The sequence below is a fragment of the Bidens hawaiensis genome, unplaced genomic scaffold (assembly GCF_021521415.1).
Source record: "Bidens hawaiensis isolate Kalapana, Puna unplaced genomic scaffold, B.hawaiensis_p1.1 tig00021688_1, whole genome shotgun sequence".
NCBI lineage: Eukaryota > Viridiplantae > Streptophyta > Magnoliopsida > Asterales > Asteraceae > Bidens > Bidens hawaiensis.
In genome coordinates this window covers 152,993-225,081 of record NW_027493372.1, presented here as the reverse complement: position 1 = coordinate 225,081, position 72,089 = coordinate 152,993, and the positions used below count along the sequence as shown (strand labels likewise).

General features: G+C 35.1%; 2 protein-coding genes and 1 long non-coding RNA gene across 3 annotated transcripts; all 3 read left to right on the top strand.

The window, feature by feature from the left end:
- Nucleotides 1-794: 794 nt before the first annotated feature.
- LOC143564008 (fimbrin-1-like) lies at nucleotides 795-6,359 on the top strand. Its single transcript, XM_077051411.1, has 15 exons — nucleotides 795-972; nucleotides 1,049-1,183; nucleotides 1,276-1,446; nucleotides 1,523-1,761; nucleotides 1,851-2,022; nucleotides 2,635-2,673; nucleotides 2,753-2,821; nucleotides 2,897-3,013; nucleotides 3,100-3,311; nucleotides 3,408-3,563; nucleotides 4,369-4,568; nucleotides 4,657-4,817; nucleotides 4,908-5,004; nucleotides 5,090-5,181; nucleotides 5,973-6,359. Exons 2-15 carry the CDS (start codon nucleotides 1,097-1,099, stop codon nucleotides 6,213-6,215), a joined length of 2,055 nt encoding a protein of 684 aa, XP_076907526.1. The 5' UTR covers nucleotides 795-972; nucleotides 1,049-1,096; the 3' UTR covers nucleotides 6,216-6,359.
- A 31,881-nt stretch (nucleotides 6,360-38,240) lies between these two features.
- Nucleotides 38,241-40,658, top strand: LOC143564006 (uncharacterized). The gene is made up of 3 exons (XR_013140763.1): nucleotides 38,241-39,080; nucleotides 39,161-39,309; nucleotides 40,217-40,658. It is a non-coding gene; the product is annotated as an uncharacterized LOC143564006 (long non-coding RNA).
- A 12,108-nt stretch (nucleotides 40,659-52,766) lies between these two features.
- On the top strand, nucleotides 52,767-57,328 carry LOC143564007 (cell division protein FtsZ homolog 1, chloroplastic-like). The gene is made up of 6 exons (XM_077051409.1): nucleotides 52,767-53,122; nucleotides 55,232-55,331; nucleotides 55,411-55,640; nucleotides 56,294-56,461; nucleotides 56,551-56,784; nucleotides 56,881-57,328. The coding sequence occupies exons 1-6, from the start codon at nucleotides 52,883-52,885 to the stop codon at nucleotides 57,133-57,135; spliced, it is 1,227 nt and encodes a 408-aa protein (XP_076907524.1). The 5' UTR covers nucleotides 52,767-52,882; the 3' UTR covers nucleotides 57,136-57,328.
- Nucleotides 57,329-72,089: the final 14,761 nt, after the last annotated feature.

Below are 72,089 nucleotides of genomic sequence, written 5' to 3'. Positions count from 1 at the left end.
GTCTACAAATATCAATTGAAAGACTATATTATTATTGCATGTCATAGATTAGGTGGAAGTATCATTATATCAACCATAAGAGGCAATCACGACTCTACACCGACATTACCCTTCTAACAAACCCTCTTATCTCCAATCATTTACAGGTCAATCCTTTTCTCCTTCTCTTCTCGTGCGCCATTTACATACAGATTGCTGGACACGTCTTCCTCCCTACTTGCTTCTCTTTCTTCCATGTCATGTGCTGCTCCATATGAAGGTGGTCTAAAAGCATTCTCAACACATACCCTAAGTTTTTGTGAGAGAGTTAAACAAATTATAGGATAGGGTTTTGAATGGCTGTGAGTATACGAGAGAAAAAATTAGTGATTATTTTGTAAATTTAGGAAAACTTTGTTTGCCTCCATTTATTTATTAATATTTGTTGAAGTAGTTGTGAGTAGAGAACATAGAAAACTTTAAAGATACATGTATAAAAGAATATTATTTAACTAAACATTAGAGAAAATTATAATAATTTTTAACGCAATTTTAGATATAGAGATGAAGACGAGATGTGAATGTGTGAATCGTCTAAGTATAGATAAGTGATCATTTTTGTAACTTAAAAGACTCGAGGGACCTCATGGTAGATCACAAAAAGTCTAGGGTCACAAGTAGACAAAGCACACTACTCACGTCACGGACCGACCATGGACCATCATGACGGGGATGTGGTTCAAAACAATTCTCCTGTATTTCTTTTCATTCATTTCTTAAGATGCGTAGCGTATCAACTCCAAAACACTCGGTAATATGTTTTCTTAAATAAATAACATCCTCCTTCCGACATTCCTGGTCCTTTGCCGAAAGTCGCCGCCACTTCTTTAACACAACATTCCCCAATAATAATATTAATAATATTCCCAATTTCTCTTTTTCTTGAATCCAACAGTCAAAACAGAGTCTTTGATCTTCAATTCTTCATCTACGGTACGAATTGCTTTAATTCCTTCCTGGGTTTTGTCCCGATTACTGATTCTTGGATTATGCCAAATGGGTTTTGCAGATTGTCTTGATTTGAATCTTCTTGGCGAAGAAATCAAGATTCGATAATATGTCTAAATTCGAAGGTGTTCTTGTGTCTGATCATTGGCTTCAAAGCCAATTCACACAAGTTCAACTTCGTAGTCTCAAATCCAAGGTTTGTTTCATACCCATTACCATTAAATTTTGAATCTTGAATCTTAAATCTTAAATCTTGAATCTTGGCTTTGGATTTAATTTATTTTGTAGTTTATATCATCCAAGAATCAAAATGGTGCAGTTACAGCTACAGATTTGCCTGTTTTGTTATCAAAGTTGAAGCCTTTTAGTGAGATGTTTAAGGAGAATGAAATTGAGGATTTGTTGTCTAAATCGGGTTTGGATACGAGTAATGGAGTTGATTTCGAAGGCTTCTTAAGGGTAATTATTAGTATTATTATTTACATTGATTATGTTATAAACATATGTTGGTTACATAATTACATAAATTGTATAGGCTTACTTGAATCTACATTCACAAGCGGCTGCAAAATCCGGGAATTCAAATAACTCGTCTTCGTTTCTTAAAGCAACCACAACAACTCTACTGCACACGATCGATGAATCTGAGAAAGAATCATATGTGGCACATATTAATAGTTATCTTAGAGACGATCCGTTTATGAAGCAGTTTCTTCCAATAGATCCGGCTACTAATGAGTTGTTTGAGCTAGCTAGAGATGGAGTTCTTCTATGGTATTTGATAATTTAAACATGTTTTGTTTAATTATGTTGTGAAAGCACGAGGTTATGGTTTTGATGTGTTGGCTGTTGTTGTAATGTAGTAAACTTATCAATGTGGCGGTGCCGAATACGATAGATGAACGGGCGATTAACACGAAACGAGTGCTTAATCCGTGGGAAAGAAATGAGAATCATACTCTTTGTCTTAATTCAGCTAAGGCTATAGGATGTACGGTTGTAAATATTGGCAATCAAGATTTGGTTGAAGGGAGAGTAAGTTATTAACTTATTATTAAGTAGGCTTGTAATTGAATCGAACGGACACGAATAAAGCATGTTCATGTTTGGTTATGTTTGACTGAACAAAGGATCGAACACGAACAATTAACGAACGGGGTATCCTTGTTCTTGTCCGTTCGTAAAGAAAATGAGCATGTTCGTTTTCATTTATGTTCGCTCATTAACAGTGTTAATGAATGGTTCACGAACGGACATATCTGAACATAGATGAATGAACATAATTGAGCTAAAAACTAGTTAAAACTAACATGAAAAACAAAGTGTTGGGCCTAAAAGTTATTAAATGAATATATTAAAGAACACGAACTAACTAACTTAAAACAAATATCAACTAACGAACGCTCACGAACATAAATGAACGAACGCAAAAGAACGTTCACGTACATAAACGAACGAACGAGACATGAGTTTATCATCATTCGTTTAATTAAATCAACAAAATATTTGTTCATGTTCGTTCATTTATTAAATAAACGAACATTCACTTTGCGTTCATGCTTATTATTAAGGTTTATTTTTTAATTTGTATTAATAATTTCGCCTCTAGTTTTGAAAATATATTTTTTTGTTTTGTCAATTTTGCAGCCTCATCTGGTTCTTGGTCTTATTTCCCAAATTATAAAGGTGGGTTGTTATCAAATTGTTATATTTGATGCATATAATTATTTTGTTTGCTATTCATAAATTATTGTTACTACTTCAGATACAACTCCTGGCTGATCTCAACCTTAGAAAGACACCTCAACTTGTGGAATTAGTGGAGGACAACAATGTAATTTCTTAAGCTTTTCTTTTATTTGCAATTTCATTATATTTGTTAATATTTGTATTTATAAATCACATGCAGGATGTTGAAGAGCTAATGGGATTAGCACCTGAAAAAGTCCTATTAAAATGGATGAATTTCCATCTTAAAAAAGCCGGTTACAATAAACCTGTCACAAACTTCTCATCTGATTTAAAGGTAACAAAAGTTTGTATCTTATTAAAAAAATTGACTTGTGAACCGTTTAATATTTGGTTAATTTAATAGTATTGGTATTTCTGTAGGATGGAGAAGCGTATGCTTACTTGCTTAATGTTCTTGCACCCGAACATTGCAGCCCCGCCACGCTGGACACCAAGGACCCCACCGAAAGGGCAAATTTGGTACTCGAGCACGCCGAAAAAATGGACTGTAAACGTTACTTGGCCCCCAAAGATATTGTTGACGGGTCCACAAATTTAAATCTTGCATTTGTTGCACAAATATTTCATCAAAGGTTAAACATCGCGTTATCTGTAATATCTACATTCAAAAAGTTACGTTTGTTTTATAATTTTGGTATTTTAACTTTTATGATTTGTTTATATTGCAGAAATGGTTTATCTACGGATAACAAAAAGATATCTTATGCTGAGATGATGACTGATGATGAAGAAATGTCTAGAGACGAGAGATGTTTTAGACTTTGGATTAATAGTCTTGGGATTTCTTCGTATGTGAATAATTTGTTTGAGGATGTCAGAAACGGGTAAGTTTATATTATTTTTAGGGAAAATTTCATCCAGCAGGAACCAAGTTTTTAAAGTGTCTCTCTAAAGTCGGTTAAAGTTTTTTTGTTTCTCTAAAGTCACTCAACTTTCGTTAGGGTTTTTAATCTTGAGTAAATTACATTTTTCGTCCTTTGGTTACATAGAAAGTTTCACTTTTCGTCCTTAAACTAACGAAATAACAGAAATGATCCTTTATGTTTGTTTGTTTTCATAGTTTACGTTCTGTCTACTAATGTGAGTTAGCTTTTTTTGCTAAACCGATATATCTTGCACATGAGGGTTTTTTGGTCTCAAAAGGACGAAAAGTGAATTTTGCTATATACTTAAATGACGAAAAGTGAATTTTGCTATATACTTAAATGACGAAAAGTGTAATTTACTCTTTTCTGAAATTAAGTGAAGCAAGTAAAAGATATATGAATCTTGATTACTATTTAGTGATTTTTTTCTTCAAATTAACTTGAAATAGGTGGTAATAGTAACAAAAAAAAATTCAATATATTATAACCGAGTTCCATAATTGTTCGTTTTTAAGTAAATTTGGAAATTAAATAACTAAATAGTAACCAAGATTCATATATTTTTCATCTTGCCTCAATTTTAAAGTTTTAAACACTTACAAAAAAAAGGTATACAAGATTGGAACACTAATGAAAGTTAAGTAACTTTAGAGGAACAAAAAAGCTTTGAATGACTTTAGGAGACACTTGGAAAAGTTTATATTGTTAAATTTTAAACATGTTGAATAAACTATTAAGTGGTTGACATTGCCCGTTCATGCAGATGGACACTTCTGGAAGTTGTGGATAAGGTTTCTCCTGGATCGGTTAATTGGAAGCATGCAACTAAACCTCCTATCAAGATGCCATTCAGAAAAGTTGAGAATTGCAATCAAGTTATCAAGATTGGGAAACAGTTGAAGTTTTCACTCGTTAACGTAGCAGGAAACGATTTTGTACAAGGGAATAAAAAACTTATACTAGGTAAACTTATTGCAATATGAGACTTTTACTTGTTTCTTTCGCTTTCATTCTAAGACAAGATTATAATTTTTTGTGTTTTCATTTGCAGCTTTCTTATGGCAGTTAATGCGGTTTAACATGCTTCAACTTTTGAAAAACTTGAGGTCGCGTTCTTCACAGGGGAAAGAGATAACCGATGCTGATATTTTAAAATGGGCGAATAAAAAAGTGAAAAACACAGGACGGATGTCGCAAATGGAGAGTTTTAAGGTTGGATATAAAAAAAAGTTACTTTTTTTTAACTTATTACTCATGATTATTGATTATAAGTTTATAACCGATTGATTAATTGTTATGCAGGATAAGAGTCTTTCGAATGGTATTTTCTTTCTTGAGCTTTTGAGTGCAGTGGAGCCGAGGGTGGTCAACTGGAACCTTGTAACCAAGGGCGAAAGTGGTAATTTTTTGTATTTTCTAGATTTTGTATAAATCTTTAAATGTAGTTTTTGGTTGCTAATTATATGATATAATGGTGGTTACAGAAGAGGAAAAGAAGTTGAATGCAACTTACATAATAAGTATTGCACGAAAGCTTGGGTGCTCTATTTTCTTATTGCCCGAGGATATCATGGAGGTAAGTTAAAACAGGTCGATCTTGTAGATGTGACAATTTTTACTCGTTTACGGAAACAGTTCAATTTGGTTATGCTTTACCTTCAACAAGCAAAAGCACAAAAAAGAAAAAAAAATAGTATAGCTGAAATGGGTAAATTAGAACGGGTCAGTTTTGTAGAGGTGACCATTTTGACCTGTTTACTTAAACGGGTCAATATACCATGCTTAATCCCTAAAAGGAAAAAACACACAAAAAAAAATATGGATAAATTAAAGCGGGCTAATTTTGTAGAGGTGACCATCTTGACCCGTTTGCTGAAACCAGTCAACTTGGTTATTCTTTATTTCCAACAGACAAAAACACAAAAAAATATAGCTAAAATGGGTTGATTTTGTAGAGTTGACCATTTTGACCGTTTATTGAAATGGGTCAATTTGGTTATACTTTATCTCTTAACAGGCAAATACACAAAAAAAAAAAAATAGTAGCAAAAAATGTGTAAATTAAAATTGTCATTTTTGTAGAGCAAACCATGTTTACCCGTTTACTGAAATGGGTCAATTTGGTTATGCTTTATCTCTAATCAGCAAGAACACAAGTTAGCATAAAACCTTCTAAATCAATTTTATTTTGACTATCAGACTGTTACATAAATAATATAAACCTTTTGTAGTCATATTTGGCACATCAGTTACACTTAAAAAAGAGTGATTAACAAAAAGTGTTCAGGGTCGTCCCACCACGAACCGTTTCGATTCAAACCAAAAGTACATATTTTGACCCGTTACTCAACCCGCTCATATTAACAGGTGAACCAGAAGATGATACTAATGCTAACCGCCAGCATTATGTACTGGAGCCTTCTGCAATCAACAGATGACTCTGAATCATCACCTTCATCTATTGCAGCAACACCCGAAGCGTCACCAGCACCGTCTGTTAATGGAGATGAAGGGTCCGAGTTCTCCATGGGTGCTGAAATTACCAATTTGTCCATTGATGATGCAGCCTCTGATGATACTACAGCATCTTCAATTCATGAAAAACAATGATACAGTTTTACAGTGATATGTTACTTTTATTTGTAAGTATACAAAGGGAAGGCGAGAAGAAGGTATACATAAATTTTGGTAAGCAAAACAAGTTACAACAATGGGTTATAATTTTTTGTTTCTTTATTGAAATAAGTTGTGCATTCTTTCATACAATTAAAGTTGTTAAAAGATTTCTGTTATAATTTCAGATGTATGATAACATTCTGTATGGCTTAGTTTTGTATAACTTATTGTTAATACTTGTTCCATTCAAACTACCAACTCCAATACGCGTTTATGGGACTGAGAGCATTTATCCATGTGTAATGGTGTCTAAAATATATATTTTTGAGTAAATCTATACATAATAAATAACTATCCACCGTCACTTGTCACTACTCCGTGACCTTGATCTACCTTTTTGTAATTCTCTTATTTCATCTTTCATATTTGTAATGAATAAATCAACAATTTACAAAATTAAATGTTTATATTTTATATAACACAAACCGAGTTACATCTGAATAATGGGTAAACGAGCAAAGCCTATTATACTAAATATAAATCCTTGGTTCCTCGGACTCTGCGAGTCATTGTGGACCACCTTCTGCACTCGCTCCAAGAAGCGAACCGCCTCGGGAGCTAGGGATCCAAATGTGTCGAAGGCAAATGGAATGAACACGTGTTGATTCTCCAAACACGCTGTCTCATGTTTAGCAACCTTCCTAGATTCCGCCCTCAAAACCGCCTGTCCCGGTACGAAGCCACTGTCTCTCAGCCCCACCAACGGAGACCCCCCGGTGAGGTCTAACACACGCATGCTTACCCCCCGCCCAGCCAAACACAAGAACGTCCGCATGACGCAGGGTAGATCTTCCCTCTCGCGGATCAGTCAGAAAGTTAACAGGTGCCTCTTTTTTGGCTGAGATCCCGGCACGCCTAAGCACATCCCATAAGACATCTCTAACACAATCGTGACGATACTTGAATCCCGAAAATTCCTTACAGTAGAGGGCATGCTCACCAAATCTATCCAAACAAGCTTTTTTTACAAATGGGGCATGATTAATCTGGAGGGAAAAGAGGAATCATAAGCCGGTATTTAATGATGGCTCTGTATTCAACTGTCGACATCCGTTGCCCAAAACCTTTAATGGGCACAACAGTTAAAAAATACTGGGCATGAGCCCCCTTGAGACAAGCAAAAATTTCCTTTTGTCTCGGGGTGATCGAATCACTCCTTCAAATCATGTACGTGTTTACCATAAAGAGCACTCGCCAAGGTTTGTTGAGGTTTCTTGGGGGCGGTCTCCTTATCAGTAAAACCGCCTAGATCAAGGTTCGGGAAGTTGTTCCAATATTACCAAGTGCGAAAGAGTAGTCAGGATCTCCCCCCATAACACTAGCGCTTCGCAAGATGTGGTACTGCAATTTCCACGACTGGGACCTAGAAGCCACAAAGGTATATGCGGAGACATCCTTTGCCGAGAAAATTCCTAAGCCTTCGCAATGCATAGGGAAGGAAGCCAACCTCCACTGGAGGCCCCCAAAATGCGGTCCTCCGCACACAACAATATCTTCAGTTGCCCCCCGCAGGCCCGTATCAAAGATGGACACAACCTCTTTGACATGTTCAGGTTGACAGGTCAGGAGTCTAAACACTAACTTAGCAACCCCCATGAACGAGTGCAACAAAAGGAGCTCACTTTGGGGGTCCCTCAGGTCCGACATGCGTTTCATAAGTTCAACCGCCCTCAAAGCTCTTTTAGTTGCCAAAGATCGAATAAACCCTGCATCCCGACTAACCGCTCCCCCGGGAGTTTAACTCCTGTCACAGGCCTGCTAATCTCGCCAGGGAATAAACCCAGAACTTTCTTCGAATCATCACATGACGGCCAAAAAATCTCCGTTTTTCGAATATTAAGCCTAAGCCCTAAAGACACCCCCTTTGAGCGAATAATGCCCAAACGCTCTAGCAACCTCCTCAGCCTTACCAATGATAGTGCCATCGTCTATATTCCAAGCATGGAAGGGCAAGGAATAGGTCCTATGCACCCTAAGGATGAGCGGATGAAGGACCAACGCAAAAAGAAGAGGGCCAAGGTCCCGTTGCTGCACCCCAGTAAAAGCACCAATACGAGTATCCCCCACATATAAATGGGAAGATGGATGGACATCTGCAGCTAACTTCCCTGAGAGTGGGTCGTCCGATCCACTTCATTGAAGGCGTTAGAAAAATCAACAGTGAGCATAGCTAGGGACCCGTTAGAATGAAATGCGCTCAAAAACCTGTTAGCACTATGCAGTACCGCTTCTGCCCCATTAGGGATCCCAACCCCGAATTGGAAATCCCCTAGATATGCAGCCACATTTTTCCCTAATTTACGCATAGCGACTTTCGACACCAATCTTCTCCAAATGCCCCCCACTGCGATGGGTCTAATTCCATTGTTAGGTTTCAACATGGGGGGTCAACGATGCCGAAGCGATGAACTCCGCTAGAACTTTAGGACAAAATCAAAATGAAAGACAATTGATTTTAGTTTGAAACGAATTAGGTAAAACGAGAATTGATTTTTAACTCAACCACCCACTTTTGATAATGTCTTATCATAAATTACTGTTTTTATCATTCTAGGGTGGGAGCGAGCAGTGGTATGTGAAGAGTGTGGCAACACCACTGCCACTCACATGCAGATTGCAGTTGTTGACCAGTGTTGGCATTTAATATCTCTTTATTTTTTCCATTAATGAAAAAAAACAACACTTAGAAGAAAGTGTGTTGGCATTTAATATTTCTTTTATTTTTCCGTTAATGAAAAAAAATACTTGAAGAAAGTGTGATGTTGTCGTTGTCATTGTCGTTGTTGTGGCATATGATGAGGAAGAAAGTGTGATGTTGTTGTTGTGGCATATGATGAGAAAGAAGAAGAATCATGTGAGTTTATTTTTTGATTTTATTTATTTATGTGAGGGTCCTTTAATACATATTTATTTAATTTAATGTTTGTTCATAATTTAATTTCTTTTGAACGACAAATTTCATAAAATAACTAGCGGGAAACTAGCAAAAACCCCAAAAGAAGCAACCAACGAAATCAAAGGCAGAAAGAAAACCAACAAAATAAGCTATTAAAAAACCAAAAGTACCCAAGATCAACTTAGGGCTTTAAACCCTTCTTCTACAGTCTTGAAAACAAGATCTTCCATGCTCTAGAAATTCATCCCCAAGTCACGAGCCAAATTAATTATAGCATCAACCTCCTTTGTATTGCCACAGGCCGTTGGACAATCCTTAATAACATCATGTGAATCATCAAGTCTTTCCTCACTAACACATCATCCTGGAGATGCTCTTCGAGCATACTATTATCAATAATATCCTCCACCACCATAGGATCCGACGGGTTAATTTTAACATGTTCAACTACCAATTTATTATGTTTAACACAATAGTTAAAGTCCATTACCGAAAAAGACGGGACTTGTTACTCAGCAGCCCGGTTAACTGCACAAATACAAACAGAATCAGAGAGCGCTTCAAATACGTTCGTTTGGAGATTTGGACCCTGAACAACTCGAGTATAATTAAACCCCATCTTACTCTTGTTAACATCACTCGCGTTACCCATCGTACCTGAATTTTGATCCTTACTTGGAACCATAACCGGTTTATCATTACCACTTTTCCTTGATGATCTATTACCTGTAGTACTACCACGGACATTAAGACCAAGGCCTTTTGACACCGGGACATGCTTAGGTGGCCCGTTTGTGGTACCATTTACTTTGCGGTTCTTCCTAAAGAAAGGGGTAAATCGTCCAGTTTATCACCATATGAAAATTCAACAATGTTAGGAGTTTTTATATAGTGCTTATTGGAAGCCTTCTATGCAATCTCTTCCTCTAGTACACGTCTTTTTATTAAAAAATTTAAACAAGTAGCCAAACACACAACAATAGGAGCATATGGGGGGGGGGGGGGGGTTCCATTGGCAGGAAGCCTTCAAACACCAATACGAGCATTACGATTTGGACCATTCGGGTATTCTACCTCAACTTCATCTGGTAAGTTAGAGACGGTCTTTGCTTCAACCAACATATGTGCATACCCCATTTTACCAGTTTTACCCACTACATGAACTTGATTAATTTTATCCAACAACCTAGGAGCACCAATGCCACTAAAGAGTTTGTTCATACCTTTTTCCGTCCATAATTCCATAGGAACGCTATCAAAGGTAACCCACAAATGTATAGCTGATGGTTCTACTTTCTCAAGACATAAGCTTGGCTCCCATTTATTGAGAAAATGGGAACATTATTAATCATCCAAACATTGTTTTCTAGCACCTTATTCAACCCAATTGCACTCTTGAACTTGAAGAAATAATATCCAGCTGTATTCTTTGATATCCCAGCCAACCAAATCATAGATTTTCCATAGGTGTTTAAGACACAACGAATAGTATTAAAATCCATGGATAAACCTAGGTGTAATATACCAAAACGTTTGGGCCAATTTTGTCAAGTTATAAAAGATCAAGGACTAACAATGAAAAATCTGATTTTCTACCCCCTCTCGCTACGCAACAGGCCAGGAACAAGCCCGTTGCAATACGTGATGAAGCCTCACAAAACCCAACAAACGGGAAATTTCGTGCTACGCGATCAACTTATTCATTAAAGCATCGTGATATGCAATGACTAGGTTAAGTAACCGGACACACGTGGCAACCTCTGAATATGTTACTCTACGCGATGGCCCTTCAAACATGACATTGCATTATAAAAGGGGGGTGTACGACATCTTCGCTCCACACACCAAAACACTATTTACAAACCCAATATCTCAAGAATCGTGCCAATGTTCTGAAGCCCCGACGTTCCAACGGTTAATCCATAGTACACGAAGTAAAGAAGAAATGATGCCCGATCAAACTTAAGCTAGAAACTCTAAGTACCCGTGTAAGGTAGGGGTTCCGGTTAAGTTATATTTATTATATTGACTTAGGCCCTAGTTGGGGTATTTCCCAAACCTTGATCAAATTAAGTGTAAACATAGCTTTGCACATGCAAGGGATATAGTATAATGTTTCTTTATGATTAAGAAACATAAGTTTTATACAAAGGATATTCTCAAATTGATGTTCTTCTAAAAGAAGAAACCTAGCATAGATGTTTCTTTATGATGAAGAAACATAGTACATAATTGAAAAATAAATAAAAAAACTAAAGGTCTAAGTGTTTTATCCAAATAAATGATTTATCAAGATTAAAGATATGAAAAACAAACTTGAGGTCTGGAGCTAGATCGCTAATCTAGTTATTTACAAAAGGTTATTCTAGTACGATAGGTCCATGGCAACGCACAAAAAGAAATCAGGATTGTATTGATTATCATAAACAAAGGTGAATACACTCAAAATATTTATAACCCATTTGAGTCATTAATAGTTTGCATGGGGACCATTCGACCAAGTATCCCAAAAAACTTTATAAGCAAAACTAAACGCCGACCCTTAGGCTATCATATACGTATCTCTAGATCCTTATATATGTGGACAGTTGGTGGGCACACCTCACCACGCTTGATTATTCCTCATCCATGACGGGCCAAGTCCAAGTTATACATATAAACTAGAATATGTATATATCAACACAAGGTTGAGTAAGTTGTCATACGCCAACCTAATGCGGAAATGCCGGGGCGCGAATTGATTTTTCACAGCTCATAAGGTACTATCATGGAATTTTAAAGTGACAATATCTAATTTATTTTTGTGTACAACAAGTTACAAACAAGTACATCAAGTATAAAGAAATTTCAAAAGAAATCTAATTATGAAATAAGTTTTATCCTAAAGGTAATCACTAAGTGCTCTTCATCTTGATAGACAATTCAACATGATACTCCTGCAGATGCGTACAAAATATATTTTTGTCAACACGAAGTTGAGTGAGAAAATCACCGGTTTTAGAATACAATATAATAATATATAAATAAAGATAAATGAGCAAAACCGTTATTTGTGCGTATAATCAATCAAACTATAGCATATACACATTTCAAACAAATAATGATATATGGGCTAAACCGTTGCCATGCGAATCGGGCATTGGTTACCATGATAGAATAATTGAGTTGTCGGAGAAACCATTGTCATGCGATCGGAAGCCAACCACTACGACATGATGTGACTAATATGATGGACCTCTCCGAATGCGATAAATAAACCAAAAAGAAAATAACAAGTAGCAGTAGGCATTCAATTAATATACAACCCAAATATTAAAATTTTGCATTTGATAGTATATGTAAAAATGAAGTTTGATAGAATGTACACATAAGTCCCCAAAACATTGAAAATAAGTAAAATAAGAGAGTGATTACTCACTTGATTAGATGGGTGAGATACAAGTGATGATGATAGCATAACTAATGATTAAACCATTCGGGATGCACCGACAAGGATTCCTAATTTAATAATAACATAATATTATGAGTTATTTATAAGTTACATAGCATGAATTTAGGATTTTGATAATTTGAGTTATGTTTGTGATTAGAATGTTATTGATTGATCGATGGATTTCTATTATTATTATTATTGCAAAAACCTATATTATTGTTATTAGTTGTTGTAGGAACGATTACTTTTGTTAATTACAAAATACCATCAATTTATACTTGATAGAATGAATAACTAAACATTTTAAGTAAATAACTTTAATATCAAATATATTTATAATAATAATCTCTATCTCTATATATAATAAATGAAAACAGGTTCTGACACGTGTCACCACCACATGCATTTGGGACACGTGTCAGCCCTTCAATTCATTTACTAACGTGTTCATCAAACAGGTTGTCCACGCCTCTCTCCCACCAAGCTTCCTCTGAAAGCATCTCTCTGTTATCAAGAATTCAAATTTTGAAACAATCCTTCTCTCTCTTTCTCTTAATAAACCCTAGATCTCATTTTCTTTCCAAAACTGAACAACAAACTAGTGTTCTCTTCTTTGTTTCACTCTCTTACCACTTTTCATTATTATCAACAAATCAGGTCACCGTATTCTTTGATTCGGTAGGGCGTCTGGTTGATCTTATTATCTTACCCTGAAATCGAATGCCGACGATCTGGAGTTCCGGAGAGGTAAATTACAGGTATGACTGTATCTGCTCCTTTCTTTTCTTCTCCATCATACATCGACATTTCTTCTCTTTCAACCACTATCTGCTGTTGTGGAATAAATTACAGGTATGATTCTTCTATCCTTTCTTCTTTATTAACATTTAACTTTTATTTTTAAACCCTAATTTACTTCTACTTCACTCTTCCATCTCATATATCGGTTGTTTATAGGTACGATTTCTTCAATTTCTATTTTGTATCAATTTCCATGTTAATCTATTTTGAAAACCCCAAGTGAGATAATTGATTGTGTGCTTTTTTCCCCTGCAACCCTCCCGTTGTTGACCCGATGCACAGCCGATGACACGATCAACAGTTCCATGTTCTCGCCATCGTAGACATCGTTTGTGTGGTGGTTAAAGGTTGGTTTATGTTATTTTTTAATTTTTTGTTATTATATGACTTTATTGATATATGATGTAAACTTTATGCATCCACATTACTAATTGTATTTTTCAGGACCAAATGGTGAAGCGTACACCTTGTATCAATGCACGGTAAGTTTCCGTTCATTCACATTAGATGCATAATAATTATTAATCAATTAGGTGGTGGTGGTGGTGGTGGCTAACTTGATCCATAAATTTGTGCAGCCTCTAATGCTAAATGAAAAAAAGGAGATTGAAGAGGCTAGAAAATCTTTGATAGAAGCTAATTCTAGGAAAGATGTTTTGATTTATTTAATGTGCGTTTGAATTTTGTGCCATTGAATAGTGTTGGTGTTCATCCGGATATGATTTTAGACATTTTTTTTATTTTCAAGTAAGCTATATTATTGTTGTATGTATGCAGTTTTAAAAGATTTGGAGTGTTTGAATCTTGATTCGTGTAGAATTGGAGTTGAAGGATTTGTTCATTTAGTAGGTTATTATTTTATCAATTTTTTTATTATGTTAGTAAGGTTAATAAATTTATCAGTGATATTTGTTTCAATTTTTGGTGTTTTTAAGGTTCTATCTGTGGAATGTTCTATGAATATCTTTCCTTTGTCTAAGGTATTTTTTGCATCATATATATTTATATCATTTAATAGTTTTCTCTATTGTTTTTGGTATATTAATCTTTTGATTGTTGTGATTGCAATTTGGTAGGCTTGATTAAAACATATATTAGGGGATTCAAGGGAGATGGTACAAAATGTCTCATTTTCTCTCTCAAGCAAGTGACTCCTCAGCTAATTAATCAAGGTATGTTTTGATTTAGCAGTTATGTAAATATGTATGTAATGAATCATCGATCCAACCCTAAACTCGCAATGACATCACTCTATTGATAGTTTAGAGGTGTATTTTTAGGGCTATATGTTTTATCATTCCATCAATTTCTTAGTATTTATGTTCTAATTTATTTTCATAAAAGTATGGCAATTGCGTAGCATACTACGTTCAAGTAATGTAAATGATTGGCTATTCATATCTAAGATGCAAATTTTCTTGTAAGGCTATATATCTCTGTTGATTTGTTTTTATGAAGAACGTCTCAGTTTTTAGATTCGGTTTAGGTCTTCAAAATGATAATTAATTTTTTTTTGCTTATATTGATTTTTAATTTTTTATTATTGAGCATATGTTTTATGGGAGCAAAGCCTAACACTGCATTCTCGAGTTTTTAATTAAAAGAAAGGAAAGTGTAAGATTGGATAGGATGGGAGAAGAAAAGAAAGTACATGCATATAATACATTCTCAAGTTTAATAAAAAATGAAAGAAAGGGGAAGAAAAGAAATGGTTAATTATATTCATTAGTTTAAATGAAAGGAAATGAAAAGAAAAAAACACTACGTGAATATCGACCTTCGGCCACACATGTGGTCTGGGCGATTTGCCACACTTCGGCTTAAATGTGTGGCTAAAAGGTCTTTGACCATGTTTGAAAACCTTCCAGAATGTTTTGGCCACACATTATTCTTCACGTGACCATTCTATACCTAGTCAGGTACTTTTCGCCATACTTTGAAAAAAACTGTGACAAAAACTAGCCACATTATAAAAACGTGTGGCGAAATGTGACCTACAGTCATAGTTTGTTTGATCTTTGATACATGTGACCAAAAACACATGCATTAGCCACAAACTGTGACATTTAACTAGCCACATGTTTTAATAGTGTGGCCAAATTTGACAAACGGCTACTGTATTGATAAGAGATGTGTCTAAAAGGTAAAAGATATAGCCACTTATATTACGTTGTGTGACCTAATGTCACATTTTCTAGCCACATTTTTAATAAAGCGGCGAAATATGACGAACAACCATTGTATCTATTAGTTATGTGGCTAAAAATCTTAAAATATATGGCCACTTACATGACGTTGTGTGACCAAAGAGTAGTTTACTTTTATTTTTCATAAATTTTTTATTGTCACGGATACACTTATTATGTGTGGCTATAAGTTATAAATGGTCACACTAAAATATTTTTAAGTGTGTCCAAATGTAATTAATGGCCACTTATACGAGGTTGTGTGACCATAGAGTATCTTAGTTTTGCTTTTTATAAGTTTTTTATTGTCACGGATAAACTTATTATGTGTGACTATAAGTTATAAATTGTCACACTTAAAGGATGTTTTAGTGTGTCAAAATGTAATTAATGGCCACTTATACGAGGTTGTGTGAGTACTTTAGTTTTGTTTTTTATAAGTTTTTTATAGTCACGGATACACTTATTATGTGTTGCTATAAGTTATAAATTGTCACATTTAAAGGATGTTTTAGTGTGTCCAAATGTAATTAATGGCCACTTATATGAGGTTGTGTGACCAAAGAATATCTTAGTTTTATTTTTTCTAAGTTTTTTATTGTCACGGATACACTTATTATGTGTGGCTATAAGTGATAAATGGTCACACTATAATATTTTTAAGCGTGCCCAATCGTCATTAATGGCCACACGTTGATTTGACGAGTGGCGGCGTCATCATTGCCTTTACAGTTTCTTCTGCCGCCAAATTCAAATTGTCAGGGAGATGTACCGGCGGTTTCCGATGGTGTTTAAATACTAATCACAATCCACAATCACAATCACAATCACAATCCATAATCAGAATCCACAATCACAATCACAATCACAATCCACCTTTCTTCCGATTATAATTTCCGTTAATGGCTGCAGCTTGGCTTGAACGTGCACTGGGTGCTCAAGCTCCCATCTACTACGACCCCACATTTTTCACCATACGATTCCACTTTTTTTCCGGCGCCGTCCGGAGGAATCAAAGGGTGAGGTATATTGACTATGTCAACCCTCAAACCTTCACGTACCAACAACTTAACCGAATGGTTAGGTGGCTTGGGTACACGACTGCTGATTATTTCAGCATTGAAATGGTAGTGCCGGGAATCGAGGTGGCGTACATCGAGTTGAACGACTTGGAGGACTTCAAGGCGGTGTCCGTTTATGGGGCATTCCATTCTCAGGTGAACCTTCGCCTCCATAGGTTTAGGGACTCCACCTACACATCGGACGACATGTGGGAGAGGATCATGCCCTCTCAAACTCCAGAAGAGAATCCGGATGTAGATTCGGATACGGAATCTGATGGCAGGACTCCAGAATCCGATGTAGATTCCGATATGGAATCGGATGCTAGGAGTTAGTTTTATGTAATTTGGTTTTCTATATTAATGTAAATGTAATTATTGTAAATGTTATTATATTTTGGTATTAATATGTTATGTGAATGTTATTATTATAAATGTTATTATTAACTGTAAATGTTATTATTATATTTTGGTTGCGTTTTTTAAGCGTAGTTGTTAGTGTGAGTGAATAACAAAATAGACCTAAAATTTAATTTTTGGTAGTTGAGACAGTAATTTGTTGTAGTTCAGTTGATTTGTAGCGTATCTAGTAAGATAAACTAGTTTTTTTATTTTAATTAACTTGAATGTAGGCTATTATTACATAAATATATTTCAAAGATTTTCTAACAGGTATTAAAAGCGTACAAAGCGTGTGATATACTAGTTTTTTTTTATTTTAATTAACTTGAATGTAGGCTATCATTACATAAATATATTTCCAATATTTTGGACAGGTAGTAGGTATAAATGTAATTAATTTCCAAAATTAATTAGCTTCTGTGCGTTTCCAAAGCGTGTGGAAACCATTTTGCAGGTAGTATGCAGTTGTACACTCAACAACCAACTATATAACAACTGAGACTTTAATGACCGCAATAAAACTGGTGACTGAAATTTATTACACTTCTATATATGTTATGTGAATTCCAAACTTGGCCAAGCAGAAAATATCTAAGGTTTCCACAGATCTTAAACTTTCCAAAGATGTTAGATTTTGATAAAATCCTTTCCAAAACTCAATGCCGTCACCAAATCTTAAATCTAAGATTACTGGTGATGGCATTGAGTTTGGAAGCGGTTTTTCAAAACTCAATTTTATTTATTCAAAGGCTTCTTCAAAGTCTGGAGGGTCCAATTTTGGTATGCAGGTTAGTGAAAAGAAGGGCATAATGGTCTTTTTTTATAAAATGAGTTGATAATGTTTTGCAGGAAACCAACTGTTGAAAAGTATGTTGAAACATAACCAAATAGAGGTTGTGCAAGAAACAAAACCATCAGACGAGAAATGATGCATTTTTGGGCTTTCTTTGTATTAATGTAACTTTGATATAGCACGAGTCAGTTATGAGTGTAATGACTTTATTGATCTTAATATGGTACACTACAAGTCAATTGTGACTTTTATCGATGTAACATGATGTATGTTTGAACTTGACACCAATTGATCAAAATAGCCAGAAGATGAAATGAATTTAACAAACCGGCATGTATGTATAAGTAGTAATAGTATTAAAAACAACCAATATTTCTTTAGTTTGAATTAATAAGTACAAAGTAAAGAAGGAAGATATCATGTATCACAACTATATTTAAACTTTATTTACATCTAACTAGCCGAACGAACACAACTGCTGGATCGACAACCCCGACATCGGTGTCAATCTCCATTACGAATAGTTGTAGGCTTTTTCCCGGGCCACCAGTAATCATCCGGGGACTCATTACGAAGCAGTTGATTTGGTTGTACAAGTGGCAATGTATTACCCTCATGAGGGAAAGTTACCGTACTAAATTCCTCATTGACCTCGTCATACGAATGACTATAATTCTAGGGTGGAGTCATGAGGACAACATGCTTTTTTCTATCCAGCTGATCATGAACATAAAACACCTGGCGTGCTTGCGAGGCCAATATGAACTGATCATCCTTGTGGCCAAATTTGTTTAGGTCGACCAACGTGTAACCAAGAATATCATGTTTGACATGTTTACGGTCAACCCATTGGCACATGAAAACCAGAATTCTTTTAGTATGATAATCTAGGACCCATATCTCTTGCAAAACCCCAAAATAAAAGTTTTGTCCATACGTCACCACGTCTTTGTTGATGTGCATGTCATCCGCCTCTACACCAACCCCGCCGTTCTGGTAAACTCTACCATCATGAGATTTTGTACGAAATTCAAAACCGTTGATGTCGTACGAGTCGTATTTGTAAACGTTGTTGTGTGCTCCGTGTGCAATCCACTTTACGTTTTCCGATACAGAACCTGGGGAGCCTGCTAGCTCTCTTTCAACCTGAATTTCATTACAAGGATTAGATTCTTCACCTACATTGCAGAAACTATAAAAGAATTTTAAAAATTATAGAAGACTTAATAAATTGATCTACCTTGTCGCGTAACCAATCACCAAACCTTAAAGTATGCTCCTTCTCCAGCAATGCTTGTCGTTTACCAGGCATTGGGTTTTTCAAAGAGGTCTTGTGTTGTCTGCAAGTAAGAGTATAATATATTGCGAATTAATATATATATATATACATACACACACACACACACACCCACACACACACACACACACACATATATATATATATATATATATATATAATTTTGGGTGCGTTTGCTTAGCGTTTTAGGTTTTTAGCTTTTTTTTTGCCTTTGAATGTCTCGCGTAACTACCGTACGTTAAGGCATTAGCGTACAGTAACTGCACCATATATATATATATATATATATATATATATATATATATATATATATATATATATATATATAATTTAGAGTATATATGTTAGTAATACTTACTCGATATATGGCGCTATTTCATGCGTATTCTGCAGCACATAGAAATGTGCTCTCTTGAAAAGATCAGGAGAAACTTCAACTGATTTAACGCATGTGACAGGGATTGTCTCCCCATTATCATCATGCTTATCATGTGGAATACCAACAGTACTCTTGATGTTTTTTTGGTATTCGCTCAGAAACTCGATTGTTTCTTCCGCAATGTTCTCCTCAGCAATGCACCCTTCTGGATAAGTTTTGTTTCGCACATGCCCTTTGATAACCTTACACCTTTCAAAGGGATACATCCTACGAAAGCATGGTGGCCCACATAATTGTATCTCTCTAACAAGGTGCCCGGTTAAGTGAACCATAACATCAAAAAATGATGGCGGAAAGTACTTCTCAAGCAGGCACAGTGTAACTATTTGCTCTTCCTGCATCTTATCAAACTCTTCTACAATGATTTCTTTGCTACAAATTGACTTGAAAAAAATAAAACAAAGCCTGATTATAGCATTTCTCATTGGTTCTGGCATGATGGACCGTATTGCAAGGGGCAGAAACTGTTGCATAAGCATGTGATAATCATGTGATTTAAGGCCTTGTTGCTTCCTTTCTTTAAGATTCACCAAACTAGAGAAGTTAGAACAATACCCTAGTGGAGCCTTCAGTTTATACAGTGTTTCAAGAAACATGTCTTTTTCTTGCGCTGATAATGTGAAGCATGCTGCAGGCAGTTCTGTATTGATGCCTTTTGCTTTCGGTTGCAACTCCTTTTTAATCCCTAAAAGCTTCAAATCCTTTCTAGCTGCCAATCTGTATTTTGTCCTACCGGGAATGTTCAGCAACGTCCCGACAATACTTTCTGCCACATTCTTTTCAACATGCATCAAATCAATACAATGTTGGACAGGTAAATACTTCCAACAGCTGAGCCGTTGGTACCATATGTTGAACTTCTTCCAATATTGGTGCGACGTTGTGTTATCCCTTTTCTTCTTACTCCCACTTAGGGATTCAGATCCCTTTCCCCATTCATTGTTAATGTTTTTGACCTCGTCATATATCTCTTCCCCTGTCATAGGCTCTTTAGCGGTTCTCATCTCCTCTTTTCCGTTGAACGTCTTTGTTTGTTTTCTGAAAGGGTGGTCATGTGATAAATACCTTCTGTGGGCAGCATAACTCTGCTTCTTTGTGTGATAAATTCGAACACACTGAGTGTCGCCCCGACACACTACACAACCTTTGAATCCACTATAAGGGCAACCACTTAGTGTACCAAGAGCAGGGTAATCATTAATCGTCCATAACACAACTGCACATAGTGTAAACATTTCTTGTTTATATGCATCATATGTTGGCTCCCCGACCTCAAATAAAGATGCTAGATCGTCAATTAAAGGCTGTAAAAACACATCAATATTGTTTCTTGGCACTCCGGATATTAATAAGGAAAACATGATAAATTTTCTTTTCATACACATCCAAGGTGGAAGGTTGTAAATGACTGCTAAAACAGGCCAGACACTGTGGTTTCTGTTCCCTCTATGTACGTCGACCCCATCAGTGCAAATCCCTAGACGAAGATTTCTCGGTATCGGAGTACCTGTCATCTATGGCTTTCCATGCTGGTGAACTAATGGGTGGCGTAAAATACCGGGTTTATTGGTACTCGTGGCGTGCCATGTTAAATTCTCTGCTGTGGTCTTTGATTGAAAGAGGCGCTTGAATCGTGGAATAATGGGAAAGTACCACAGTACCTTAGCGGGCGTGTTTATGTAAGTTTTGTTAGTCTTCTCATCCACCTTCCACCTTGACTTGTTACAAACTGGACATGCTTCCAAATCCTTGTAATCCTTATAGTAAATAATGCAGTCATTGATACACACATGTATCTTTTCGTTTCCTGAGCCCATTTCCTTCATCATCCTTTTTCCCTCATATATATTATTTACCATTTCGTTATCTGCAGGTAGCATCGTTTTCAACAATTTCAGAAGTTCATCAACGAACTTATGAGATACCCCGTGATTTCTCTTCAAGTTGAGTAGTTGTACTAATGCAGAAAACTTGGTGAAGTCAAGACATCCTTTATATAGGGGCTTCTCAGCGTCAACAAGTAGTTGTAGAAACTGTTGATACTTCATGTCGCCTTTGAAATTATCTTTTGTAGCATTTACCATTTCTACAGTTTCACTGGCATCTGTTGGAATGTTGGTGTCAACAAACCCATTATTATTATTATTATTATCATAATTAGTTGGAATGCAGGTGCAGGAAAACCCAGTAATATGAACATAATTAGTTGGAATGTTGGTGTCGGCTTCTCCATGTTTTATCCAAGTAGTATAATTCGTATCAATTCCAAACCTGTACAAGTGATGTTCTACCTCGTCTACACTAAGAGATACGTGGTTCAAACACCGAACACATGGACATGAAACAGAAATTGGTGGTGATGTCTCCTTGCAATCACGAACTGCAAAATGTAGAAATGCCTTAACACCATCTCTGTATGCTTTACTGCACCTGTCGCCTACTGACATCGAAAACTTATCCATTTTCCAAGAATTTTTTTATTAACCGTGTCATCAATGATATATATATATATATAGATATATACTAATTAACGCCAATAAATGTAACTGACTAAAAGCAAAAATATTTGGTGCTCACCTGAGATTAATGAAGCTGTTTGGTAGGATTGAGATTGATGAGAGTTCAATAAATACACTAGCAGATCATTTATTAGGGTTTGGTCAATACTAATTGATTTGTGAGTCTTCCAGAAGATAACTCGATTAATTGGCGGGTAAAAATGAAAATTTTAAACTTCTAAATTTCGTTATATAAATATTAGATGAGGTTCTATTACGTTCTCAGGGTGTAGCTCAAACGGTTGAGACGCTTGTGATTAAACATAGATTGCAAATATCGTGGGTTCGAAACTCAGGAGGGACATATTTTTATTGATTTTTGATAATAACCTCTTTTTAATGAAATATTATAATAACCTCTTTTTAATGAAGTAAATACATTGTGATTTTGGAAACACTCAAACTAAACTACGGAAACACTCAAACTAAACTACTCATTAAGCCTTTAAATGCGTTCAGAAACATAAAAATACATTATAATAGCTGGTCTAAAATCATAACAAAGTTTATTAGCTTTTAATTACAAAACTAATTAAAAGCCCTAAAAACAACAAGAAGCAAATAAAATATAATATCTTCACTTTTTTTTCTGATTCAATCCTTGAAGCTACACTCCTTGCAAGTTGATTTTCTAATGACTTATTTGCCCTCATCAAGATAGGAATTATGTCTGTACATCTTGTGCACACATCAAATCTTGTGGACGAAACACAATCAGACCATATAATCACATTTTTTGCCCTAAGTTGAAAAAAATATAGGGTTTATGGTCAGCAATTGTAGATGAATTCCAACTTTATTTGCAATTTAACTAACTTGAGATGCACAATTGTAGAACCTCCGACCTGGATTTTTGGTGGTGCTCGATGTTCTTTGAATGGCTTCTTGACCACAAAAACAATAAACCTGAGATCGATTGCTTCTGTTACTGGATGTGGTCATCCTCGATGAGATTTCTTCCATGGTGAAAAAGGAGTTTTTATTGAAAACAAAATTAGATATATAAGTATATATATATAGGAGGGTTTAGAAAGGAGTTGTTGTACACATGCTTTTTATTACCGTTTTAGGATATTTATATATGTCTTTGTACAGTAGCGGGTTGCAAGCGTAACAGACTCTTTTGAACAATTATATTACATATTTTAAGCTAATTGATTACACACATTTTTAACAAAGAAAGATGAGAACCATTAATCTATATTTACCATTCATCAAAATATGCATCACAAAAAGTACCCTTAATTACAATACATAAAACATGTTAAGAAAGCATTTTAAGATAATATATATTTACCATTCATCAAAAGATGCCATACAAAAAGTACCATTAATTACAATACATCACAAAAAAACCAAGACCAGCAAAGCTAACATCACCATCACTCCGCCTTATCCACAGTCTCCGCCCCCATCTCCTTAAAACTCATGTTGGTTGACACCATAGTTATGGTGTCAACCAGGGTCTCACACACTGAGTAGTAGCATTCAGACTGTTGTTGCTGATAATCAGAAACCATTGCTCGAAACTCAATGTCGTCTTCCCACAACATGAGGTTACATGATTAGAAGGTGTTTGTTTTTTCGGCTGCAAGTGTAGCCCTAATCGCTTCGACTTTCTTCAACAAAGAGCCGTCTTTCTCTTTCTGAAAATCCATCGTTTTTTTTCACTATGCCTTCAAGGTTTTCTCAGAAGAATTCATTTTGAGTATATCTTTCTGAAATTGTTAGTGTGATTGAATAACCAAACTTAATGTAGTTAAGTTTGATTTGTAGTAAGATATAGTAAGATCTAGTAAGATATAGCTTAACTTTAATGTAGGCTATCATTACCATAATATTTTTCCCGGCATTTTTGACATGTGACATATAATTGTGATCAATTAATTATGAGAGGTGATATAAATGCAAGTAATCTCTAGATTAAACAAAAACACATGAGACAATTTGGTGCGTTTCCCAAGCGTGGGACACCCTTTTGTTTTTTTAATACAGTTATTATTCGTCTGTGAGCATTTTAGTTATATATACCTACACTACATTTGTGAAACTCATATACCTACATAATTTTAAATTATTTTTTTAGTTAATAATGGATTGCTCGTCATTATACCTACAAGACTGCCCTCAGAAGGCGAATTGAGGCTCAAATCGAGGTAGATAAAGCTTGTCGGGAAACTCTTACTGAATAATTTGTAAAGACTAGCAACAGCTTGGATGCCATGGATCTCGTTACAAAAGTTCTTACGCGGATGCCCGCTAGTTGTATCCGAGATCTTGCTGTTTTGTTTATGGTTGATGTAGGACAGAGAGAGCTTGACGAGTTAAAACTTTTGGGCAAGGCAATTCTTGAACTGAATTGCTCAATGTAATTTAAGTTGAAGTTTCTTATGTCACTCAGAGATTAGTATGTGATGGTGTTTCATGGTGTGTTTTTATGTGTGTCACTTAGAGATTAGTAGTAATAAAAATTGTATGTTTGTGATGGTGTGTTTATATGTGTGTTTTGGTAAAAATGAAATTTGTTGGTTATGTGCTAAAACATTGATTCAACATGTAACTATTATCTTAAAGTGCATTACAAACTGATAACAGAAGTCCATATCATAATAAGTATCTTAAAGTACATAGCAGTCACTTTTGAAATCATTCAAATTTGAGACATTGTTTTCTTGACCTGCATCACCTGCATCATTTTTTACGACAACCAAAGATGTAATATGTTCAACTGTGATTATAATTAAGCTGGTATATAATAAAGCTGGTACATATATGATATACCTTTCTGAGCAGCCACTGGACCACCAACACCAACATCTGAATCAACTGCATCACACAGATGTAATAAGTTTAAAAGAACATCATAAGTGTTTTAAGAGCGTTTTAATTATACTAATAATTAATTTAACCCAAATACCTTTTAGAGCAGCCACTGGACTACCAACACCAACATCTGAATCTTGTGTTTTAGGGACCACATTATTAGTGAATCTGTTTTCCCATTCACAACATCTAGCAAAGATATTCTCATTTGATGGATGTCTATCCTTTCCTTGACGGACCAACTCGTTGATCTCGGAGCAAATTTTATCAAATTTCTTCAACTTGTTATCCATTGCCTTATTCCAATACTGTAAAAAGAAAATATAGTTTGGGTTAATTCAAAAACATTTTCAGTTTATCCCATCCAGTTGTAATTGAGTTAAATAATAGTCAACAAGCACGATAGGCATTTGCAAACTTAAAGGTGAATAATCACTTACATAATCATCCAAATATTGTTCAGCTGTTTGATCGGCATTATGTGTTTCAGATGCACTTTGACCATCTGTTTTTTAATTACATATAATGTTGTATTACATAAATGCATGTAGAGATAAGAGATATGCGAGTTTTTTATAAGAAAATAACAAGTTTAATACCATGTTCTTGTTTCTCCTCAGCTGCAGTGTTTTCTTCAACTCTAGGCTTACCGACAGCACTAACCGTCACAGCAGCAGTAGCAGCAGCCGCAGCAGCGGTCTCATCAAGTCTCTTCCCGGCAGCACTAACTGTCACAGCAGCAGTATCAGCAACAGCAGCATCAGCAGTCTCATCAAGTCCCTTCCCGGCAGCACTAACGGTCACAGCAGCAGGAGCAGCAGCAGCCGCATCAATCCCTTTCCCGTCAACACTAAACGTCACAGCAGCAGCATCAGCAACCTCAGTAGCATCTTCTTCTAAGGGTGGACCATTATTCTCCAAGTATTTTTTCCATCTTATTAAGAGTAGTTGTTGTTATGTAGTTGACTGCAGGCGTTGTGACGGAGTCCCAAATAGACCATATTTTTCTGGTATACATGTGTGTAAAGCATCACAAGGAAGGTGATCGGACCGTTGTATTGAATGTTGATACCTCTCCATTCTTCCTTTGTCGTTTTCTAGTTTTCAATAACATAGCTGCACCAGTCCATATTTGGAATATCGGAGGTTTTATCAATTGCGGTGATGATACGTTGATTGACTGTTGTTGATTTTGTCACAAATCCTATAAAGGTGTTGACCAACACAAGGAAATTAATCTTAAACAGTTCACTAACTCCTTGATCCGCGGTCAGTTTGTCTTTCACATGCTTTATACTTATTCTTGCTTTTGTCGGGAATTGAGATTTGAACAAATCTGTAGTAACATCTTCCCCCAATCTTGGTCTACTCTTGCCTAAAACATGAATCTTACCCATTGGTATCCCCAACACTTCATGTACTTCTTGTGGTGTTATCTTAATAACGCCGCTCCCAATGTTCAATTCATTTAAACGGTTATTATAGTTCATGAGCAACCAATATCCCAAAGTTGTTGGAGTTTGGGTTACTTGAAGTCTTAACATTAACCCGAAACCCATTTCTTCTACACAAGTTTTTTGGGCAATGGTCATTGCCTTCAGTGCATCAACAATATTAATAGGTGCACACCTATTCATCAATTTTTTGTCTACAAATTCAACAAAAGGTTGTCCCCTCTCGGCTGGCTTCTTTTCTTTAATGGCTCTCTTTTTCGGACGCTAAAAGTCCGGGCCAGAGGTGCTGGGTTCCACCTGTTTCCGCTTTGACAACAACCTGTCGATTTTTGTGTCAAGGTCTGAATCAGAGTCTGCTTCCACAACATGTTTTGTTTTCCCCACCGGAGCAACTTTGTGTTCCTTTTATCAGTCTTGTTTTTTGCTTTAATGGCTCTCTTTTTCGGACGCTGAAAGTCTGGGCCAGAGGTGTTGTGTTCCACCTGTTTCCGCTTTGACAACAACCTATCGATTTTTGTGTCAAAGTCTGAATCAGAGTCTGCTTCCACATCATGTTTTGTTTTCCCCACCGGAGCAACTTTTTTTAGTCTTCCTTTTATCAGTCTTGGTTTTTCAACAACTGAATCACATACATACAATAAAACACGGGGGTAGGGGATAACAACACGAATCACAAGGAAACAGAAAACTCTTATAAAACATCACAATGATAAATTCTCATACCAAAGCCATAACACGCTAATCATACGCATATAACATGCTTTAATATTATACATAGATTTAAAAAAACAAGGATATGTATTACAACAACAACACGCTTATCAAACGTATTAATACATAAGAAGATTCAAACAAATGCTTACATTTTAAGATTAAGTAAACCTAAAACGCTAAGATTCATAAAGTAACACCTGTTCCATCTTCATTCTGAGACCTATCGTGCTTTTGCTTCGTCCTTGGTTCCGTTCCAGAAGTAGATGAGTTAGGGTTCTGAGACCTATCGTGCTTGTACTTGTGCTTTTGCTTCATAGTAGAAACGAATCGTCGACGGTTTTTAGGAATTTTGACTTACTTATCCACGTTCCAGAAGTAGATGAGTGACTTACGAGGGTAGTTATTTGACCCTTTTAAAAGAAGGCGCATGCTTTTAAATTTTAATCGTACGGTTAGTATTGTATAGTAGCAATATATATATATATATATATATATATATATATATATATATATAATATTAGTGGGTGGTGGTGGGTTCAGGTGGTCATGATGGTGGTGGACGGTGGCGGACGGTGGCGGAGGTGCGGTGGTTCGTGGTGGCGGAGGTGCGGTGGTTCATGGTGGCGGATGTGTGGTGGTGGTGGGTGGGTGGGTGGTGGTGGTGGTGGTGGGTGTTGGTGGTGGATGTGTATAAATAAATGTGTATATATTTATATATAATATTAGTGGGTGGTGGTGGTGTGGTGGGTGGTGGTGGAGTGTGGTTAGTGGTTGGTGCTGGGGGTCGTTGTGGCGAATGTGGGCAGTGGTGTGTAGTATGATTGTGGATATGTAATGCATGAGACAATGACGGTGCTATCCCGTATGATGACCATGATGATTGGACCAATTATGACGAGACGATGCTAATATAACTACCTGGGTTGGTGGTGGTTATCATATTGATGCTGCTAACCTATATATACGGTTTGCTTACGCCAACCCATACGATGGCGACTGTAGCTCGTACGACGAGCATGACGTCTATGATGATGATCACACATATATATGATGAGGACCAATTATATGTACCTATATGACAATACGCCACACAGGCGCGCGCGCACACACACAAACACACACACACATATGTTGATGATAATGGTGACCCCAATGTTTAATGACATGTAACCCGTATAATCGACGACGACCATGATAACGTATACTTTGGTCATACTGATGGTAGCATGTACGACTGATGATGTCGTTTGATAACGACAACAATTCATAAGATGGTGCCGACAGTGATCGCTAATATTGAGCGTTTTGTTTATGATAACCCATACGATGCTGACTACATCCCGTACATGGCAATCGGATGATGATGATGATGCTGATGATGATGGAGATGTGTGACGATGATGACGACACTGATAGCGAGATATATGTTACCCGTATGATCAACGCCGATTACGATAGCCTATACAATGACCACGTTGATTTCCCGCACGTCTGATGATGATGCCGTTTCATGGTGATGGTGATCGATGATTATGATGATGATAACCACTATAATACATGATAACGATGATAACTTTATGATGTTGATCATCATCATAACACATATGGTGATGATGATAACCTAGAAGACGATAATGATACAAAACTACATATTTGAAATGATAACACTAGAATGTTATGAGCCTCTCTGTTACGAAGTAGTAAATCTTATCCAGAAAATCTTACTAACGGTTAAGATAATACTTCAATAATGGATAAAATTTTAAATTTATTTAAAAAATACGATTTATTAAACGAACTCCTCTTTTAACAAAATTTAATACCGGAATGTTAGAAAAAAACTAAAAGTAAATGTTTTTATACTATTTTTAAAAAGTTATAAAACAAAAAACCAAAATATATAAATAATTAAATGTGTAGAAATAAATAAAACCAAAATTCAAAACCCTTTTAACTTCAAAACCCTAAATCGACTTCTACTTCGCTTTACTGTAATTCGTAGACATCGCTTATCCTGGTAAGAACATAAAAATGTCACGTCTCAATAATGGAGTTAAGTTCCTGGTAGATATCGAAAGCGATTTCATGAGTAGGATGGTATGTTAATATTGTTATCTGGTTAATTTTTTTTATGAAACATTTTACAGTTTTGCAACATATACATTCTAAGAACATTTTTTGTGTTACTTATAGCTCATTCCTAAAGCTGTTCAACCAATGTTTGCTGACATGAAATCGAATACCGGCTGTTGTTTGATTTACGATCAAAGTGGTAGAACGTTTTCTGTTGTTATAATCAAATTACTTGATGACTTTTATTTTGGAACCGGTTGGACTGAATTAATCAGAGAATGTTGTATAGAAGCTGGAACATATGTTGTTTTTGAGATTAAACCAAGATCTATGTTGAATATGTTTTTACTTTCAAAAGAAACGTAAATGATCAATCCGGTACTATGATATGTATTCTAGTCAGAACCCGACACGTCCATTACTTGGTAAGTTTTAAATTCTGTTTTTAATGATTGTTTCCAAATTCAAATGTCCTTTAATTAACATGTTTAATAGGATTTCCCTGAGTGGTACGCGATTCAAGAATTTGGTGACAATTACATGAATTCGCTTTTCGAGCTTATTGCTCCAGATAGATATATGTTTAAAGTTTCATGTCTTAGGGATGGAATGGGTTGTAGGTTAGAGGATGGATGGAATGAGGTTTTTAAACAAACCAACTTGAAAGGTGGCTCGTTTGTTGTGTTTGAAATCATATCAAATAAGACATTTCATATTAATGTCTTTCATGAAGATGGCATAGAATTTATCCTTCCTGGTCCAAATCAGCTGTTTCTCAACTATCAATCAAGCAATCAAGGTAGTTCCTCCCAAAACCCAATTCATCTTGATGAGCAAAATGATGACTCTAAAATCGTCTTCCACATGAACGTCACCAAGAAATTGGTAAATTGAATTTTTAAATTTCTTTTTTATTTACAAGTATATTTGAAATTTGCTTTTCACAGCGTCTTCCGCGTCACATTGCCACCAAGATTGATGCCTATGATGGAATGCCAATCTCTTTGGTCAATCCCGGAGGTCGTAAAAAAAAATGAGACTTCATGGTGAACTGTCGGACCTGAAATTCAGATATCGGTTACCAAAATGGAAAAATTTCAAGGTGGAAAATGAAATACAGATTGGTGATAAGTGCAGATTTGAATATGACTTCAATGAAGCTACTTTGTTAGTTTAAAAAGTTGATTAGTGATTTGGTGATATTTGGAACATTTGGGAAATATTTGGTGACGTGTTTGGTGAATTTTGGAACATTTGTGATTTGGTTGGTTATTTGTATATGTATGGTTGTATTGATACACTTTTTAGTTTATTGTGTTGAATGTTGGTTGGTTAATTAGCTTTTAAATGCTTTAATTTTATAGTTTCTTGTATCATCTATTTTGTTATTCACTCTTATTTTTGTTTCATGGAATGTATTGTAATGGTGCCTTTTGTATGAAAACTTTTAATGAATGGTAATTATGGCTAAATCTAAAAATAAAACAAAAAACACATTGTTAAAAAACACTATTACGCTTGTAACACGCTAATGTACATAAACATATATAAATATCCTAATACGCATAACACGCTTATCCAACCATCTTCTGTCAAAGTGCCTATTTTCAGCCACAGGTTCTCTGCCGTAAAAACTATGCCAATAATTAATCTATTGGTTCTTAATTAAAAGGGAGGCAAAACTCAAAAAGCTCCAAAATATTGGCTCCAAATATTCAAAAACTCCAAATTACATTTAACACTCCAAAAATCAAGTTACACTACAAATTATCAAAAATTTTCCACTCCACAAATTAGCCAAATTATTAAAAAAACAATCGAAGATGAAGCTTATAGATGAAAGAATCGAAGAAGAACGCTATTTCGATGAGGAAGCCAACTACGATGACGACGCTCAATCAGACGACACTGAAGGCTACTCCAGAGAGGAAGCCAACGACGATAACGGTCAACCAAACGATGTTATAGGGACGATGGTTATCGAACCCCTCAACAGTTTGGAGGCTATCGAACCCCTCAACAGTTTTGCTACTACGAAAAAACCTACAAGGGGGTTGACGAGGTTATCTAAGCTGCGTACCCAATATGCAAACTCTGGTGTTGTCAAACTGGCAGTGGAGTTTGATAATCTGGGTAGGTTCACTGGCCAAAACAGATCAAAGTTTGCAAGTTTTTTAGGGGATGTTGTAAGGGAAATAGTTGGCTTGAGACATTTAAGTTGGAGGGAGGTCACAAAGGAGCTTAGAGATAAACTGTGGGAACAAATAATGGTTATTCTTTATTTCTATTTGTGCATTTTGTATTTTGAGATGTAATTTACCTTTACTGTATTATATTATGTAGAAATATTTTGAGATTGAGGCTTGTCGCTCGGACACCTTCTTCGGGATTTCAGAAGAAAAATGTATGCCAAATACATTATGCCGAACATTGGTAAACCTCTGAAGCTGAAGGCGATACCCAAGGGACACAGGACGATGATCAGGCAAGAAGACTGGGATCGCTTCGTTGAGTACACACAATCAGAGCAGTTTCAGGTATAAATCCTCTACTCTGCAAACGTAGATTGATCGACTATATATGGTTTATGTTTTTTTTGTTTAAATATAATGAAATGATTATAATGTGTGGTTGAAGAAAAAATCGGCTTCATCAAAGGGAGCTCAAGCAAAGAATGTTTTTGATCATCACATGGGACGAGGGGGTTATACCTACCTTCGAGAGAAACTGGTAATCACCGTCAGTTGCTTTTTCTCTAGTTCAACGATTTGTTGGTTATGTGTCACGCATGACCGTCAACTACTTTCTCTTGAATATTTTACAAGGTCAAAAAGAAGGAAATTGGACCGGATGAGATCCCCGGCCGTGCATTAATGTGGATGAAAGGAAGGGAGGACAAAGATGGTGCATACAAGAATGTTGTTGTCGAAGGTGTGGCAACCAAATTAGTATGTTTTATTATTAAACTTTTTAAATCATGTTAAAGTCAATTCATTGCCTTATATCGATGTCAAAAAAACTTGAGTTTGTATAACTTGTCTCAACACTTTATGTGGATACATAAGCGTGTTACAAGTGTATTAGAATATTTGTTTTCTTGCAGGTTCAGCATGAGGAGCAGATCGCCTCCGAAGCCCTGGCACTTGAACCGTGCAAAGATGTCGTCACCTTAGTGCTTGGCAAAGATAAAGGTGGGTTTTTAAAAGGGGTTGGGTACGGATTGACAATAGGTAAATATTGGGGTGTGAGTCGGGTAAAAGGCTCATTTAAGCAACGGATTGCCCAACTTGAGTATGAGGCGGTGCAGAGAGATGTAGTGGTGAACAGGTTGACGTCTCTACTTGAATCCACGAATGCTATGCTAGCAAGCCATGAGAAGGAACGGTTAGCATTTGAGGCCAGGTTCAGACATCTCGAAGGATTGTTGCCGGAAATGTCGGCAAGTCAAGTAAGTGACGTATGCTACATATTAATTAATGCATTTGACATACATAGTTGGCACTGTTTTTGTCACAATTTGTAGGTAAATCCTGTTCCCAACCAGGTTGGTTCTAACCAAAGTACTAGTGATGTGGCGCAAAATAAAATGCCAGGACCAGTAAGTATCTGACAGTTTCTTTGTTTTTTACAACTTTCCATGTAATTTTTCATTTTCCATAACCTAATAAATTGATTTGTAGGCCAGTTCTGTGGGAAACATCTTAACCTCAGGTGAGGATGTGCAACAAGAATCCGCTTCTCAGGTAACCATTTGACAGTTTGATTGATTTGTTTTAATAATTAACTTTCCATGTGAGTGTGCTGATTTTGCATAAGTTAATTGTAGCCCAAGTCTGCGGGTAAAATAGTTGTCGAAACGGTACCCGCTCCCCATATCGCGACATCAGTAAGTATTTGACAATTTTAGTAATTTTATAATTCGTTTCCAATGTGAGTGTGCTCATTTTCTATTACCGAATTGCAGGTCAAGTCTGTGGAAAAAAAGTGTTGACCAAACGGTACCCGCTCCCCAAACCGCGACATCAGTAAGTATTTGACAATTTCAGTACTTTTTATAATTCGTTTCCAATGTGAGTGTGCTCATTTTCTATTTACCGAATTGCAGGCCAAGTCTGTGGAAAAAGTGTTGACCAAACGGTAGTCGATCCCCATAGCGCGACATCAGTAAGTATTTGGCAGTTTCATTTTTTATATTTTATAACATAATAAGTCCTAACAATTCCAATTTCTGTTATATTACCAATGAAGCCTGTAGAGAACAATGTTGACCAAGCATCAACACAACTACACCACACTCCGGATAGTAACGGCTCGAAAAAACCATCAGTAAGTATTTGGCAATTTCAATTTTTCCTTTAATTGTTGATTGATACATTGAATGGTTTTTAGGTAAAACGGAGAAGCCGTAAAAGAAAAGTTGATGTATCTACGGATGAAGCTTCCCAACCTGCTGAAATAAAGATATGTACTGCGCGAAACATTGTTAATTTCCCACCAACATGGGTATGTACTTATATATTGACTTCAACTAAGCCATCTTAATTTCACATGCTAGTTTATAGGTGTATGAGTGTCGTTTGTGTGTGCATGACAAGCGTAACAAGGTGGCAAATGGTAAAGTTTATTGGTCACCGGTTCCACAACAGTTGCATGGAAAAGCAATCCAGAAGGGTTGCTATAAAGTTAGTATTGATGGATCCATAAAGGAATAAGCAATTATTCCATGTGAGGCAAGTGAAATTACGACTGTTGGCAACGCAATTGGTACTTTTTTTGCTTGGCCAGAACACCTAATCGTATGTGACCAGGAGGTTTGTTCCCTTTTAACTTAACCGAACAAATATCTATGTTCTTTTTCATTAAGTTTAAAAATTGAACACTTGTGTTCGTTTATGTTCGTTTGTTTATAATCTAAACTAACGTAATTGAACAAAGATAAACGAACATAAACGAACTTCTCGCCGAAAGGTTCACGAACAGTTAAACTAACGTTCGGTATGTATGTATGCATACTATTTTTTTCTATTCAATTACAAAATACGACATTAATTACATATTTGTTTTTCATATTCTGTTGTTCCAGCTACCACCACTACCGTCCTCAAAAGAACCAGACAGAGCTGGCAAGAAGGAAAAGGCAAAGTACACAACGATAGACCGGGTGACCAAACAGAAGACAAGGAGCAGTGCCAAGAAAACCGACGCCTTAGCTAGTATATAGGTAGTTGTTATTTTTGTATTTTGTAAGATATTTTGCATATACATTTGCTTAAGTGAATATTATTGCTAATATAATAATTTTGTTTTGTTGCTTATAGCTGTTTTATATTACTGCACAAAAAATAAAAATTATTATATATTGCCTATTTACACACAACTTAGCCACATAGAACACATTAAATAGGTGTGGCCAAAAGTAAGACAATAGCCACACATGAAATTACAAAAATTAGAGTCTATAAATGACCATTAGCCACAACATAAACATTTTTGTGTGACGAAAAGTATGATAATAGCCACACTTTATATTACAAAAGCATTATGTATGACAAACAGTAAAGACAATGGCCACACCACAAACTACAAAAGAGTGTTTGAGTGGCAACTTCACAGTTTTAGCCACATTGACACCAACCTCCAGTGTCTATATGATATTATTAGCCACACATTACCTAACTATGTGTGACGAAAAGTTTGACAATAGCCACACTTTAAATTACGAAAAGCATTTTGTGTGACAAACGGTAAGAAAATGGCCACACCACAAACTACAAAAGAGTTTTTGACTAGCAAGTTCACATTTTTAGCCACATTTACAATAATCCCCAGTGTCTATAAGATATGATTAGCCACACAGTTCTTCACTATGTGTGACGAAAAGTTTTACAATAGCCACACTTTATATTAGGAAAAACATTTTGTGTGACAAACGGTAAGACAATGGCCACACTATAATCTACAAAGGAGATTTTGAGTGGCAAGTAAACATATTTAGCCACTTTTAATGTAATATCTAGTGTCTATATCATAAAATTAGCCACCCTATTATTAAATTTAAGTGGCCATTTCTTTGTTATATTCACACGGTATAGGTCACAATGTAAGCTTAACACAACCCTATTGGCCACATTAATATAAAATGCATGTGGCTGAAACATAAATTCATGTGGCTATATAGATGCAATGGTCACTCATAGTAAATCGACATGTGGCCATTTTCTACCATTTAGCCACACTTATTGGAGAGGCTTCTTGATGGCCAGCAACTAATATCTGTACCCTTTAGCCACACTTATTACCACATAAGGCCACTAAAAACTGTGTGTGGCCATATCATACCCACGGTGTCACGACCTTTGGCTACATATGACCTGAACCACATGTGTGTGGCTAAAGGCCTACGGCCACACTTTTTTCGTGTGGCTGAAGGTCAATATTCACGTAGTGAAATGTGTAGTTTTACAAATATAGCCTTTTTAAAACAATTATTAGATGTAGATTGAAGGGTAAAGTGGTAATTTTAAATATTTATCATTTCCTTTCTTTCCAAATCATGCCAAATTGGCAAGAAAACTTTGAGACTTAAAACACCCAAGTTTTCCTATCATTTCCTATTATCTCTTTTATAAAAAAAACTCAAGAATGAAGATTCAAACTAAAATCTTATCATTTCCTTTCTTATCCCATGGAAAAAAAACTCAAGAATACAGTGTAAGGAATTGTCATTTTCTGCAGCTTTTGGCATTACTTTAGGAGTGTTATCAATTGTTAGTTGGTTATTATCCGTCTCTTTTTTATGCTTAAAAAAGGACATGCTTTATTAATTCACCTGAGTGCTATTTGTTTACCTCATGGCAACATGAGTGGGTTTTTCGGGTCAAAACATTGTTGGGTTGAAAGGGGCAGGGTCATGTTTGGATTGGTCAACAAAAGCAAAGAAATAGGTTTGGCAATAACGTGTTATTTGTTCACTCCGCTCACCTGTAGCTAAAATGATATAGGTTCTTTCCTTAAGTGAGTTTTAATTTTCTTGACAATTTATATATTAAAAAGGGTTTGCATTGTAAATTAATTTGTTTAATGAGTTTTAATTTTTTCGAAATCTTTTTTTATTTTTGAAAACCAACCCACTTAAAAGGTGTGTCTTCTCTGAACCATTGGCCATTTCACCACAACTTAAGGTCCACATATATCTATTCTTTAGACAGAATTTTTAGTGGTTTTAATGTTTTGGTCCACTTTTTAAAAACAGTGTATGAACCAAAAAAAAAGGTTTTTGCAAAAGGTTTTTCAATGGCTTTGGTTATCCACACACCCTTTGACCTATTCACACACCCTCTGGAAACCATACGCTCGTATAGGGTCTATACGATCGTATAAAAGCGCAGCTTTTTGTTTGACTTTCGCAGGCTTTGTCTGCTGTGCAGACTTTCCATACGACAGTATGAGTGCTATACGATCGTATGGCTTGTTTTCTTTCTTTTTTTTTAATTTTTTTTAACAATCTGCGTTCGGCGCGGGTGTTAACTACCCATTTATTATGTGTTAACTTTTGTAAAGTATAACTAGTTGTTTTTGCCCTCTTCGTTCAGCACGAGACCCGTATATTTAGAGGAAAAAACATGTTGCATAAACCGAATATGTTAGATTTAATACTATACAAATTCATACACAACATTCTTGGTGTATCTTTCTTGATATAATAAGTAGATATATTTGGGTTTTAACATACACGGCTGGCTATGTCAATCAAATTTGGGTTTTGTTTTTTTTTTCATACGATCGTACCGGGGTCATACTATCGTATGACTCCCAGTCAGATTCCGTACACTACACGTGCAATTGTACTTTTGTCGTACTTTTTTCTCATACGATCGTATAGAGGGTGTGTGAGTTTCTAGAAGGGGTGTATGAATAACATGACCCTTTTCGATTTGCTTTTTTCCCATCTTCTGATGAGCTATGTTTGAATGGTAGAGACAAACTTGCAGATAAGCTAAAGAGAGCTGACACACAATTGTTCTTAGTTCTTACCTACGCTTGTGATTAGACTCCAACATCTGATTGGTTGACTACTGAGTTGCTTTCTAAAATTAACTATCAGAGGTATGCGTTATGCTTTATTTTCATATTACAATTAGTAAACATTGGGTTTTTATTTGTTTATGCTTGATGATGATAATTGTATATGTAACATTTTGTAGAGATCTTCATCACAACTTTTACATAGAGCAGTTTCTCCAGAGTGAGGGAATTGTGCAGAGCGAGCTGCAAGGATTGTAAGCCATTTGACCATCCTTGTCTAATGAAATTTACTTAATTTTTCTTTAGTTTTTGTATTAAAATATTTTTGAAAAATAATGTAATTGTAGGTGCCAATCAGCCTTGGGCACACTACGCTGAGCTTGTTAACCGGGCCGACATAGAACCTAATTCAAAATTTGTAGACTACAAAGCCTTTTTTAGCCAAACGGTCAGGTTTTCAAATATTTTTATTTAATTTTAAACCGTTTCTTTATATCATACTTTTGTTGATGATATATAATTTTTATAATATTTTGAACAGATGGGTGGTCGTGCTTCCACATTGGTCAAATCCAAGGTCCCATGGTCATAAGCAGACGTGTGAAGAATTAGACTCATGTCGTTTAAAGTGAGATTTTTTCAACTTTGTTAATTTTAAATTCAAAGTTTTTTATGTACTTATTGTTTACCTTAAATTATATTATGTTTTCAACTGTGTTGTTGGTTTGATACAGTTGAGTAATGGTGGACTGGTGGTTTTGGTCTGTTTATATTCGTAGGGGCTAATTGGCAAACAACAAGAATATGGCTAAATGCAATTTAGGTATGTCAATAAAAGACATCTTAAAAGTCTTTCATACTAAATGCTTATTCATGCTATCAAAAAATTGATCCTTTTTGGGATTTTTTTATAGGTAGCAATTTTGCATTAAGGTTTAAGCACCAAAACAAAGATATGTTATGCTTATCTTGAACATTGTAGGCTTCTTCCATTTGACAAAACAGATGTTCATTTTTTAGCAACCATTTGACAAAACAGCCAATGCAGAAACGTCTTGACTCAACTGCTACTGATACAAGTTAATATGCATATTTATATGTATTTAGAAATCATCTCATATGTTGCTTATTTTCATTTCAGGGTGGTTAGACCCACTTACATGCTCGAAAGGAACAAGCAACATAAGCACATGACCAAGAGAATGGAAAATAAAATAATCAAAGAAAATGATAAGTTTTCATGGCTCCTAATTATACTTCCTAAATATTTACAAAGAGTTGCATAATAATAATGTGAAGGGCTATTCGGGAATTCGGGAGTTTGATGGTTGGGTAAGAAAATTTTTTATCATTAACTTAACTAAAAATTATATGGTCCATGTTAATGTTTAGTTTGTTTTTTTTTTGGGACTTAAAAGGTGATATATTTTATAACTAGATCAGAGACAATCCTGGAATTGTAATATTTGTTTAATTTTATATGGAGAGTAGGTATGTAAACTAACCGAACGTTCAGTGAACTATTTGGAACCGTTCGACATAAAGTTTGTTTATGTTCGTTTACTTAATAAACGGACAAACATGAACATTAATATTTAGCTTTTAGTTATTTTATCATTAATATTTATAATAAATAATAATACTATTATTATCCAATATATATTTATTATATTAAATAAACATTATTATATTTATATAAATAGTAAGCTCTTTTGGACTCCTTAGAACTTAAATGATGACGTTTAAATATATTCGAATTCGTGATTATGCAGGTGTGACTGGGTTGACTCATTTAGATATGTTTTTAGCAAAGATAACGGATACTAGAATGAAGTATTTACACAGTATGCTACATTTATATCTCTTAATAAGTTTCTTGAGAATTAGATGAGTTGTTAATACTAATTTGTATCTGCTGGTTTAGATGTAGATTTTAAAAACCCAAGGTTCCTGGAATTGGTGGGGGATCAACTGATGCTGCTGTGAAGAATATTAAATATATTCTATCTTTGGTGCTTTCGAATCTTTTACAGAACTACCACCTTACTCATAAGTCTCTAGAATTTATTTCTGGTAACTTTTCTTCACTTTACAATATATATATATTTTACTGCAAGAAACAGAATAAGAACTTTATTTTAATTACCATTTGAGCAACGAACTTTGTTTTAACCGAGTTTAAGCGTGTAAGTTGTTAATGCGGCACCTGTAGATGCCATACCAGCTGCCACATTGAAACCTACATTTGCAAGAAACATAACTTATATATGGGTTTAATAAAGGGTTTCTTATATTTATATTTTGATTAAATCATCTGGTTACATGTCATTTGTTGCATATACATATGAACTAAAATGGCAAATAAGATGTCACATAAAGATAATCTCCCGGTTGTAGGGATTTGTGTGGGCCAGTTTAGATTGGTTTTGGGCTAAATTTGTGATTTTGGTTTTTAAAAATTGTGGTTTCTTGGCAGGGAAAAAAAATTTACAACAAATAATGAATTTGGGACCAAATCTTTGATCCTGAATATTTTTGTTAATTAATAATCTATTATTTATTGCACATTTGTACCTAATATTTTCGGGCTACACAATTTACCGATTTTGTAACACTTCTTAAAATTGTTTTTTGGTTAAGGTTCTGTTGGTTCGGTTATCTTGGTTTGATTCATTTTTACGGTTTTTTTGTTATAGCGAAAGTGCAAAACCGGAAATGAAATTCTGTTTTTTAGAAAACATAAATCAAACCGTAGGTTTTTCTTGATTTCAGTTATTTCAGTTTTGTGCACATCCCTACACAGTTAAACTGGCCATTGCGACATTCAGTTGTAATTTGCTAGAATCGGTTCTTATTCAATCATGAAAAACGGTTAAAATTGTATCTCTGTAAATGCAAATTGCCCTTATTATTCTTTAGTTAATAAAATACATGCATATGAAGTATGAACTCTAAAACATGGGTCAATTTGAAATTGCAGAACGTTTCGAATTCTAGGGTATCAAGTACATGATTGCAGCATTTAACAAAGTTGAAGAACTTGAAGTCACAAAGTTTGGAATGAACTAAAGTGACTACAAATGACATAAAGAAGCTCCACGATGCCCAAGTAAACATCGATGGGGTAATTAAATGAATTTCATGATTTGGTGACATGTAATAGTGATGTTTGTGTTATGGGTTTGAATGCATGTTGATTGAGATATTTAGTGATTTTTGAATTTGATTCTTATTACCATGGAAAAAATGGTGGAAGTTATGTGAATAAATGGCATGTGACCTACATACATCTCTTTTTATGGTAATTGGAAATATTTGAATCGTGCTAGTGGCTTTAAGTTGACTTTATTTACATAAGTCAATACAAATATTATTCTTTGACTTTCAATTTTCAAATAGATTTCGTTGACAAATGTACTATTAACAGAATGATTTTACTGTTATCAGATTTGAAAGTAAAATTTCATTCTTTAGCCTTTAACTAGAATTCTTTGACCCATTTCACCATTTGAAACCACTTTAAAATCTTCGGAGACAGCTCTACAAATGGAAACACGGTTCCAAATTTAACATGATGTTGACACAATAGCAAATGGAAACTAGAAGCTATATGTGTCCAAACTTTATCATTTAAGTTACTTCGTTATATGTTAATTTGATTTTTAAAATTTCATACATCATATTATTAATATGTTTAAAAAAAGGTTTTTCAACCCGTGTGGCACACGGGTATATAAGCTAGTATTTAAATAAAGGGGAATTTACATATATCCTACTCTTAACTTCATTTATTACATATATATATATATACAACCCTAAAACATAAATTACATATATACCCTCTCTAAAAGCTAAAAATATCAAATTTACCCATTTTTTTATTTTATTCAAATTTAACTGTACAATGACAATTCTGCCCTTTCTCTTTATTAAAATTTACAAATTTAACTATCTCTACATTTGCAGATTACGACGGAGGGATAATCTTTTTGCCGGAGATGAGCACACCTCTTTGTCTGCCATCATTATCACGCCCGCTCAATTAACACCAACCTATCATCGATTGTGTCTGAGTTATCCGGAATCAGGTGTCTTTAGCTTCGCCGGAAAACATCGAGCTTGGAGGCAAAACCCAATGCGCGACCATCGTCGCTGTCAGCTTCTTCAGTCTCGTCCCGCCATCATCACAAGAAATCATGTAATCCCATCCCTGCACTTCATCCGCCGCTGCTGCCAGAGACATGGAAACAACTAGCCGTCTATTTGTCTTCGTCTTTTGGTTTTCGTCATGACGGCCTCATCGGAAAGTGATTGTGGTTGTCTGGTCCATGAACTCTTATAGAACATTTTACTTTTCCCTTGTAGTAAATTGGATTTTTCAACACATCTGAGTACGAATGTTAACCCCAAATCCAAATATGAAAAAAAATAAATAAATCTTCATTGAACTAAAAACCCATTTCTAAGGATTACGAAAACTCATACAGTTTCATATTTAATTGAATGGATGATGAGAAACAAATTCGGATTAGGTTTACACAATATGGCAGGGATACCCTTTTAATCTTTCCAAAGAATATACACAGCTTTATTCTCACCAAATATAACTTATGTTTGGTGAGAATAACGCTGTGTATATTCTTTGGAAAGATTAAAAGGGTATCCCTGCCATATTGTGTAATTTTATAAAAGAGGGGATATATGTAATTTAAGTTTAAATGTTATAAGACATCTTAATAAAGAGATATATGTAAAAACCTCTTAAATAAATAATTAAATATACCAATTAAATAAAATGATTTGATTAAATATAAATTCAGATATAATATTTGAGTAAATATGATATAAGTATATAAATACATTAAATAATTTGAATCGTTAACGAAGTGAAATGATAAAAATATATCTAATATGTTTTAAATACGTTTTTTATATTTTCGTTAATATATATATATATATGTATATATATATATATATATATTATATAGAAAAGAGTTCAAATAAGAATAAGGAGTTTCTTAGGAATGGTAAGAACCAACGAAATTTTGACATTTGGCGTTACAAATGATGATGAAAGAATTCTAGGAAACTATGTCGGTTATTGGTAATTTTAAATCTCAACCATTGATTAGCATGATCCAATGACAATGATTTATTCCTACGAAAACTCTTTTTTTTAAATAACTCTCCCCTATATATATATATATATATATATATATATATTATAATAGATGCATGCAACCTTTCACCTACCTTACCCTCTCTCTCTCTTGAGACGCCGTAGTTTTTATTAGGTTTCACCGCCAGCAACTTCAAACTTCAGTTTTAGGCGAACATCAATTCACTCCGGTTTATTGCAACCCACCCTTGATTTATCTCTGGCTTGCTACCTTCAATTGCAATCAATATGCCATCAATTAAATTAAACCACAGTTATAGTACCTAATCAACCCTTGCCGACGGCATAAAATGGAATTCCACCACTGCTCTCTCAAATGCCTTCTACAAACATAACTATACCTATAAAACAAAAATCACAACGATGATTGATGCAATTCAAGTAACAATGATCATGTGTCACAATGATAAACCAGTGCCAATTATTACTTCGATTCCTACTCTCACTTCAGTAATTAAACCACTAATCACTCTGTTTCCTCTCTCTGATTCAATAATTTTTGTAGCAGATTTTGGAAATCAGTTCGTGTTATCGTTAACATGGCATAGTAAAAACACAAAGGTAGTAGATATGATTCAACTCTTTAAATATTATTTTAATTGGTTCTTTTGGTTTTTTAACTCTTTAATTTTGTGGTTGAAGGTATTCACGAAGTAAGTTGATAATGTCCTGATGCAAAGAGAAGCCGACTTTGCCACCAATTTTAGCATCGATTCCCAATTTTCCATAATCGGATATTTCCCCAGATGAAAGCACAGTCAAGAGAACCCTATAAATTCCATTAGGAGAAAGAAGACATTGGAGTTCTGCACTATTGCATACCAGGTGTTCGTTCAACTTTATGTTCAATTCAATTTGGTTTTGTAGATAACATTTATAGATTCCTTTAAAACGATTTCAAATTTTACTATATCGGTTGTCTTATCTATCTGGTATTATTCTCTAGAGAGTGAAACCTTTTGTTGAATATTGTCTGTCTTTGTAATCGTGCGTGACGATTTGATTTGGCATTTTGTATCTATGTATGACTAATTCATTCGTTACACTTTTAAAAAGTGTTCATGTTTAATGCATTGTTTTTGGTAAATGCACTTCAGATTCAGCATGCTACTCTTAAAGTAGTAGTTTTAATGTCAATTTATCTTATATATGTATTCAGGTATTGTTACCACTGCTTTGTATATGTATAAATTCATGTTATAACTGACCAAATATCAACTTTTCTGTTACATCTTATAACTAACCGTTTTTGTTTATATATGCTATAGCCATAAGCCCATAAGCAGGCCTTCGTGATTGAAAATGGAGACTTTTGCAAAACCGGAAAATGCTTTGAAATGAGCAAAAGGTAAGTGACGTGGCATTTACCTTTTTGTTTCTTTTTGGCCTTAAAGTTTCTTTAGACTCAACAATGTGATGGCTGCAAAAGTGTCTTTAGCGGAAGGTAAGCGGTCTGCAAGTATTCCCAATATTTGTTATTATTAAACAAAATATTATGGGAAGTATTTAGTGAGGCTAATGTCGATTACCTCGGTACCTGCAGTAGAAGGTTTGAAGCCACTGGTTGGTAGTGAGTTAGAGGAAGTCGAAGTATGCTTTCTTCTTAGCCCATGGTTTGCAGTGAGTTATAGGTGGCCCTTTCTTCATACTGCTTTTAATTATGTGGAACAGGTTCAAACTCAGCAATAAGTATATGCATAGTTTCAATAGGAGCTACTTATGTTGTATTGTTTACAGGTCGATCGAGATGTTATCATGCTTTTATATTTGTATTTGAAAAATTATTCAAACTTGTAATAAATTTGAAGTGCTCTATCACAACGTGTGCATAATAAATCTTTCAATTAGTTTTACTACAAACAAAGTTTATTATATTTATTTTAGTTAATGTATCATCAATATTAGGTTATATACTAAATAACAAACAAATATATATAACTAATCTGGTTCTTGAATTGAACCAATCTAACAGGTCTTATGGATATATCAAGTAATTCATACCTCATCGCAAGCACCCTCACACGAACCCGCCACAAAGCGCGGGCTCTTTCACTAGTGTGTGTGTGTGTGTGTATGTATATATATATGACGAGTTTGTGAAGACACTCAATGACGAGAAAACGTGAATTAAAAGTGTCGGTTTAATAAAATAATGTTTAATTTATATTTAATATTAATTATATTGGTTTTTTAATAACTAAAACATAGCAAATCCAATTTATTGGCTCCACGCCCCAGCCGGCACACCATGTTTAAAATACATGCACCAGCCATCTGCGCTGGTGCCTAACTCAGATAATAAAAGAGAAACCAGTACCCAGTTCATCCATAACCCAAATAAACACTAACAATTACTATCGATCCACCCGTTAATTGTTTATTTAATTAATGTTAGGGCTAAGGTAGAACTGATCAAGACGATCAAATTACATATTCCAATTACCTGAGAAGATGATCAGATGATGGTTAAGTGGAACGAGATAGGTTTGGCAGTAGCGTAAATCAAAACCAGTGCAAGCATTCTACGATAATGCAATTAACCATGGGGGTTTGATTCGAGAGATATAGGGATGTGCAGACAAGAATAATTAGATTATTATGAGTCCTAAACATATATCGATAACCTATTAAATATGGTTTGGTTAAAAAAACTAATATGTATCAATTAGATTTTGATTTCCTAATTCACATCGTCGGTGAGGCCGAAATAGGCAAGAGGAATCATAAGCACACATCAATTTCACTATTAGGACGAGAATAAAGCTTTAATAAAAGAAAATGGATACAGGTATACGGGTATGAACATGGATACGGGTTTAGGTTAAGGGTTCGGATAATAGGATTGGCAGATTTTGCATTTAGGTCCATGTACTTTAAGTATGGAGACATAAAGGGTTTAAACTAGAGTTTAGGGGGGTATTTTGCTTATAAATCAATGTTATAAGAATAATAATAGATTATATATTTAAATAATATAATAAATATAAAAGAAAAGATATAATATAATATAATAATTTAAATACCTTATTGATTAAAATTACCCGGAAACAAAAGCGGGTCAAGTATTAGACATTAATAAGTTAAACGAAAAACCCGATTTGTTACAGTATGTAAAATCCTATTTTTGATAATAAATAAAAGGAAATGTGTTTGTTTAAAAGTGTGTTAATATTTAATTAAGTTATATAAAATAATAGAGTGTGGGCTTGATTAATAAAAGAATGGAATAAGGGATGGTGATGGGCCTTAGGTCCATGGGCTTAAGAGAGTATAAATACTCCTTAAACCTCCATAAAACCCTAAAATCTCTTGTTGGTGCATAATGTCAGTAGTTCAGTATCTAGTGTTTTGTATGTATCTGTAATCGTGTTAGATTGGTTGTTTTGGTTTTAGATATGGTGTCACACAAGTTCGCCTGATGTAAGCGAACTTGTAGACAAGCGAAGTTAAGACAACTTCGCCTAACATGTTAGGTGAAGTTGTCGAGGATTATATAACCTCAGCTTCGGCTTGTTTTGTTTAAGTTTTTCCAGAACGTGTTTTTGTGATTGGTGATATCATGTGTTGAAGTGTTGCAACACAACGTGTTTATTAGTATTGTAACGCGTGTTTGTGTATCGTCTCAACGTATTATATATCTTACGCTCGTATCGTATTACGTGGGGATTTCGCACCCTCGTGTTACGAGATACTCCTGTGTAGATCCGGCTGGGAACCTACAATTGGTATCAGAGTGTTTGCTCGTGATTGTGTGGTTCGGGATTATCACACGGGTGTTAAGATCGTTCCGTTTGACTATTCGCGGAACGAGTTTACGTTGAAATACCTAGTTTTTGTGTCTTACCCATCTCCCACCATCAAATATAACCCATTACGCCCTCGCATACCTCACAATACGTCCAATTAAAACATGCAAAAACCTTGTGTTCATCAGGCGAAGTTTCCGTCACTGTTTGTAGGGTTTAAGCGAAGTTATAGAGAAGGCGAAGTTAAGAGCAGGCGAAGTTGTAAGCAGCGAAGTTAGGAGTTTTAAGCTAAGTTATCAAGCGAAGTTGAGTATAAGCGAAGTTGAGTACAAGCGTAGTTAGGATCAGGCAAAGTTAACAAGCGAAGTTGTCACAACTTCGCTGTCTGGTCACTGTTTAAATATTAAATACTTTCTTGTTATTTCGAGTCGTGTTTCTTTCAACTATGACTTCAATAAACATTACAGAACTGGTAAAAATGGAGGTTGAAGCCGGTTCAGCTACTAAGGCTCCAAAAATGCTTAAGGGTACCGATTTCGTTGCATGGAAAGATCGGTTTGAACAGTACGTGAAGTATCAAGATGCTAAGATGTGGGTTTGCATTCAAGATGGATACATTCCACCAACATCCTTGTTTGAAGGTCGTGATCAAATTAAGAAGTACAGTAAGATGGAAGAGGAGGAAAAGAAAATGTATGAGGCAGAGAGTAAAGCTCATGCAGCAATAACAATGGCTCTTCCACAAGAGATTCTTCATACCTTCAAGAAGTACAAAACTGCTAGAGAGCTATGGGAAGCACTAGAAAATCGATATGAAGGAAATGTGGGGATACGTGCTTCCAAGACAAAGCTACTAAAAACCCAATTCTCTGTATTCAAGTATTTGAAAAATGAATCACTTGACGATATCATCACAAGATATTATCACCTGATGACCGAACTTAGTAATTACTCCATTGAATACAAAGAAGAAGAGATAGTGGAGAAACTTCTTGATGCTCTTCCACCGAAATGGGAAATGTACACGGTTTTGATGAGTGAGGATAAAGACTTTGCCAATATTGATTTGGAAACAACAGTCAATAAGTTACGAAATTTTGAACTTAACATGGTTCGGAAGGAGACACCAACTGATCAGGTTCAGGATCTGGGAATGTATGGTGCGAAAGTCACTCCAAGCTCAAGTTCAAAATCAGAATCCTCTGCCTACTACTCAAAGGGAGAATCAAACTCAACCTCAACTCGAGATGGTCATGTGATTCTCAATATGGATGGCGATGTATGTTTCATAGTTGGAGGTAGTAATCCTTCAAAACCTCAAGCCACAATTGGAAATTTCTCGTCAAATGTTCCGAGCTACAACTACTCACAGATGCCCATGAGTGTTAAATCAGCTGAACAACAGTTTGCTCTCTATGCATCCTTTATTGCATCTTATGAGAACTACATCAAAGGTAAAATAGTCGACCCTGCAACTTTGGATGAATACTATGATCAGATTGATGCTGATGATTTGGAAGAGATGGACCTGCAGTGGCAGATGGCTATGATAGTAAGAAGGGTAAAGAGATTCATGAAGAAAACGGGTAGAAAGTTCGTTGGAGAAAGACCAGGGTTTGATAAATCAAAGGTTCGATGTTACAACTGTCAACAGAATGGTTACTTTGCTAAGGAATGTACAAATGAGAGAGTCGAACGAAGTCAGAACAGGCCTGCACAACAGAATGGGAAAGGTAGTGAAAATAGGGCTATGGTATCTAGACAGAATGGTGGATACAACTGGAATATACAAGTTGAGGAAGTGTTCGAACAGGCTAACTTGGTAAACATCGAAACGGGAGGAAGTGAGAGGGAGACGGGAGAAAATCAAGCATATATGGCAGAAGTGAACGATCAGCTCTCTGAGGTAAGTTCTGAACCTCATTGTATACAATGTGAAAATCTATCTGAACAATTGAAAACAGTAACTGATCAGTTTATTAGTTTGGATGCACAATTTAAAACGTTAAAAGAAGATCATCACTACACTAAAACTAGAGAAAACAGTTACTCGGTAAAAATAAAAGCTAGTGAAAAGGATATCAGAAGTCTTAAAGCCAGTCTAGCTGATAAAATACAAGTAATTGATCTTAGTTATGAAGTGTTAGAAGAAAAAACCAAACTAATTGCTGAAAAAGATAAACAGATATTACCAGGTAAAAGTGGTGGAACTAAACAGAAAAATTGAACAATTTAGAAATTCTTCAGCAATGCTTGATCACATCATAAGTGTTCAACGTTCCCCAGTTAACAAAGGGGGAATTGGATTTTCTTAAGTTCCACCACCGTATAACAATAACTATACTTATAATCCTAGTAATCAGAAATCTCCTGATGTTGAGATTAGTCAGACAGTTCCAGTCAAAATTTCGACTAAAGAACCTGAAGCTAGTAAGAGCGAAACGAGTAAGCCAATTTCTAATGTTGAGATTTCTGTTCCTAGCTCAGTCTCATCAAATTCGGACAAGTCATCCGAATCGAGTGAGATAAAAGAAGAGGTAGTGTTACTGAAACGTGGGGAGGAATATAAGCCAAATGAAAAGAATTCTTCCCTAAATCCGTTTGTCCCACCATATGTTAGACAAACGGGTAGTAATACAACCTCGACATCTGCAACAACTGTTCAAACGAAAGTTGAAAACAGAAGTTGTTTCAGATGCAATCAAGTAGGACACCTAATTGCTGATTGTCCTCTAAACCAGAGAAAATTTAGAGGTATGAGGCCTCTAAAAACTAAGAATAAAATGAATAGTAATTATTATACTGGTAAGAATGCTAACTCACCAAATTTCAGACAATGGACTAATCCAAGATTTCAAAGAAATCAGTCTCATTTTTCCCCGGTTAACAAAAATTATAATTCAGTCAATTCACTAAGGTTTGGAAGGCCTCATAGTCAATCCTCGAGAAGGTTTCCTTTCAAAACTTACAGAAATCATCCTCAAACTGACTTTGGACAACCAAAGTACTGGATGCCGTTCAACAGATTTAATCAACCCAAGACCAGTAGGTCTTGGGTCCCCAGATTTTAATCCTTTTCTTTAATTGTGCAGGAACAGTCGAACCGTGCTGTAAACAATCTATGGGTTGTTGATGGTGGCTGTTCCCGGCACATGACTGGTAACAAGAATTTGTTACGTGACTGGAAATCTGTTCAAGGGGGAAGAGTTAGTTTTGCTGGAGAGAGTGGAGGTAGAATTAGTGGAATAGGAACGATAACAAATGGAAAAATGAAGTTAGAGAAGGTAAATTTTGTAGAAGAGTTGAAGCATAACCTGTTGAGTGTGTCTCAGATCTGTGACAAAGAATACACGGTACATTTTACTAAAAACGAGTCAATCGTCCTTTATCCTGGTTTCAAGATACCAGAGGCATGGGTGGTGATGAGAGCTTCAAGAGAAAAGAACACGTATGTAATGGATATGAGGTCAACTGAGATGACAACCGAAGAATCATGTCTTCTGTCAAAAGCAACTGAGTCTGAGTCAGAGTTATGGCATCGAAGAATGGGGCATATACATCTTCGCAAAATGAATTACATTGTCAAGAATGGGCTGGTGCTTGGTGTTCCCTTGAAGAATTTTAACTTTGAAGATCAATGCTTGTCGTGCAAGAAGGGAAAGCAACACAAGAAACCTCATCACTCCAAGAAGGTTAACTCAATCGTCAGTACCCTAGACCTACTTCACATGGATCTCTTTGGTCCCGTGAATGTAAAGAGTCTAGGTGGAACGTCATACTTCTTGGTAGTAACCGATGATTACTCTCGATACTCTTGGGTATACTTTCTGAAGGCAAAAGATGAGACAGTTCAGTTGGTAATTAACTTGATTGCCAAGGTTGAAAATATTGTTGGGCGAAAGGTTAAGTACATCAGGAGTGATAATGGTACAGAGTTCAAGAACTACCAGATGGAGATGTCAAGCAGGCAACCAGACAGGTGAATTAATTTAACCAAACAGGCATACAGCTCAATAATTTAAGCTCACAGGCTAGTAGCTCAATTATTTTTATTTTATTTTCGATCAACCGTATTATTTGTTATATCTTTGTTACATCGATGATTATTATGATTGGCTAAACTTTTATACTGCCTGGGTTTGGATGAATACTTTTTAAACTTGTTTTATTATTGGTCTTGGATTATTATTGATTGGTTCATGTTTTGGTAAAGTTTTTATTTTATTTGGTTGTGATGCATATGCGTATTTGGTATTAATTTATTATCAGTTTTTGTTCCATATGCGTCTTTGTGAATGTCTTTCATGTATGGATGCATATTAGGTTACTTACTGCATGTTTATAACTAGTTTATGGTTTATAGTCGACTTATACCATAGGAACGGTAATTGAGAGATTAGGGATACCTTATATTCTGCCATTAGTGTGACTGGGAGGTAATTAAGTGTCGTCTGTTTTGGTCTATTGTGTGTTTGGGTAGTGATTGCAAAGGAGTGAGTTACCCTAGATTCCTTTAGATTGTTACAGATCCGAATTATAACTGAATTCAATGAAGATACTCCTTTACGCCTTAGGGTGTTTTATGATTAGAGAGACCGTGAGGTGATTTAATCTTTGGGTACCTTAGCATAGTTAGGTAAGGTGAGACCGGGAGGTGATCCAAACCATTAACCGTTGAGCTTACATGATATTTAGGGTTCTTAGGTATTGTTGGTGTGACCGGGAGGTGATCTAGCTTACTTTAGTTATTCCTTAAATTTCATATTTTTAGAATACGGTACCAATCATTAATCCATTACCGAGAGTTTACGAGTTGACTAGTAAGATTCCTTGCCTTGGTAGTTGTTTCCCCTATTTGAGTTCTAGTTCGATTTGTTCGTGTCTGTTTTAGTTTAAGTATTATTTAGTTTATATTTAATAATTAAAAAAACACAAAACAATTATATCTATTTATTTAAGTTATTAGTCAGAGTCTAGTTTAGGTGTCGCTAGTGTTCTTTGGGTTCGATATCCGAACTTCATTAGTCTTTACTACATTTGATAGGTACACTTGCCTGTTTAGTGGTCTAGCATTAGGATAGTCTAGATTTATAAATTTAAAACTAGAGTGTCTAGGTTAGGTTAAGGTTTTTAATAGACCGTTTCGCACATCACCTCCTCAATAATAGCTAAGTTTGGAACTTGAGCAAATTCAGGCACTTCGAGCAAAGTTTTCACTATCCCGAGCAAATTATATTATGCGAGTAAGGTTATTTTCTTGAAGTTTTCTAAGTGTCAAGCTTCGAGCAAGCTACACTTCGTCAAGCAATGTTGTTATTCTATCGAGTACAGTTTTCACACAAGCAAACACTAGATTGTCTGAGCATAAACCAAGTTTACAAGCAAGCTTGGTGGGTCGAGCAAAGATAAAATAAATGAGGATCTAAAGTTTTCATGTGAGAAGTAAGTGGATTTATTCTAAGTATTTCTCCAAGCAAAGTTCAATCTCGAGCAAGTTATAGTACCAGAGTATACTTTGCTTGCTCCAATAACCCTTAGTGAAGATTGAGAGATCAAGAAGAACAAGTTAAACAGAAGACAGTTTCACGTTATAGTTTGTTTTGCAATTACCATTAACAAAAGTAAAAGCCAGTCTCCCACAAGATTGAGATATACTTGAGAGACCTGGTTTTTACACATGGTCAACTGTATGTAGCTGGATCAAGAGTGAAGAGTAAATACGGTGTTAAAATGCTTATTTTAGACAACAAGGTATAGCTACAAACAAAACAACATATATGTTTTATAAGAAAACTTTTAATATTTTATGAACTTTATGTTTTTAAGTTTTCAGTTATATTTGTAAGCATCGTACTATAAAACTTACTTTTTCGTAAATTTATGTTTTTAATAGCTTTGTTTCCATATGAATATGAATTGCAATTATAAATTATATTGCCATCTCAAAAAGCATATTCAAAAATATGTTTTCCTTTCAAATTGTATATGTGTATACTTCAAAATTTCTATATTTTCACCTGTGTCGTACACGGGTCAATAACCTAATTCTAGAATATTAAATTAAAAATGCAATTTCATTAACCGACACCCACTTAACTACCAAATTATGTCCATCCACTCTCCCTTTTTTCATCCTCTCTTATTACATCCTACATCACCTTCACCATCCGCCAACCACCATCAACGCCACCTATCACCACCACCCAAACAACACAAATTAGTGTATCATTTCGTTCCAACATACTAACCAAACATTAGCTGAAACGATAATGGTCTATTTCATTCATTTCTTCATCTAATTACTTCATTCATTTGATTCTATCGTCAATTCTATAACCTCGTACAAATAGACTTTTATGTTCCCTCGTCTATATTATAATCATCATTGTGAGCATAATCAAGTCGAAATCAAAGTAAACCAATAAGAATTATTCTATGGGATTTCCACTTCACATAAACAAATAAACCATCAAACAAAATGGAAAACCTTAACTTTCATTTTGTTTATTTATTTTTCCACATATGAACAAACTCAATTTACTAGTTAGTTACAACTTTGATAAAACAAACATGATAAGAAACCCAACCAAACCAAGGCAAAGAAAAAACAAAAAGTAAAACACCAAAGCCCTAGCTAGTTAGTGTCTTCATCCTCAAGAGAGGCAGCCATACCATCATCCTTCACAATCTCCACACACACTCACATACATTGATTATTATTATGGCCACACACAACCACCTCCTTCATTTCACCACGGTAACCTCATCTTCTTCCACCGGCTGTTCGCTTTCACCTTTCTTCCTTAAAATTAAAACCTCCGACACACCTAGGACTCGCCGACACCGCCGTTCCGCTGTATGTTGTAGTTTCTCCTCCTTGGAGTCCGCTAAGATTAAGGTTGTCGGTGTCGGTGGCGGCGGTAACAATGCTGTTAACCGCATGATTGGTAGCGGCTTGCAGGTTTGTAGCTTTATCCATTTGCTCACAATTCTCTGTTTTTACATAAAAATCTGTTTACTTAGTATTGGAATATAGTATTTAGGGTTTTGGTGTCGAGTCACTGGCCCTGTTTATCTCATCTTTTATGGTTTTATTTATTTTTATCTTTATTTTTGAGTGTGCATGCTGACTGCTGTCGGTTATTGGTATATAGTTTAGGGTTTTAGTGTCGGGTCGGTTGGCAATTCGTGTCTTAACAGGTTGATAATGACTCGTTTAACTACTTTATTATATGATAGAATCTAGCCTACTAAATTCAATTATTTAAGAAAATAAAAAGATCACATACCTCACATTTTTTATTAGCAGGACTTATCGTGTCTTAAACATGTACCCAATTTCCAGCCCTAGGTCATTGTCTCAGTTTATCTCTATATATTGTAAATCTATTGAATTGCGTATTTTTCAGTGTAACTGCGCATTGGAATATAGTGTTTAGAGATTTAGGGGGTATTTGGGATTTCTTATTTTACCTCTTAATATCTTATTTAAGGCATAAGGTATAAGTTACAAAGTTGCAACTTATACCTTATACACTCACAAAACCTAACTCTCAAACACCTTATAACTTATAACCCATAAGTTATAAGCTATAAGGAGCTAAAAAAAGGAATCCCAAACACCCCCTTAGTGTTGAGTCTACGTGCCTGATTTATCTCTGTCTCTGTATATTGGAAATCTATTGAATTGATGTTAACTTTCTTTTATTTTTGAGTGTTGCCTTGACTGCGTATTGGATTATAGTATTTAGGGATTTAGTGTTTACTCTACATGCCTGGTTTATCTCTATGTATTCTAAATCTATTGAATTGATGTTTTATGTTTCTTTTATTTGTGAGTGTATGCTCTATGTGTGTATTGGAATATTGTAGTTAGGGATTTTGTGCTTGGTATATTTCTATATAGGAAAATTGGATTTTAATAATCCCAACTTAATGCAGTTGGCCGATAATAATCCCAACTTTGAAAATAGCTGTCACTGATCCCAACTTTCACACTATTTGTTTTCATTGGACCTCTGTTAAAAAAAACTTAATGACGTTAAGTTTTTTCCAAATTTCAAGCTGATATTTTAGGGCTTTTGATCGGAATGAGGATACGAGTCGATTGATGTAAAACTTACCATCAAACGGTGGTCCAAACGACTAAAGGATGCTTCAATTCCGATGTTTAAACTTTTAATTAACAAAAATCAAACTGTTTAAAGCACCATTTCGAGTTAAGTTTTACATCAGTCGATTCATATTCTCATTCTGATCAAAAGCCCTAAAATATCAATCTGAAATTTGGAAAAAACTTAACGTCGTTAAATTTTTTTTAACGGAGGTCCAGTGAAAACAAATAGTGTGAAAGTTGGGACCAGTGACAGCTATTTTTAAAGTTGGGATTATTATCGGCCAACTGCACTAAGTTGGGATTATTAAAATCCAATTTTCCTTCTATATATTGTAATCTACTGAATTGATGTTTTATGTTTCTTCTTATGTTTTAGTGTCTTCTCTGACTGTCTATTGGAATATAGTATTTAGCATAGTTGTTAATAGTGAGAATAGCACGCTATAGCGCACTTCATATAGAAACAGTACTTTCCCTCTATCTGATGTATAGCACCTCAACAGCGTGATATAGCGATAATTAGGGATTTTTTAAAACATCAAAAACTGAAATTTTAGGCACTAAAATCGATTAAACAGCAGCAAACTCAACCAGTTTCACCGTAAAAACTTAATTTTGTGAAGGAAACCCCTTGTTTTTATTTTTTTTTTCTAATACCTTCTCGCTAAACATCAAATAGTGCTCACTATTTCATCGCTATCGCTACTTGGCGACATAGCGTATAGGTAGGTTGCGGCTGTTGACCGCTTTTCATTATTGACAACTATGGTATTTAGGGATTTAGTGTCTAGTCTACGTCTTGGTTAATATGTATATATTGTAACTCTATTGAATGGAATGAAATCTAGTTAGTCTTTTGATAATTTTACGATTAACTAGTATTCATATTAACTGTTCACGAAATGTTACTAAATTTAATTATTTTAAACAAATGTGTGATTCAATTAACCGCAGGGCGTTGATTTTTACGCAATTAACACGGATTCGCAAGCGCTTGTGCAATCTGTTGCACAAAATCCGATTCAAATTGGGGAACTTTTGACACGTGGATTAGGTCTGGTTCAATTTGAGTTATGTTCTTAAGTTGATTTAATTTTTATGGCTGGTCGAGATTGATGTTAGTGGATTTGCAGGTACTGGTGGGAATCCGCTTTTGGGAGAACAGGCTGCGGAGGAGTCGAAGGAAGCGATTGGGAATGCGCTTAAAGGGTCGGATCTTGTGTTCATAACAGCGGGTATGGGTGGTGGGACGGGGTCCGGTGCTGCTCCTGTTGTAGCTCAGATAGCGAAAGAAGCAGGGTATTTAACTGTTGGTGTTGTGACCTACCCATTCAGCTTTGAAGGTCGCAAAAGATCAGTTCAGGCAGGTGGCTGTATATGTTTCTTTAGGCGTTTTTTTATGGCATGTTAATGATGGTATAAGTTAAGGTGTAGAACGGCACGAAATTTTCTGGTTTTGGGTTGTAGTTACTAGCCTGTTTGATATGTTTTACCTATATAAATAAGGGTAATGCTATAGGAAAACCTCCTACAATGTCACATCATATGGACCGTATGATGTTATACAAATCATATAACTTTTGCAAACCACATACCTGTCAGCTGTCACATTATAACAGCTCGTATACCATATTATAAAGGCCTTTATTGACAATTTTGCATTTTCTATAAGGGCCATTTGGTCATATGTCTCATATGATATGGCCAAAAATGTGTACAGCAGGTGTAACTTGTCAATGGTATATGCACAGTATGTCAATGGTGTGTGTATAGCCTGACTCATAGTGTAACATGTCGACTTGTAAACCTTTTTAAACCCGTCAACCGGTTTAAAGTTTGAATGCAAATGATTTTATAAGATCAATCCACTAAGTCGTTTAGAACCCTGTTTATGACGATTATTCCAAACTGCCAACCCGTTTAGGTAAATTGGTTTGGGTCGTGCTCAAGTTACTTGATTTTAAGCATTGGTTTTTTTATTGCTACAAATGATTATGTCTTTGCAAACTTTTTCAGGCTTTAGAGGCTATTGAGAAGCTGCAAAAGAATGTCGACACGCTTATCGTCATCCCAAACGACCGTTTACTCGATATTGCTGATGAAAACACGCCTCTTCAGGATGCTTTTCTTCTTGCTGACGATGTACTTCGTCAAGGAGTTCAAGGAATTTCAGATATTATTACTGTAGGTTCTTTGTGCATCCTTTTTAGTTAACACATATATGTTTATGCATATATCACACTTTAATATTATTATGTTTTCTCAATATGCAGATCCCGGGTCTGGTAAATGTGGACTTTGCAGACGTTAAAGCCGTCATGAAAGATTCTGGAACCGCAATGCTTGGTGTCGGGGTTTCTTCTAGCAAAAATCGAGCCGAAGAAGCAGCCGAACAAGCAACTCTTGCTCCTTTGATCGGGTCATCAATCCAATCGGCTACTGGAGTTGTTTATAATATTACTGGCGGGAAAGACATAACCCTTCAAGAAGTCAATAGGGTCTCTCAGGTACACATACGAATGTCAACCGGTCAACAAGTCAACTGTCTTGATTTTTTTAATGTATTGTTAAATATCTGAATCGGGTTTTTTTTTATTTGTTAGGTGGTAACGAGTTTGGCAGATCCATCAGCAAATATTATATTCGGTGCGGTGGTGGATGAGAGGTACAATGGTGAGATTCATGTGACGATTGTTGCAACGGGATTTGCACAGTCGTTTCAGAAATCGCTTCTTGCTGACCCGAAAGGTGCAAAACTTGTTGATAGAAATCAAGAAATAACACAACCTTTGACTTCTTCAAAACCGTTAGCCATGCCTTCTGCTGCTCCATCTCGGTCTAGGAAACTTTTCTTCTGAACAATGTTAAGGTTTTATGTTTTCCTGTTTTTTAATGTTATTTGTTTGGTTTTTATTATTGTTTCAGTATCTTGCATCAAGGATGTGTAGTAGTTTAAGTAACTGTTGAAACTTTTAGCAACCTGTAAATTTAAAGGCTCGGTAACGGCTGTCGTCTGGTATCCGAGCCACGTGAGCTATTAAAATCCCATCATTCCATCAAGTTGATTCAAGTAATTCGTTTGTCAGTTTGTTTAAATCAATTGTAACTCTTGTACAGTATGATATTTAATTTGTGATCTGAAATTAAAAAAATAAGAAAAACATTTTAACTGTGAAAAACGAGCCAACTCGTAGAGCCATGGGTTAACTCGGGCCGCAGGTGAATAGACTGTGTTTCTAGGTTTGTTTGTCACAATTTGCATGTTGAAAAACCATAGTTAAAATCAAATTCATGTCAAAAGAGGTGATGGCTCGACTTGATGTTTTAAAAATGGGCCAACCATTCTCGATTATTGGCAAAGGCTATTCGGTATTTGGTTTGAAACCATTAAACATAAACCGAACTAACTGAATTCAGTTTATGGTTTGGTATTAAACCCATTCCATATTGTTAACCCGTTTATCAGTTCACAAAGTTTGAATGCAATATCTCGAATAACATACAATGATTATTTAAATTTTGTCATTTACCTTAATCCAGTTAGAATTTTAGTCTAATCTTATTTAACACAATCTAATTCAATAACAAATCATGGTAAAAGAAAAGTATTTGGTCGAAACTAAAAAGTGCATCGACTTTGAATTCAGTTTTTGGTTCAATTTGATTTTCGGTTGCAAAATAAAATAAAAAAAACTCCATACTAAATAAACATAATAAAATAACTCGAAAACTGAATCAATAAACACCCGTGACCCAACCACTAGTACTAGGGCTGTCACTTTTACCCGAAACCCAAGAAAACACATACCTGAACCCGAACTAACCCGACCCGAAAAACCCAAACCCGAGAAAAGACTAACCCGAACTCGAACCGAAATAATCCGGGTTGGTTCTCGGATTTGGTTTATAAGTTTCGGGTCAACCCGAATAACCCGAATAAACTTTTAGTTCTGAAATAAAATATGTTTTTAGGTATACTATGCTTAGTATTAGCCTCAAGCGTTATATCTGGTCCTAATCGATTGTTGTCATTACACATATTATAGATCGATTGTTTATTGTTAATTTATGTTTGCCGTTTGTTACTACTAGCAACCGTAATCTAACAACTAAATCACACCTGATTGAAGATGATTATGGTTCGAATTAGTTTTACTCCTTATGGATTGTTTTATCAAATTATGTTGGTTTATTATTTGATTATTTGCTTACGAGCAAAAAATATTATGTTATTTTAATTTTAGCATTGTAGTTTTTTAATTTTTTTTTGTTTTTTGTTTTGTTATCTAGAATACTTGAAACCCGATTAACCCAACCCGAAAAAACCCGAACCCGAAGTACCACAGTTTTCTGTGTTATTCAAAGTTTAAACAGGATTTTGAAACTAAATCAGTTCATTTATTAAGCATGCCACTATTAACTAGCTATATGCACAATATACGTACAGTACCAAAACTAATGTAATAATATTGTGAGAAGCGCTCTTCTCAAAATATAATGTAGTGTCTGGTATGCAGGAATCACGGACGGAGTTGAATGGACCAGTGTAAGGGAATTATAAAAATTGTGTTTGGTTGGTCAATGAATGGAATCATATGTTATACAAAAAATCTCATTCTCTCTAAACACCCCAAAAATCATTTATCCGCTCCCTATTGTGCCTTTCCGTTCCCTTCCCTTCCCTTCTTCACCACCACCGCCGCCCACCATCACAAGTACCACCACCGCGTCCGCAGGCACCACACCAGCCACCACCGCCACAGTTGACTCCACCACCACTAGTCAACCCCCCCCCCCCCCCCACCGGCCACCACTAACTGCGTCCACTACCACCTCGGCCGCCACCGCTATTGGCTCCATCACTATACCCAGAGAGAGAGAGAGAGAGAGTAGGCCCCATTATGAAGTCTAGACGGACGTCTGTAGCTCAAAACTAGTCCAAAGACATCTACAAACCACATCCATGAAATTGAGGTTTGTGACTCCCTCGTCCGCTTAATGTCACATAGATTCAGACCTTGGAATTTGAAGTTTGTTGTGGGTACTCTTAGACAGTGTGTTATGGTTTAACTAGCAAAGGCTAGTTGAAGAGCCATATCAACGTCATTGCACTGCCACGTAGACAATAGGTTTTAACTAGTCCGTTGTTTAACAAATGCGTTATAAGCTAACTAGAGACTCCAACTAGATTTTTTTTTCAAAAAAAAAAAGAGTTATTGGTTGTTAATGGGGGTGAGCCCCACCTTTTGAGCCATTTGGGGCGCCAACAGGATAACTGAAAGAGGGAAAAAGGGGCATGGTGCCAGAAGGTTAATCAAAGCGTACGTTTGGCGCCCCTCCAACGGGTAAAATAGGTAAAATGGCCGGATGGCGCCTCTATGGCTAACCACAACGAACAGCCTAATAGTAAACATTTGCACCTATTGTCCTAACTATAAAGAGTGAGTTATGGACACAATGTTATAAAAACCAGGAATGATACATTGGAAGAATTCGTTGAGTCTTCCAATATCATTAGGTTTATTGTTTCACTCCTATGTCTTTCAAAATGACAAAATAGATCTATGAGATTTCTTTTCTGAATCAGAAAGAGAATGTTTGGTTTCTACCAATAACTAAAAAGTGTAGCATGCTTGAATCTAACTGTGGTTCACGTTGGTGGAGGGAGTGGATCGAAAAAAGAGTGATTCTAGTTGTAAGATATCTAATAAAACCATTGCTAGAATTAATTGTGACATTTTTCAAAGAAAAATATCTCAAATATATAGAGTTTGTCTTTGTATATTATAGCGATGATCCAAAGGTACATGATGTATCGCAAATATTCATTATGATCCACAAGATCTAGTTTCGTTCAAGTAAGGATTCTAGTTAACTGAAAGGATCTTCTAATCAATTCAGAGATCATTTAAATTAAAAAATCAGAATTAAATAAGTAAATTATTAAAGGAAGTAAAACAAGTAAATGATTTGGTAAAGCTATCAAAATATAAATATAAAGTATTTACTTAGAATTCACTTCACCTAGCTAAACATAATAATATATATGTTTTATATGATATGATGTAATCATGTTTACATGTGAAATCAAAATAGGTTAGGTTCTATCAATGTTAATTACCTAATAATATAGGTATTTGAAAAGTTAATATAGAATTAACATAATAACTGCCTTGAATTTTGTCATAGAGAACATGTGACAATTATGTTCGCATGTGTAACGAAAATAGAATAAATTATTGTTAAGATTACCTAATTATACAAATTTTCATATAAAGCTAATTAATAGGTAGTTAAAATATCAACCACCTCAAATCTTTTCATGAACGAACAGTGAAATGAAATTTTCCAATTTGAAAATGTCATACTAGCTAGGAGTTTATGAAACTTTCGATTAATTAATGTCAAAATTGTTATTTTGATTATCATTATGGACACGTGAATTCCACAACGAAAGCAATAGTCTTTCTAAGCATATGCATACATTTGTATATACAAGTTACTGTTAAAGATTTCAAATAAAAATCCTTAAGTATATATGATTCCTAGTCAAGCGCCATTCACACACATATGTACATACATATACTACATATACATATTCTTGAATATACATCTCAAACCATACGGTTTTCCAACATAATATATATGATCAAGATATCCACAAGATAAAACCGTTCAATCCAATAATTAACACAAAACATGCATATTGATTGAAGAAACTCAAAACCATTGTTCACATAATCAACATAATCACCATCAAAATCACATTGTACGTAGGCAACATAATGTTATGGTATTCGTTAAGGTGCCACTCGAATTTCTAAGGCCACCAGAATGTCGTTAGGCCTGAAAAAGTAGATCACTGTTATTTATCCCGAGGGTAGTTTAAGATAAGATAAAAAGGCGTTAAATCTATTATTAATATCCTTTATGTTGTATAATGTGTTTTAATGTCTTTCTGCAAAAATAATGGTGGAGGGACTTTAGCAACTTGTCAAGCAGATGTGGCCTGATTATTGTTGGGTCTATAGTTTTTTTCCCGGATAATAATAATAGCTATATCTTTGTGTGCTGTTTAAATAGCTGTTATGTCTTATTGTGTTTGCTTTTGTGGAAGCTGACACAAGGGGATCATAATACATCACAGTGTTCTTTTGCTTAATAATGCCATGATGCATCTATATGCATGCCAACAATCCTCTCAAGCGAGAATTCTTGTAAAAAGCACAGTAAAAACTGGGCCAAACTCAACCCCCGTTACACCAATTATACGCGGTATTGGAAGTTTTCCAACCACAAGTCTTTGAAGGTGGATGATAATGGATGAAATTGAATTTTCAAACAACTTAACTCACAAAAGGATGGCTTTTTTACATGGAATCATGAGCCAAAGCTAAGAAACTAATAATGCTGCCTAGTTGTGATGTATACACAAGAGGATTGGACCTTATACTTTTTGGGTTGGTTTGGTTACATTCTGATGATTATTGGATAACTTTCCTCCAAAACATGTTTTTTGGGTTGGCCTTACAATGATCATGTTCTGCCCCCATTTGCTCTTTTGCTTTCAAACTGTTTTTGAGTCTTTGACCCTTTTCTTCAAAATCAATATCATGTACAGTATACATACCCTGGTGACATTAACTTTATTGACGTTATTATTATTATCATCACCATGGGATGCATCCACATGTCACATGGATATTATAAAAGTAGATTACCTATCCTATAAACCATATAAAATTAGTATCCAACAGATATATAACATAGCATGTAGATATACATGAAGATATGGAGTAGAAGAACAGCAAATCATGATTTCTTTCATTTTCATCAATCATGTGTGTGTAATTCCCATGCACAAACCCTGAATTCCATGAATTAAGTTGCTTAGATCATAAGTTGCTAAGTGTTTCTAAGGCTATGTGTTATGAATCACTCGCCATCATTCTCGATCATTCGTCACATCATCAGCGTCACATCATTTTTTCCTCTATCATTCAACCTCACAATTCAACCTATGTTATACCTCATTCTCCACCATTCTAATTATTTATATTATTTAATAACAAAAAGAAATGACAAAGAAAAGGAAAAAAAGAAAAAAGTTGATTGGGTAGTGAGTCACGTGCTCTAGTTAATTGGAACTCCGTCACTAGTGGTCTGGGGTTAGGGGGCGTAGTATTCCCATGACACCATTGGTGCCACCTCAGCACCACTAGTGATGCTCAATGAACCATACCCCTCAACATTTTGTTCTTCGGTAGTAATTAATAGATAGTTTGAACAAGGTGTTAACAAGTATTAAAAAGAGACATGTTTACTGATTCAGTGTAGGGTTGGTTTGTAATATAAGTGTCATACATCCCTTAGATTTTAATGGGTATTGATGACTGCCAGTCTGCCATTAATGGCTGCCTGAGATCCACATAACATGAGGTAACAAGGGTGTCCACAAAATATAGTTGAAAGAGACAAATCCATAACTATATCTATACCTAGGTAGGTTCATATGGGAATAATATGAGGCATGTTCCCTTCGTTCTATTAGTTTCGCATTAACTACCAACATAGCCATAGGATTCCTGGCTACTGGTCTACACCCTTAACTCGATCATTTTGCTTCACCTATACGTACACTAACATATGATTCTACTTTTTTGAAGCCAACCCCATTACTATATGTCTCCAATAACCATGGTACCTACCACTTGACGTGAATTATGCCTTTAGATAAGATTTGCATATATCTATAGGTATGTTATACGTGTAGAGTGATAGGGCCACACCCGACTCTCATATATGTTAATCTTTGTTGGAAAATTTAGTGAAAATGTGATTTTCATTAAACTTCGGATAGAAATAGTTTTATGTTACTGCTATTAATATAATTAATATTTGGTGGGTTTGAGTTATATTTTGTTAGTTTCACAACCAAACAAACCGTATCCAAACGACGCTAAAATGAATAGAATACCATGTTCGAATTTGAGTGGTTTGAATGGAAAACGTGGAACTTGGGTGATTCTAGTAAAACTTTGTTCTTGTTATGAATGAAATAGCAAATTCATGCTTTCTCTCAAGTCCATATAACTCATGTCATATAAATAAAATAAACACTTGTGATTTGTCTTTTAAATTCATATATGGAGCTATTGTTTCGATTTTGTGTGAATATGGAAAGAACATCAAGGTTCAATTTAACAAGAAGGGGAAAATATCACACATTAGAAATAGAGGAAAAACTGTAGGAATCTTGTCGCTAACAAGTTCCTTAGGAACATTCTCTAAACTTTACCGCATCAAAAATTTCATCTTTTTCTATCATTCTAAAAACGTAGTTTACCCGAGTGATAGCTCAGGTGTGTGGACATCTCCAGTAGTACACTTACTATTACATTTATTGTAGCCTAAGAGACACAGGTGTGTTCGTCTTAGAGGAGGCGCATAATCTATATTACGAGACCCATACTGAACACGAATACTCAACCACTATTAAAGATTACTTTGTTTGTTTTGCAGCCGAAGACTCAAACTTCTCGAAGACAACAGTTGGATTTGTATAAATTTTTAACCTTTTCATTTGGTTTTGTACACAGCTTTGTATTATGTATTTCTCTTGTATTACGTTTTTTTTTCTGAACGACTAATTTGGATCACTAACTGGCCACTGACCCACTCTTTATCTTCATTCCCGGAGTATCGGAGACCACTCTCAGGCCGAAACCAACATATAAGAATTAAACCCAAGACTTTCTCATTTTCAAATTGAAGTCTTTGGGTCTCAACTTAATCACTTAAATTAGATATCATTAACTTCCCTTGTATTAGGTGAGTATCAATATTTAATCTTTGTAAAAAGTTACCCATATTAATTCCTGCAATCTTTTCAAGAATATTGTCATAAAAGTTAACATACGATCTCTTCTCTTGGTTGGTTTTACGCAATTCTCGTGGTTTCAAGCATTCAAAGTCAAAATTTAAAAGGTTGGTAGGGGCATGTGATTCAACAAATTAAGAGGTTAATAGTCTAAAGTAGGTTTACCTTTTCGAAATTGGATTTACTTTAGTCAATGGGATTGGTAGTTACAACCATGATTGGGGGTTAATGTCGTTAATTACTGTTACATGTATTGTCATTTTGTTAGAATTGTCTTTTAAGGAGGAGTAAGTATTTTCTTTTTATATATTTTTTAACAACTTTTTCATTGAGAAGACACAACTATCAAGTAGCAAGACACTATAGATCAAAACAACATAAACAATCGAAAGGAGAAATTACACCCATCGTTATAAAATACAAAGATAGGCGAATGAATTAAAAGATGGCATTTTTTATATCCAAAGATAGGCGAATGATTTATTTTTATGCGCTACTTCGGAAACTTTCAAACACTTTAACTAGTAATACACATGTTTTTAAGTATGCACAAGGTCTTAGAAAATACTAGTTAGTGTCGTTTTGTTTTTTAAAATGATTTTAGCAATTTCAGTTATGTGCAGGCGGTTAGACGAGGTTGTTTAATAATGAAACGGCTCGTCTAATAATGATATGTTGTATATTCAAGTTAGACATCTCGTCACCTGCATATGTGCTTCTAATAATAAGACGATCCGTCTACTATTAGACAGTCCCTCTGAACTTGTGGCACCCCGTCTAACCAAATTTCTGGTTAAAAAGTAAAATTAATTATTATAAGGACTATATAATCATCATATGGTTCGTCTAATGTCAAAATTTATTGTTTTAATGAAATTTTTGTTTTTAACCTACTAAGCTAATTATAAATTATAAACGAGGTTTGAAACGAAACTAGACCAGTATGGTCTACAACTTGATCCGAATAAGATCCAAAATTTATTTAAGCCTATTTATTATAGGTTAAACATCAGATAAATGGAATGTTTTCAAAAACAAGTCATCGACAGGTCAGAAGGTGAATACGTTAACGTTTACAAAACAGTTAAACCGATTTACTCATACAAGACAAACTGGCCGTTTGTCTTAAAGAATCAATAAAATGTTTACATGAGATAATGAAATCTCTAAAAATGTTATAATACAAAATTGAAAACAAAACACTCATGCCAACTACACATGTGTCTGCATCCAAACTTAATTGACAAATTGTAGACATACTATGCGTCAGCCCCATTCAGTTCCCCAACAGGCCAACTCTCGAAGAACTGTTGACTTGTGTGTGTATGACAATGGAAAATACCTCAGGGAAATATAACATATCCTAATATGATTATAAATATTATTTAAGTTTAACATATTAATTGAGTTTATCTTTTATTTACTTTCCTCATTATAGTCAAATTATGGTTCCTTATTGTTTATTTTTTCAATTTTTGCGTCTTTAGTTTCCTATATATTGTAATCTTTGTTTAAGAAAAAGAATAAGAAAATTAGTAAGAAATTTTTCTCTAGCTTGGTTTCTCTTATTCTTCTCTTGTTCGTGGAGCCTAACCCACTCTACGGGTCTATTGGGAGATTGACCATCTCGAATCGGTCTATATCAATTTGTTGCTTCCATTCAACGTCCTCATGCCTCGTTCATCGCGTGAAGACACCATCATGGCTATGGTCGACAAAATTGATCGGTTATTGATTCAGCGAAAATCAATCTCTGCCCAACAAGCCGCCTTAGCCAAGTTGTAGTTCGACTCCCTCACTATCACCATGAACCAAATCACACTAACCTTACTGCCGCCTTAGCCAAGTTGCAGTTTGACTCCCTCATTATCACCATGAACCAAATCACCACTAAACTTACAGCCGCCCTCGCTAAAATTTCCAACACCTACATATCGATAACTGACCCAAAAGCAATCCTTACACCCTTGATCCTGGCACCACCATCACCGCCCGTAACCACTTCGGATTCCACTCCATTCGCAAAGCTCAATCAGTTCCTTATGGCCACATATCCTATATACTCATCACCATCTGACCCCAAAACAGTTGTTTCAAACTCACCAACAAAAGTAACCTTAGCAGCTCCATTCACACCATCACCTAATTCAAAAGCATCCCATGTAAGGCCCCGTTACCGGTGCCCTACATTGGACGTTGGATTTACTCATAAACACAGTTCTAAATATCAGAGTTAATTAAAACTTTATGCGAAATATAAATCTTCAAAAAAATATGTTACATAACCTTCAAATCTTGTCTTAACAAACATTGAAGTCGTTTAAACATAAGATACAATCTTTAAAAATAACATAACATTTCCTTGAGATGCAAGTATCTTCAATTCCATGCAATGTGTTCCCCTCAAGCGAGCTGCCTCATCCTACTCACCTTCGTGCATACTAAAAGTCAGCTACGCTGAGTGAGTTCTAGTTAATCATACAATATACAACACATTCATATTTACATACTTCCATTCATACTTTCATACATTCGTTTATCATACTTTTATTTACCTTCATACCTTACATTTTAAAGAGCATTACGCCCTACTTTCCTCGAGTATTATTAGGGCCCGATTCCCTCTTTCCTCGAATATTATTAGGTTTCGGTTCCCTCTTGCCTCGAGTATTATTAGGGCCCGGTTCCCTTTTGCCTCAAAAATTATTAGGGTTCGGTTCCCTCTTACCTCGAGTATTATTAGGGTTCGGTTCCCTTTTCGTTACCATACAACCATACATTACCTTACATTCGTACATATATACATACATTATTCATGCGTACTTTATCTCATATACTCATTTCATACTTACTACATAATACCTTCCTTAACAATACGTGCAATACCCGAAGGTCGTTCACGTACTGTCAAGTATTAACTTATAATATAAACATAAATATCACATTCATCAATAAGGCATACACATACCATTTAAGGTAAGTGTATTAACATTAACATTGAGTATGCACCTAGCCCCGAAAACATAACAAGAAAATGTGGCTAGAAACTCACCTGGATCCTATTTCTTTCTCCGTTAATTGTTAACCCCTTCTTTAATTGAGCTCTGCTAACTGTATATGAGTTACACGTATCAATACTTGTCTTATTTGTATTTCAGCCAAAAATTGCTAAGTCTGGTCTAATCTAGTGGCCTTATATTAGATTACTTTTACTTAGAATATTTTATTCTTAAACCCTAATGTGCAAGGTATTTAATTATTTTAATATTCTTTTCTTTCTTTTCATTTTTAAACCCTATCCTTGGTTAATCTTTCTTTCTCTCAGTACTGAAATTCATACGTATATATATACATATGGCACCATGCCCGAGTGTACATATATGTTGTATATGTAACATCAATGTACTCCATTATGCTCATTGTATTCTGGTCATGCATAATGTATGTGAGTAATTCGTGTATTCGAGTCCCACCATGTGATCGGGTCTCCATGTAATCAAATACATTAAGGGTATTCGAGTTTGCTTATAATCGATTGTATATATATGTATAATGTATTCTAGCACATCCTTGTAACCGAGTATGGTAATTTTAATCAAGTCATAAGTAAACGAGTTATCAAAGTAATCGACTAGCTCATTTGCAATCGAACCACACATATGTATGCGAACCAAGTATTTGTAATCGATTGTCTGTTTGTAAGCGAGTGTATGTTTGTATTCAAATTAACTCTCGTAATCGATGAGCTTATTGTAATCGAGTTACATTTGTATGCGAGTTCAATGTAATCGAGTCTAATGTAATCAATTCTAGTGTAATCGAATTTAACTTGTAAGCGAGTCATACAAATGTATATAAGTCCTTTGTAATCGAGTCATATTGTGATCGACCCTGTCATTGTATGCGAGTGTACTAGTGTGATCGATTTTATAAGTTGTAAGCGAATCAAGTTAATGTAATCGAGTCCTTTGTATGCGACTTGTCATTGTAATTGATTTTTAACTATGTAATCGATGAGCTGCATGTTTCCTAGATAAACTGTGGCCACGGGTTGGACATTAAGTCCACCATTATTTCATGTTTCAACCCTTTAAGCCTTTATCGTGACATTACCATACCCGTAAACATTTCCAAGGACATTCCCGGCTATGACCTGATCCGTACATTCCTAAATTTTGGACCTTTAGGCTTAAAATTTTCAAGACTAGATCCAGGGTTTCTTTAAACGAGTCGTTCATGACCGTAGGCTAGTTAAGTTCATTTAATAATCAAGTTTGCTACATTATGGTTCGTTTATACTCGATCTACTCTACGTTTAAGTTTCATGGCTAACCATACATAAAAACATAAACTTTATAATCAAGAATGCACCTTTAAACGTTTGTTAGGTCACGGTTTAGCTTGGTTATGAACAATATTCTTGAATCTTGTTTAAATATCCAAGATCTATCAATATGTAGCTTGATTCGGGTCTTGGATCCCTTCCCCTAGCTCGCGGCCGTAAGGGAGTGTTTGTATGTGTTTGTTTTGAGTGTGTAAAGAATAAGATGGAGAGAAATGAGGGATTTAGGGTTTTAAGGAGGTTTAAGGGAGTATTTATACTCTCTTAAGCCCATGGACCTAAGACCCATCTCATCCCTTATTCCATCTTTCTCCACCCAAGTCCATATTCTTTATACTATTTAATCTTAATTAGATATTAACGCACGTTTCAAAACATAACTTTTCTTTATTTAATATTATAAAATTACGAATGTTACACAAAAACCCACACAAGCAACTTGTACAACCATCCTTAAACCCGGTCCAAAACGGACAACAACAAACGCACACGAACCGGTGCCAAAAACAGCACTATATGTGGTTCCAACCTTGTTGTATCAAGTCATGAAATCGGTATCTATAGAAAAACTATGAATCCGTTAGCATATGCAGCTGGAAGATGCGAGTGGCGACCACCGTGATGAGCGGTCGAGACCGCCCTGCTTGAGGTAGTCAGACTTGAATGGCGACTACAATGGAAAATGCTTTCCATTCTTTGAGAACAAGAATGTTTTGAAGGGGCGAAGAATTAATATGATCATAAATATTATTTAAGTTTAATATATTAATTGAGTTTATCTTTTATTTAGTTTCCATATTATAGTCAAATTATGTTTCCTTATTGTTTATTTTTCCTGTTTTTACGTCTTTAGTTTCCTATATATTGTAATCTTTGTTTAAAAAAAATAAGAAAATTAATAAGAAATTTGTCTAAAGCTTGGTTTTTCTTCTTCTTCTCTTGTTCTTGGAGTCTAACCCACTCTACGGGTCTATTGGGAGATTGACCATCTCGAACCAGTCTCTATCAGATACCTTGTTGAGTTGTTTAGGTTCTATCTATGTGTTTTAACGAGTTATTGAATTCTTTATTTCCTATCAACATTTCACCAACATACAGTAGACACACTTTTCTTATAACTTTTCACGTAATTAAGCCTAAGCAGTAGATACAAGGATTAGGAGTTATAACCGAATGATAGTCAAGCACATATATAGATGGCTCAATTTCGACATAAATGAAATCCTTGTATTTTATAAAGTTAAACAGATCTTTTGTAAACATCACTCGGATATTCAAGTCCCGAGAATTTTCAGTGTAAATTAATATTTAAAAGTTATTAAGGGTTTCCCTAAAGTAAACACTATACTCTAATATATTTACAAAAAAAAAATACCAACTGACAGTCACACTTCTATGCCCTAAGTTGGTATTTTTTTTTGTAAATATATTAGAGTATAGTGTTTACTTTAGGGATGCCCTAAGTTGTGGTGTGACACTACTTAGACTATTTATTCTATTTATATCATCCTAGAAGACTTAACCTTATTATATTATAAATGGGCAAGTCAAATACATAGAAGGCATGCATGGTGTTTTTCAATGGATAAACTGTCACACCCCAACCTACAGCGAAATGTCGGGGTGCGAACCATTGATTCACATCTCGCAAGACACTATCATACAAATTAATATGACAATATCTAAATTACTTTATTAACATTTCAATCAAGTACACATCGTCTCAACTTGTAACAAATAAATCCAAAAACAAATAAAAACAATCAAACTAGTTGTCTTATATTTATAGCCTAAAGCACATATTCTATGTGATCTTCAACCATTACTTCAAACCATACGATAACCTGCAATATGCTTACAAAATAGAATATATTTATCAACATAAGGTTGAGTTAGTAATCACCAGTTTTTGACACTACATATAATATAAGATAAAAATGTAAACCAATACTATGAGTGTCAACAAGTAAACAAATGCAAGTAATTTGTGTCAGTTAGCCATTGCCTAACGAATTGGGAGGCTACTATGACGATATACAAGTATGCTAGAATAAATGGGAATGCTAGAATCAATGATGGACCTCTCATAATGTTAAAATTAAACAAATAAGCAAGTAATCATTTGATCGATCAACACATAATATTCACAGTTTGCTAGTTGTGTTTAGTACGTAATATGTAAAATATGAATAGGTACGCATAAGTCCCTAAAATGTTTAAAACTAGTAATATAGGGGAGTGATTACTAACCATAATGATTGGTGAGCTAAAACAAACAAATTAAGAATAATAAACCGAAGCTTGAACTTTAATGTCCTGACTAATCCGACACGAACTGAACTAGAACTTTGAGATAGTAAACTATAATTAAAAACGAGAATATTGCAATTGGAATCAAATGAAACAGATATGTAAAACTCAAGTTATGAGGTTTTTAAGATTTAAATGAGCTGTTACTGTTCATAATCCGAACTTTCAATCGAGAGTCGGGTTGTAAACAGTACACTCAAAATTTTATGGTGAACAAAAACTTCTTCTAGGCCGAAAGTAGTTCCTACCAGAAGATGGAGAAACTGATAAGTCCAAAGGTTTGACTAAAATACCCATAAATAGGTCAGGATCAAATTGAACACCGAGACTCCATCAATCTGAGAAATTGATTGAGGGCTTTTGTTTATGAGATAAAAATCTATGAAAAGGAAAAAGACAACTTACCCAAACGATGATTGGAACTTGGAGAAAACACGAGTCAAGGGGTCTTGGAACTTGGAAGACAAACCGAAAGATGAAAACGTGATGAAGAACACCAAAAACACCAAAGGAATCGGCTGGAGGACGATGGAGGCTGATGTATGAAGGTTATTGTAGGGTTCAAAAATAAATTTTGATTAAGCATGAGAGTTATGATTTGTTTATGAAGGAAACAACTCATATAAGGAATGAAATAAACTATTGATGACAAAATCGAGTCTATTAACTCCAAGATTTCAGTTTGATCAACAAGTAAACGAATGTAGACGTGCTATAACACCTGATTACAAAACTTGGGCCTTAATTTTCATGATTGGGGTCGATTTAGAAAGGATTATGCATAAAAAACGAATAAACTCATTGAAATAAACCTATAGACGAGATTTTGACGATATCCTACGAGAAATTCCAATATCTTGCAAGAAATTATCTTAATTTCAGAAAATGTTATGTTTAGTCCCTGAACATCAGTAAATGCGTTTTAGCCATTTTAAGCGGTTTTAAGAGTTTCTAAGGGTTGTTTAACAAGTTTGAAAGTTATGAAAATATAAAAAAAGTTAAACCAACTTAAATACCAATAAATACAATTTTAATTAATAAGAAAGATCCGAATTATATTCCCGAATCGGGTAAACAAATACGAATACGAAAAATCCGAAATGTTTCAGTATACCCTAATTTTGGGAATTTCGTCCTGAAATTAAGGAAAACTAAAACAAAATCGTGTTAAAATAATTAAGTTTTAAGGAAAAACTATTTAAGCAAAAAAATTAAAATTTTAACATAACATGGAACGTCGAGTGGTCGAAGCAACTCTCCAAATCAAAATTCGATAAAGG

Bases quoted from the DNA above. Each gene is read 5' to 3' on its own strand.
- LOC143564008 (XM_077051411.1), top strand. From the start codon at position 1,097: ATGTCTAAATTCGAAGGTGTTCTTGTGTCTGATCATTGGCTTCAAAGC. The intron at 1,762-1,850 runs GTATTTGATAAT...GTTGTAATGTAG, and splicing joins AGAGATGGAGTTCTTCTATG to TAAACTTATCAATGTGGCGG. The intron at 4,818-4,907 runs GTTGGATATAAA...ATTGTTATGCAG, and splicing joins CGCAAATGGAGAGTTTTAAG to GATAAGAGTCTTTCGAATGG.
- LOC143564007 (XM_077051409.1), top strand. From the start codon at position 52,883: ATGGCCACACACAACCACCTCCTTCATTTCACCACGGTAACCTCATCT. The intron at 55,641-56,293 runs GCAGGTGGCTGT...AAACTTTTTCAG, and splicing joins GTCGCAAAAGATCAGTTCAG to GCTTTAGAGGCTATTGAGAA. The intron at 56,462-56,550 runs GTAGGTTCTTTG...CTCAATATGCAG, and splicing joins GAATTTCAGATATTATTACT to ATCCCGGGTCTGGTAAATGT.